We start from the raw sequence: 72,089 nt of genomic DNA on the forward strand, positions 1-72,089 counted from the left end.
CAAACTACGCGCGAAAATTTGAAAGGAGACCTCTCAAAACCCAGACTCAGGGGATTCCTCATTTTTAAAGGGAATCCGAGGTAAGTTACATAAGGTAATCAATAATATATAATTTAGGTAGGCCAAATGAACATTACTGTATGTTGGCCCACATGATTGATTGGAGTGAGGATGAAAAATTAATGAATGGGAATGAATGAATGACAGCTCTTAAGGGGAGACACCCCAGGTGAATAGGAAAAAAAAAAGCCTTAATAGGTATCACCATCAAACTCCCCCAGTTTGTTAGGTACATTAAGGAGCATCTTTTTTGTATTACAAGTTTTCTGAAATCTTATGGATAAATATGCAAATTAGGCATTATATGCGCTAAATATGCGCCAATTTGCATAATTTTGGGAAATCAATTTTTTTAACTGGTTCAAGCCAGATTCAAAATTCTTGTTTCATTTTGTTCACATATCCCTATTCAAACTTTGTCCAAGGGGGATTTTTGATATCTCTTTTCTTCACTTCAGAAATCAGAAAATACTGTCAACAGTCATAAAAAGACCAATTTTCGCCATGTTTTAGGGATAAACTGTTATATAAATCAGGCTATGAATGAAATTTAAAAAATCCCCCTTGGACAAACTCTCAGAATATGGATTGGAACAAAACTGGAAAGTTAGGTGTATGTAGGTGCTACTCAAGTGGTGGTTTTGATGTCCCTAAGATGATAAATAACTCATTTTGAGAAAACGGGCTTTGAAAATTTGTATTGTAAAAAACCATACATTTGCATTGTAAACCAATATTTACAAACACAATATCCAATCACATCATTAGTAACAACATTACACAACATCTGAAAACACATAGAAACTGAAAACTGAATAACACAGCATGTTGTGGATTCAAAATAGTCCAGGAGTAGACATTTTGTATAGAGAAGTAAGACCTGTTTAGTTGGAAGCCCACTCACCACGTCAAGGTTCAGCCCACGAGTGGGATGTTAGTAAGACGAGACTAGAGACGAGACAATGTTAGTAGGGAAGAGAACATTCCCTTTTAGAAAGCTTGTATTATTTTGTTAAACAGATCATGGACAAAGATAGACACATTTGACGAGGACATGCATGAGAAAACAGATTATCTAGCTTTTTGTGTTTTTTAAGCGTTTTACATGGAGAAAACATGAATGAATGAATGAATGAATGAACATGAAGAGTAAGCTGATTCATAAATACACAGGACAAGATGTGGTAAACAATGCAGGGTAAACACCAATAGAAGCTAAATATAGATTGCCAAACAAACAAGTGATATAACCATCGTCAAAAGCAACACCATAGGAGACATCAAGCTACGCCGTCATAGGTCTACAGAGTCACTCCTCAGATGGCACCACACTAGCTATAAACAAAACTGTTCTAGGCAGCTGGTTTGTAGAACCCACTCAGCTGCAGTTCACAAAACTGTTCTAAGCAGCTGGTCTGTAGAACCCACTCAGCTGCAGTCCCCAAAACTGTTCTAAAACCACAATATGTTCCTGGTGCGCATGGGGTTGTCATCAGTGAAGCGGACTACCCCATATTGCCGCCTTCATGTTGTCCACTGAACGCTGGTTATTGAGAATTATTGTAATAATTCTCAATAACTGTAATAATTTTGTAACATTTTGCATTTATTGGCAGTCAGCTTACCTACCTCTGGGTCCACATCTGCATATGCCTGCCTAATCTGCTCTCTGCTTCTGTGAAAGGACTCCAGACCTCTCTCTATTTCAGCAACTGAAATTAAAACAGTTTATTTGGTCAGTTTATGGATGCATGTAGATATGCCACAGGCAGAGAGACTACTGTGCATATGTATAGGCTTCTGATATTGGCTAGAGAGAGAGAGAGAGAGAGAGAGAGAGAGAGAGAGAGAGAGAGAGAGAGAGAGAGAGAGAGGGAACACGTTTCAATAGCCTACCTGTCACCCTCTCTGTCATGTTTCTGATACGTTTTCAGATGAAGCCCTGGGATCCAACACTTTACTAATCTTTTGGAGAGCTGCATACCCCAACCCTAACTCGTGCGCTAAGAGGACCATCCTCACATTGACATCAAATGCAACATCATTCCTAGTTGTATCATGAAGCCGAGTCGATGTGTAGACACTTTTGAGATAGCCATTTCTCACAAAGACTGCACTCTAAGAGCAAAGTACTACAGAACCCACTATTCTGAGGATCTATGTTAATTTTAATACCACTCCCTGCACAATTAGGACAAATCAACCCAGTTATCAGCTTATTCAAACGCGCCGCATCTCTGCTGCTCACTGGACATGCTAACGCCAGCCCCATCTCCCTGCTGCTCACTGGACATGCTCGCACCGGCTAATGACAACTTGCGCGAATAGGCACTTTATATCTCATAAATGTAAACATTTCCATTTAGTTTCTCATGTTTTCTGTTCAACCTTGCGGGCAAACACTGTTGTCATTGTTGCTTATTACGTTTAGAACGCTTTACAGACGGCATTGTTTGGATTAGATATAAGGAAGTGGAAACGTGTCACATGACGCGCTGAACCAATCACGTTCTCAGAAATCATCAACAGCCAATGAGATTTCACGATTAGCATCAAACCCGCCTTTGTATTTCCACGATTGGTTGCTGATACGAATGAAACTATCAGGTTTGGTTGCGATAACATCATGCTCGAGAGAGAGATCTCTCTATCGATATATAACATTCGCGGATCCAAAAGACGGCCGCGCTCTGGTTCGTTGCGAAAAAATGCTAACTTTTCGTGATTTTAGGAAGAATCTACAGACGCACACAGACTAAATGAAGTAAAATAAACATCTAAATGCGTATTTTTGATGTTTTATTTCCACTAGTATGAAAGAAGACATGTTATGGAAGCAAACTAGCACAAAATCTCAAATTTGACCAGGGCGTTGAAAAACGATGTTTTCACCTACCGTGTCTCCCCTTAAGAATGATAGCTAGCTAGCTACTCAGATTTTTGATATAAGGACAGATAGATATGGGGGGATCAGAAGAAGACGACGACATTGGGTAGCCAGAGCTAATTCAGTAAAACATAGCCAACCTATGTATGAAAAGAAAACAGTAATCATTAAAAAAATAAAATAATGAGATCAGCTCATAATAACAAAGTTTGAATTTTATTTCAGCAATGGCTAAAACAGCCGCTGAACGCCAAAAGGTGTTCAGAGAGAAGAAAAAGAATGATGATGTTTTCAAAGCAAAAGAAAGGGAAAGGAAGAGAGCAGAGAGAAAACATAAGAAGCAAACTCAAATAATGGAAGAGGCAGAGAGAGTCCGGGCGTTGGCAAGGGACAGACAAAGAAAGAGGCGTATGCTTCAAAAAAAGAGTCCAACAAATCCTTCAGTCACAGCATTCAAAACAAGGCAGTCTTTTGGCAAAGCAGTGAAACGTACATTGAACGCTCTGCCGAAGAGCCCTTCCAAAAAGAAGGCTGTCATAGAAAAGATTGCTGTATCCATGTGCTTATTGACAACAACAAAAAGCAACAACAAACACACTGAGCTCCCAGGTTCAACTAAACAGAGAGTGAATGAGTTTTATGTCAGGGATGATGTGTCACGACAGGCCCCAGGGATGAAGGATGCTGTGACAATTAGAGATGCAGGAGTGAAGAAAAGGGTCCAGAAACGGCATCTGACAATGTCCCTTTTGGAGGCCTACCGCTGTTTCAGGGAGGACAATCCCACAATGGTGATTGGAAAATCCAAGTTTGCAGAGCTACGTCCACCTCATGTCTTTCTGTGTTCAGAGACACCACGAAATGTGTGCCTGTGCCGTTATCATGAAAATGTAAACCTGCTCCTGGAAAGTGTACGCCATTATATTCCAAGGAGAGTGTTCAAGAGTTCAACAGAATTTGTTAATTATTTAGTCTGCAGCACAGAAGACCCACAGTGCATGCTAAATGCCTGTGTAGAGTGCAGGGATGCACTTCTGTTTCACACACACATTCTTGACCACATCCCAGAGGAGGAAAAGCAGCTGAAGACTACCTGGTACACCTGGGAGACAATCGGGGGAGTACAAGTCAAGGTCCAGAAGAGTGGAGTACTGGGGGATGTCTTCAGCCTTCTGTCAACAAAGGCACCACACTTCCTGAGGCACTGCTTCATCAAGAGAAACCAAAGTGCGTCATTTGAAGAGAAAAAGGCAGAGGCTCACGTTGATGGAGAATCTGTGGTCCTGCAGGTGGACTTTGCAGAGAATTACACCGCAACATACCAGGACGAGATCCAGTCAGCCCACTGGCATCACAAGCAGATCACCATCTTCACATCGGTTGCATGGTCAGACACTGACCCACTGTCCTACGTTGTGGTAAGTGACAGCCTGGAACACGACAAAAGGGCCGTGGCAACATTTTTGGGGAAGGTTGTACTTGACATAAAAGAAAAACATAACATGAAGCAACTGCATATTTTCAGTGATGGGGCTGCATCGCAGTTCAAGAGCAAGTTCATGTGGGCATTTTTGTCCAGTACATTCCAGGATATGTTTCCTGACATCCACATCGAGTGGCACTTTTTTGCTACCAGCCACGGAAAGGGAGCAGTTGATGGTGTGGGGGGCACAGTTAAAAGAGCTGTCAGCACAGCTGTGCTCAGCCGACAGGATGGTGCAATGGTGAACAATGCTGCAGATTTTGCCAAGATCGCCGCACAGAGATGCCCAAACATCACTATAGTTGAAGTGACACCAGAGAATATCCAAAGCTTCATTAAAGAGCAACAGCTAGAAGCCAAGTGGGAAGATGTCCCACCCCTTCATGGAACACAAGGAGTCCATCATATCAAGATCGTTTCATGGGGCAAAGTTGAACACAAAATGTACTCTACTGCACAAAACTCACTGGTGCACACATTTGTCTCTTCCTCTGAGCAGGCCCGCACACCTGGCTCCTCTCAACAGATCAGCTGCACACCTGCCATCAAGACAGGGGACTGTCTACTGATTAAGTTCATAACAAACAAATCCCATAGAAGATTTGTGGGATTGGTCACACAGAAAGAAAAAGAGTCAATTGAGATGCAATTCCTGCGAAGGAATGATGCCTCTGGCCTGGTATACATCCTACCTGCAAAAGAGGACAAAGCATGGGTCAATTTAGAGCAGGTTCTGAACCCTCTTCAGCCTTGTGTGGACAACCGAGGGAGATACCATTTCTCCGAGCCTGTTTTGGCTGAGTGAATGCCACAAGTGACTGGATGTCATAAGTGATTTAACACATCACAACATGTGATGTTGTTGTTGTTGCACTTCTATCTTCTAATGAATGGATATATTTAAATGTTTTAATACCAATAATATTTTAAGAATGATTGACTCACATTGTAAGTGTTGTTGCAGTTTTATCTTGTCATGAAATCATATATTTACATTTTTTATACCAAAAACATTTTAAGAAGTTTGATTGCATAGTTGTAGTGGTGGAAGGTAGCAGAGTGGTGGGGTGGGTGGGGGCGTGGCAGAGTGATGGGACATAGGCTGACTCATACTGTGAATTGTGTTAACATTGTTACTGTTTCTCAATCTATAAAATATTTTACCTAGCCTACAGTATATCACATTTGCACATTTGTAGATGTTGCTGCTGTTTGTACTTTTACTTGAAATAAATACAGACAATCAATATATTCTTTGGACCTTACTGTATATTGTGATTGGCCTAATTAAAAGGCCAGTCAGTAGTCTATGAACTTTAATTATTATGTTACTTATTCTAACAAAAAATGCATTTAGACACAATCCCCTCAATAGCATACTATTTTGGCGGCCATCTTGAAAATCTTCAGAGCCATTTAAAATGGTTTTCTTCATGTCAAAACTGACACTTAGGCCCAATCTCAAACCACCCCCTAAGCCCTCGCCCTATCCACTCCCCCTCCGTTTGCGCGTTCACGCCGAGCTTCGCCATGTTAAGGGCCGTCCCAAACCAATTATCGCGGAGTGCGCTTGGAGTGCGAGTGGGCTGTCAACCCCTTAAATAGCAAGCCTGCATCGGTGCAAGCTCCCGATAGCCGAAGCAGGAAGTGCACGTGCCAAATAGATGCCGCAGGAAACACCATATAAATAAAGTTCCGTCTTCCTACACTGTCAATTATTTTAGATTATTTTACAGCATTCAAACATTTGTTTTTCTCACAACGATTTCACTGCATCAAACAAAATCGCAGAATATGGTGTCAAAAGATACAACCAAGTGATACAATCACTTTATCCCTAGATCACTTGACTTGTAGCAAACTCTTAAAAGCCTGTATTCATAGCCGACATAAAATAAATCTAAATAGGCCTAGGTCTACGTCAAATGTAGCCTACATCATATATTCCTTTCCATTAGGCTGCGATATGCAAATGGATCTTCACAAAATAAGGAATGCTGCCAAAGAGGCATAGGAGTAAGTTATTAATTGATTTATGTATTTGTCTCGGGACAGTGTTATAGTATTAATTTAGTTAGTTCATTTGAAAAAACATTTCCGTTTGGACTTTTGACCATTTCTCATCATACATGGATTTAATTATAGTGATTTATATTGTATTATAAATCCTAAACATTTTTCCCATCAATCACCTAAACATGCCATGGTGACGGCCCTGTCCCGGTCGGTTCCGGTGGAGTGGGGAGTCCATCCCACATTTGGCTTTCCATTTATATACCCTCCCCCTCGATTGAGAGTGCCCTCCACAGCTGCGAGTGACACTTCATTTGGAGGGACACTCGGTGGTGAAGTGGGAGTGGGTAGGGGGTGGTTTGGGATTGGGCCTTAGAGTCACTTTAGGTGTCAATAAAAGTGCTGTGATAGTTTTTGTTGATTTCCCAAAGTGTTTCTATGTGCATTTCAGATGCGTCACATCCATAACGGCATAACGTCACATCCATAACGCTGTTTATTCGTCATACAATTCTAAATAAATTATTAAATATTTTAAATCCTGCTATTTTCATGTTCAGCCAAGACTCCTTCATCATGTGGATATCAACATTTCTGCATTAGACTTAAAAGTTCAGAGTTTTTAAAAAAAAGTACAGTGTCCAGAAAACGACCGTCTTTTTTTGTCACATCCATAACGCATGCCTTTTTGTCATTTTTTTTAGACTTAAAAATATTTTTGAATTTTTTTTTTTTTACCATCTGTTCTCCCCATTGTGTGGTCTGAGAATATGCATTACAAATGTAAATGTTCTAAAAACTTTAGTTTTACTGAGACATTTTGGTTGTCATTTTGAGTGCGGATGTCACATCCATAACGCTGGAATTGCCCTTATGTGAAACACATTTACTGTGTACTTCTTTAAATTCACCCATTTCTTTGAGGCCTGTTTTGGACTTGCCTGACCCTCCAGGTTCATTTCTTTTATGATGAAGCTGTTAAGAAATATGTCCGGGAAGATGGTTAAAATGTTTTGGTCAGAATGAGTGCTGTGTGACTCCTCCAATCACTCCACATCTTACCAAGTAGGCCTACACATCATTTATCAAGTCCTAGTAATGGGATACAATCACACAATTAATCTTCTTTCAAAGAATCTTAAACATTAAAGTCCAGGTTAACCCAGTTAAAATTTTTGTTATGAGCTTCACACACCACAGGAAAACATGTCATTAACCGCCCAGCCAAATCTGAGTGATTAAAAATGTCGCTAAGTATATAAAATAAGGCTTCAAAATCGGTTAAAAATCAGCAGCATTCTCTGGTCTGAGACTGTGGGGGCGTGTCTGCTGAAGGCACCGAAGCCACACCCAATTGCGTGGGGAGGGGGTGTGGAGGGAAGAACCTGTCAAATAGTACCGTTCTCTGGTCTGCATATTGTCACACTGGCACGCCGTCTCTTTTGTGGTAGGAAGGCACAGCTTTGTGAAAACAGAGAGGAGTTGAAATTACACTTGTCTAATGAGTCAAACGCACAGATGCTTCCTCCTAACCTACCTCCTGACAAACAACACAGGTAAAACTGTAGCTACACTCTTAGAAAGGATGTGTTGTTTTCTGACACAATTAATGTGTAGATAGCAAAATAGCACATTTTGTGTCAATTACTGCAAATGATGTGTTATTTTCTGTATCCTCTTCAACACACTCGCATGTGTAGATTATTGTCAATCATGTGGTGTGTTGTTTCCTTATACAATTAATATGAAGATAGTGAAATAACACATTTTGTGTCAATTTCTGCAAAACAATGTGTAGGTTAGGTATTAATACATCCATGAGGTTAGGCCTATTTTTTCTGTTTCCTCTTTAACACACCCGCATGTGTAAATTACTGGCCAATCACGTAGCAGGTAGCCTCCCGCTCCCGTCTCACACAATCTAGACGACAACGACGAGACAGCAGGACGAACCGATGGTGATGAGAGGAGAATCGGAGCTGAGGTAAAACATAATTATTGTATATTTTATATGGTTCATTCACAGTCGTGAGATGTTAGGAAATGCAGCATCAACCAAAAATTTCGACTTGTCCGGAGTAATTCGCTAGTTACCCTCAAGATTTGATGGTTAAGAGTGACTTGTGAAACGTGTTAGGCTAGTTAGTGCTAGCTAGCTAACGTAACCCTGTTTCAGTCTGTCGTTTTCATGCAGACTATATCATCGGGTAGCTGGCCTGCTTGCTAACGTTAGATAGCTAGCTACTAACTTTGCCGTGTCAGTTAATCTTTTGGCTAACATGGTGTGTTAGTAGTGTTAGCTGTCTGGCCAAGTTGTGCCGATAGAGAACCATAGCTAATGCAACGTCATTTCATGGGTATGTGTAGCTAGTCTCGTCCACGAACATTATCCAGCTAGCAAGGTCCTAACGTAAGTTAGCTAGCACTAGCTACCAGCTCCCAAGTAGTTAACGTCCGTGGGAGAGATTTTGTTATAGCTAATGTTAGCTAAGACAATCAGACTTCTTAGCCCGGACATATTTTGGCAGCCGGACTATTTGGCGTGACAGAAGCATTTGCATTCGGTCACTTTTTTGTGTGAAAATGTACAACGGTTTGTCATTGTTGTTGCAGCGCGAGGGCGGGAAGGCTGTTGAGTTGAGAGAAAGGTACTAGACTAACTATTTTCAGAATGTAACATAACAAGAATGATTTTCCAATGGTGGATAAGATTATTACTAAGTGAGCCAGGTAGGCAAATGTAGGCGCTTGGTGGCCCGTGGGGCCAGTGGTAATGTTAGTTAATCATCTTTCTGCATGTCACCGTTCAATGCAAAATGGATCCTAGTTTGGGGACATGCTAAAATGCGCCCTAGCTCCGCATAACATGGTGTATATTAACTGAAACCTTTTTTTTTCTTTCTCAGCAAATGGATGAAAAGAAAATCCTTGCGACAGTTTGGTGGGATGGCCGAGAGATTTTCAAAACCACAATACTGCACAATTAATTGATGCATGTACATCAGAAATACCTTCAGCTGTAGAGATAGATATATTTCGCAAGTATCATGCAGACTTTAACGAATTTATAGATACAGATCGAAACACAGACGTCAATGACTTTGATAAATTCAATATATTTTTCAAGTCTGGTTCTGAGATAGTGGATGCACAGACTGAAGTGATATATCAGGTTATGCTCTCAATTAATACAGTTTTGGGACAGACAATTAGGTTGAGAATCATTGTAAACAGTTTCCCTAATTTTTCAAATAATTGTGCAGTCTTGCATCTAACAAAGTTTTATCAGTTTGGGGATTTTAAACTGCACTGATGTTTTATATATGTGACAGCGGCTGGTGATTTGGTCCGCAACTCGGCAAACCCCGAAATGCGCTAGAGGGCAAAATATATAAAAAAAACATTTTTTTTCGTTTTTTGTTTTTTGGTGTATTACCAAAGTTGAAGTTGTGAAGAACCTACTTACTATAACAGACAACAGTTTTAGGGTCACGAAATACGTTTAATTAGTCTGCAAACTAAGCTCGTTTTTAGATGATTTCGAGCCGGGCTTGGGGGCGGGCAGATCGATTAGCATGATTTGTTTTCATTGGCTATTGCTTCCGGGTTCTCCGCCCCCCACCCTTCACCAACACGCCGGCTGTTTACATTCAATTATTTTACTGTCCCAAGTTTAACCATGGATGCTCCAGCGTTTGCTAAAGAGAAGACGGGGATGGCATCCAGGACATGGAAAGAGTTTGAAGAGCAGCTAAAACTCCAGCAGAGCAGGACTCGTTCGTACACGGAGTTTATTCTTGATGACCTGTGATACAGAGATGACTGTAACAAAGCAAGCTGCTACCAAGCGAACGCGAACGACGTAGCAGATTCACACCACCGCCAAGCATTCTGCTTTGCTTTGGGGTAAGCTGATCTTTATACCATCTGTGCTGTTTATATTACATTAACGTTAGTCGTTTAGCAGAAGCTCCTTTCTAAACAAGTGACTCAGTCTAGCTAGCATAACAGGCACTAGCACTAACTAACAAAGGCTAGCTAGCTAACGTTAGCTAACATGCTAGTTAGCTGAGCTAGCCCTTTGTTCCTAAACTAGCCAGCTACCTAGCACAGGGACATGGCTATAGCTAGTGAGCTAGCCCTTTGTTCCTAAACTAGCCAGCTACCTAGCACAGGGACATGGCTAGCTAGTGAGCTAGCCCTTTGTTCCTAAACTAGCCAGCTACCTAGCACAGGGACATGGCTAGCTAATGAGCTAGCCCTTTGTTCCTAAACTAGCCAGCGTGGTAGCTAATATCTAGCTAGGTAGCTATATTATAGAGAGAAACAGAATGAGAGAGCATGAGAGGTATGGTAGTCTGACACCTTTTTCTTTGTTTTGTTTACAGGATGAGCAAAAACCAGCTCCAGCTTGTAAGGAATTGCAGCTCTCCCTTCATACCAGCCAGCAAGAAGATCACTGCACTACAGCTTTGATTTTGCACAACAGGTGAGAATACGTTCATCCTATCATGCATTAGCTAGTCTATTTAATCAACACATTCTTGTACTATTTTATCTATATGGAGTGCCAGTACTGTGGGCAATAGTTTAATGTATTTTCCTCCTTCTATTCTATTGCAGTTTTGATGCTGAGAGACCTGGCATGGTTGTGGCCAGAGAACACTGTGATGCACCGGCACCGGCGCAAGCCTGATGTCCTGCCCCCCAGAGAAGGTCTTCTTGTGCAAGCCCCACCCGGACTGGACATGGCCAGACAGACGTATCTCTTTGACAAGATCAGAGAGTTCTGTTCTGATGAGGGACGAGACGTCACATGTCCCCCGCCAAACTCCACAGCAGCTCAGAACAAGACTGTCCGCTTGTAGATTCACTGCAGATCATCAGGACGGACAGCACTGCAGGAGAAAGGCCACAGCCTTTCCTGTTTTCCTGTTTGTATACTGAAGCGTTGCTTGTTCTCTTGCACAGACTTGCTCACACTTGCACAGACTGCATTGTTAGAATATTGAATACTGAGCTGAGTACTGTTGTTATTACCTTGAGTATTGAGCTGGGGACTGTTATTAATTTGTTGTACACTTGATCACAATGAACACTATGCACCTTGTCTCTAAAACAGACAACTGACTGTACACTTTAACACTTAGACTGTTGCCTTTTTTTGTACACTAACTACTTATGCTTGTACTTTATATCATGTATGTGACAATAAAGAACGTTAAATTTGAACTTCATCTCATATTGTTCTTAACTGCATTCACAACACAAGATTAATACTGACTCAAAGAGTGTGGGGTCATCAGTGAGAGAGCACCTCACTTGGCAGCCTCTCAGGTAATACCCCAAGTTGACAGCCACTCTGACAGATAATGACAGATCGTCCAGTGGGGGAGTGGCTGGGGGAGGGGTTACCAGGCTATTGTTCACGCCCATTACCTGGCAGTCAGAGGTGTGAAATGTTGGAGAACTTTGGAGGGAGATTTCTCAGCTAAGTTGATTTGGCAGTACTAGCATTCAAATAAGCATATCTTCTTCAAATATGTTCAGATTTCAATGTATGAGACCTCATTTGAAAGCTTACAATCTGCACTTTCATAATCTGTAAAAAACTGAAAAATGAAAATGCCTAGTTGAGGACCAAATTACCAACGGCGGTCACATATGTTTTATTTTGTTTGTGTTAAATCCAGCCTGCTCTCCTGCCAAACCTCCAGACAGGACGGACAAATTCTGTGCCTGCCCACCATGCGCCAACTCCCCACCATCCTCTCCTACCTGCCCTTGACCAGAGCCTGGGTGGCAGTGGATTAGAGGCACTCAAATCACTGGTCGAAACAAAGGCTCCAGACATCCTCAAAGAATATCAAGAATCTGCCACCATATGCACAAAAACCAGGATGCTTCTTGTTAAGGTTGCGGTCAGCGATCTTGTGGAGAGAAGAGGATTGTAAGTTGTTGTATCAAGTGTTTGTAGAGTTAAAGGTTCAGTGTGTATTTTGCGTCATCTACTGGTGAAAATAATATTTACGGATTGGGCAGAAATTGAATTTATGCATGTATAATCCCATGAAACTAAATTGCATTTTCCTGACCTTAGAATAAGCACTTTATATATAGGAGTGGGTCCCTCCATGGAGGCTGCCATGTTGAATTCAATGTAATATTCAGTGTCACCACTAGAAAACACTGCCTACGGCCCTTTACGATGGAATGAAATTGGTTCTCTGCACCATGCGCAATGAGTATTTTATAGTCAATGTCGAGGTTGGAGTTAGCGATAGGATTTATTCATGTTAATTGTCATCAGAAAAGCTTTGGTAACAGTTGTCTGTTATTTTCAGTTACCCATCCAGTGATGACAAGATGCATCTTGCCAAGAATATTGTCACCCTCTTCCCGACATTGAGTGTCTTAATCGAGGAACACAATGAAGGATATGTAAGTACATATCAATTGCCCTCAATCCCACACACACACACACTTTGCAGAGGGGCGATGTACCACATGTTTCTACAATGGTTTCAGAAATTAGTGTCATTGTACTGTTGTCGATCAAGTTGACTGATGTATCATTCCCACTCTACCTTGCCAAGGAACACTACTATGATCCAGTGTCACACAGTGGCTTCATTGAAATGAAACTACGAAACCTCAGAAGGGATTTGGAGGAAAGCCAGAGAAGATATCGGCGGAAGAGAAAGTCAGGGTCAGGAGCAGGGTCCGCACAAGGTACGATAGCCTAATTGTTTTAAAGTCTTTGAAATTCAGAAGAGCCACATAACACAGTCTAATATTTTAGCTTTGAAATTAAGCAGTAAATTAGCTGCCATGTTACGTGTGTGTGTGTGTGTGTGGATGGTAGAGCTGATGAATGGCATTTGTTGGTTGTTGAGGTGGCTGTTGGCAGTTAGCTCCGCTTGTTGGCCTATTTGAAGATGCCTATTTGTTGATTTGCTCTGATCTGCACTTCTTGCTAGCTGGACTTGTCAGTTTTGCTACATTTAGCACGACTGCTTTATCTGAAGTCCTTGAAAATGAAAGAAATGAAATGTCCTTGAATTTCATTTTGTAATGCCTGTATGAACCCTGCAGGAGGCCCTCTAACTCTGACCATCATAGAGGAGGACGTGAGTGAGTGGGTGACACTGGCCAAGAGGATGAAGCCCTCACCTGAAAACCTCTCAACAATCAAGCATGCTATGGATCAGACCTACACTCACCCAAGAACATGGATTACAACACAATCTCCAACATTGGCTGAGATATTTGATCAGTATCCACGGTTCATTGACATGCCACACCTGGTAAGCAAATTATTGATGCTATAATCTTAATTCATCTTACTTTTTAACAGTTATCAATTTTCACTCCTTTTGAAGCAATCTCAAAGCATTGATTAATCACGTCCATACCTCACTGAATATAGCCTGTTAAATTCAAACAAACAAATTGGATTGAAATAGACTCAACAGAAATATTGATTTCTTTGTACATCTTAGTTTGATTCCGACTTCGGCAAAGCGTTCAAGGGGAAGGGAGAACTTTTCATTCGCAAATGGGAGACAAACATCATCCCCAGGCTAATGAAGCTTGCTTCGTTGGAAACGTCTGAGGATCTGGCAGATCCTTCATCCACTGGGAACGACACTGATGGTATGTTGGTTTGCATTTAGGAAGATGCACTTATAACTTTTATACAATGAAACCTAAACAAGTAATATTACATTTATCTGAAATACTTGATTCTGATTGTACAATCTAATATTCTGCAATTAAATTTTTCCATGTAGATATGCTTTGCTTCAAAGCACTTCAGGTGCTCACGCGCCTTCTTCCGCCAACTGCATCTGGACGAGGGGCAGGATGGAGTCGCTGCAGTGTGAAGTCAGCCATTTCCTACCTCCTGGACATTGTACCAGTATGTTTTTTGTTTCTTAATGGCTTTTTGGTTGCATCACTGTTGAATTCACATCCTTGGTTCCTTCAGTGAAGCTGGTTCTGTGTTAAATGGTCTTCTGTCATTGCTGTTTTCCTAATGTTGTATTTCAAACCTTTTGTGTTACAGGCTGGAACAAGCATCCCATCTTTGCTTGAGAATCCTGATTCAACAGTGAGTGCCAACCAACCGTGCATCGTCTGCCTTGGACACCCAAATGGAGCTTCCCATCAGTATCTGATCATCGCAAGAAATGACAAGATTGCTGTTCCGCTTGGAGATGAAGGGCTGACCTGTGCAGTCGACAAACTTTTCAAGATGTATTGGGTCTGCAACCTTGTGTACCCTGTCCAACTGAAGTCCGTCTTCTCTTTCCTGGACCATGTATATGAGATGCCCGTTGTAGGTAAGAAAAGATCCAAAGTTGTGGAGCTCATCTCCAAGCTCAAGGCTATATCATAAGTAAACCATGTATGTGTGCCAAAAGTGCAAGCGTGGTGCACCTTTAGAAGTCAAGCTTATGCTACGACATATGGTATATGAGGACAAACTGTTTACATTGGAGAAGCTTAACAATAGAATATCCAGCTTTGACTATGGCTACATGAATGAGAAGAACAAGCCATCTGTAATTCTCAATCTTAGGACGAATGAAAATGCAGTCAGACAGACAGCCAGCCAAATGTGGTGTGTCCTCCTCTTTTTGCCACTCCTGATAGGGGACCTAGTTGGTAGGCAAAATCCACATTGGAAACTGTTTCTTCTTTTGCGAGAAATATGCAGTATTATCTTTGCACCTGTAGTCACACCTGGACTAAGTGTGTTTTTAAAACACTTGATAATAGACCACCATGACTTGTTTAAGATGCTCTACCCATACAGGCCACTCATCCCCAAGCACCATTTCATGACTCATTATGGTAGAATGATTGTAATGGTTGGACCGCTTGTCAAGTTATGGTGCATACGCTTTGAAGGTAAACACTGTCCTTTGAAACGGCAAGCTCATGTAGTCTGTAACTTAAAACATATCTAAAACACTGGCTTACAAGAACCAAATACAGAGCATGTACAACTGGACATTTGGGAAGCCACTTCAGAGAGAAATATCGCTTCCCTGTTATTGTGGGATCTTTAGAACTCAGTGAGCTGCTCCTTGAAAAGTTGCATACAAAGAATGAATATGTTGGCATTTTAAGCACTGTCCATGTTGCACACAAAGTTGATGTGTTTGGTCAGTCCTATCGAACAGGTAGTGTAGTCGCACTTAACTATGACACGAGGGGAACGTGTTTTTGGTGAAATAGTTCACATCCTTCCAGAATGTGAGAGGGAAGAGGTATTGTTCTTTGTCAGAATGTTATCAGTTGAATGTTTGGATGTTCATTACCAGGCTTATGTGGTTGAAAAAAAAGATGAATTTGAAATGGTAAGCATAAATCAACTGACAGATGTCAGACCATTAAACCTGTTCTGTGTCCCAAGACAAGAGTTGTCTTAAATCCCAGGTACAAAATTATCTAAGTCTGAGATGATTATGTAATCTTGTTTTTAATAGGCTATTTTTAAAAATATTACTGTAAAGAAATACAACTGTATAATTGAAAACGAAAATGTATTTGAACATATTCATTAAATTATACTTTTTTCTACAGTTGGGTGTTTGTATATTTAATTTCAAATCCTTAGGAACAGAATTAACACTTTTTTCAGAATTAACACATTTTTTTACACACTAATGTGTCTATATAAGGACTAAACATTTTGTGTTATATCTGACACAATCACTGTGTTAGAAAATCCAACACAACTAATGTGTTAACTCTCAACACAGTAGTTGTGTTAGCTGTGTTAAAAGTAACACAACTACTGTGTTGAGAGTTTTAACACATTAGTTGTGTTGGATTTTCTAACACAGTGATTGTGTCGGATATAACACAAAATGTGTAGTCCTTATATAGACACATTAGTGTGTTGGGAATTGACACAACTTGTGTTGATATTAACACATCTGTTTTAAGAGTGTACTCTATACCAACGCGCCAGTGTTACTGCCCTTAGATGCAAAATACAAAAACAGGCAACGAGGAATGTATGAGTCTGTCCCTATTTTCTCCCTGCCACCTCCGGACCCATTCCTATCCCTCCCAGGCAATCCTGTCGTCCCTTGGGATCAATGGAAAAAGTTGTTTAAAATGTACCTTTTAGTCACTGGCTTGAACAGCGCTGATAGCGCGAAGAAGCGTACACTACCGGAGTTGATAATCGGGACAGACTCATCACTCTCGTTGGCAATGTTATGTGTGAGAATAACGAGCACTCGGCTTCAACTTTCCCGCAACATATCCAACAGAACTGGGATGTTCAGCCAGTAGCCGCCGAGCACCGCTTCACTGGGAGAGGGTGCGTCTTTCTCCAGCTGCAGCTGGTCTACCTAACCATCCCCCTCGCTCCCGCCTCCCGGTCTCCCGCTGGAGAAATATACTGTAACCATTACCGGTGAACCCATACGCACATCAGGTGCCACAAATATGGCAGGCAGTTTCTGTATAGTTAACGCTTATAGTCATAATATATCATCCGTAACGTTATTTGGTGGGTGGTCGCCTGGTCGGTGCTGCTATATGTTAGCTAGACTATATATACACACTCCCATCTGCTACAAGCTACATAGCTAATGTTAGCTTTAATTCCTCCTAAGATTACATATAATTCATCATAGCTGACATTACCACATAAATGTCAAGACACATTTTGTAGATTAACGTAGCAGTGTATTTTCCTATTGCTTACGTTACCTAGCTAACGTTATAACATTAATTAGCTATAAGCACACAAGGCAGCGGTGTCGGCACCAAAGGTTGATGCGACAGGAGGAGAATGGAGGCCGGGGAGGGAGATGGTTGACAGGAGGAGAATGGAGGCCGGGGAGGGAGATGGTTGGCTCCCCCGAATTCACCAGGACCAGTCGTGAGTCCGTGAAACCCAAAAGCCTCATATTATAATTGCAGAAGCTTTCGGGAGTGAAATGTTTGCTGCAGAGGCGGGCGCTAGCGGTGACAGACTCTGTAACACCATGGCTCTTCAAAAATGCTAACCATTTGCTTCTCATTTCAGCTTTACTCGGGAGTGAAAGAAGGAGACCTTATCATCCCATTCCTGCTGGCATCCAGGAAGGATGCATTTTCGTTTAGTTTTATGCATAGGCATTGCTAACTAAGAAAAACTAGGTAATTCTAGACTGTTGGTTAAAACTAGCTAATTCTAGACTCAAGATTGAGCAGGAGAACCGAAGATTCAAATCCGTTCTAGCTTTATATAGTGTTAGGGCGGGGATATGCTAAGAACACCGCTCTACGTCATCCGGTACCGTTTTAAGCCCGCCCAGAAAATCCAGAAATCAAAACTGGTCAAAAACACAAAACTGGTCTAACTTCACAATTCAGTACTACACATGGTTCATCCCATTTTTACATGTTATCAGCAATGCATCACTAACACATAGAATGTGTTTTCAAGCAAATCTCTGATTTTGGTTAACTGGGACTTTAAGGTGTTTTTGGTTGTAGGCCTAATCATTGAAATCTGCCAATGGAACAAGTGAAACTTTGCTTAATGTTTGGAAGAAGATGCATTTATCTAAAGACAAATCACTTGTCCTTTATCTCACTGAAATGTTGCTTGTTGGTTGAGTGTCTACATTACGTGTAAAAAGATGTGTTTTGTGGTGAGTGGCAGACCGTTCATGGACTACCCTACTAACACAGTACGTAAAACTGACGGGACACATTGGTGTAATTGTGGTAACTTTGCGACGTCACCAGCAGCGGACCTAGCTGACACCTAGCTGACACTTGCCTTTTCAGTCGCAAAATAACCAAAATAGCCGTCCTCAAGTACACTGTAAGGGAACGTAGCCGCCACTGCTGCTTAAATCCGTAACTACGATGTAATTAAATAACGTGACAATGTGGTTAGATCACAGTCCCAATCTGACTTTATTGGAAATGTGTCACAGTGGGTCAGAACATTTGTAAATTACTTAGGTTTTAAAATACATTTTGAAGTCATACAGTTACAGAATTGTAATAATGAGGAGAAATCCTGCATGTCTGTTTTGTGTGTAATTTCTCATTTACAGTTAATATTAACACTAAAGATTTGCAGTCTAGGCCTAATAAAAAGAATGATAAAAAATATGCCTATGAATAAAGTCCTAATTTTGCAACCTAAATGTGAGCAATGAACGCTGAGCATTGAACGTAGAATGCAAGGCATTGGGCTACTTTCTTAGGTGACATAATTGAAGAACTAGACAAACAAGTTACACACTCTGTGCCAGTAGGTGGCGGTATGCACATTAAAGTTGTTTGCGATCCGCCACTAAACCTAGCGAAGGAGAAGAAGAACGAGAACGGTAAACTTCCGCCCCGTTTGAAACAAGGAGAAAGACCAACACGCCCGCGACAACACAGATCCTGTAAGTATCTCAATTTCAATGTATACATTAGTATGTATACATACATACTATGTATTTTGGTATCGTCCCAGATAAAACACCAACGTTATGTGCAAGCTACCCTATTGTAATGATTATCTATATGCAGATGCTCTCTTTCCAATGTTAGCTAACTAGCTAGCCAGCTAACGTGATTAGCCTCTTCTCAAGTCTAGCTATCGCGCGAGCTCCTGCACGTTCGTACTGTTTCATCGCTTGGAATAAAATGCGATAATTAGCTTACTCATTGATTTCGCATTAACCCACAACACCGTTAGTAGGTGTTTGTTTTTAGGCATTCATTTTTCCGATTTTAACGTTAACAGAATACAAGAAGCCCCAACAACGGAGCTAGGCTAGCTAGCAGGATTTGTTATAGCAGCCATCTTGGCTTTTGGCACGTGGTCCTGTGGAGTGTGCATGTCAGCCAACGAGAGGGTCACCCACCCACTTTCTCTCTCTCTCTCTCCCTCTCTCCCCTCCCATGCTCTCAGTTGCCAACCTCCCAGTTCTTGTTTGAACTGAGCAAGAAGCAGGTGAGCGGGGCAGGAAGAGGCGCTAAGACGGGGACAGGCGTGGCCAGGGGCAGTCCTGGGACAGCACCACAGGCTCTGTGAGTCTTGTTCAGTTGAATGCCCTCATGAGTATTAACAGAAGAGCACCATATACATATGCACACATACACTCTAACATGTCGCTCTCTCCTCAGCTCAGCCCAATGGTCTCTGATGGTTCTGTCTGGCCAGCCCTTAGGTGGAGAAACACCTGATCATCAATATAGGCAGGCACACGTAAGTACAAATGCACATACGTTTCCATAGACGGGATAAACAAATGGGAATATTGATATTGAGTTAGCGGTAGACATGTGAGATTCATAAGACGCATCACTGACGCCAGTGACGCCACAATATCAGGGAAATTGAGCAATTGCTTCCCTGTAGTGCAAACTTGCAAGATTCGCTCAGTTATTAACCCTTCTTGCCTTTTTTGTTGTTGGTTTTCTCTCTCCTCCTTCCTCTCTGTGCAGTTCTCCTGTGTGCTGAGCCGCTACCATGTATTGCCACTGCTGACAGGGTAGAGCTCAGCCCCATGCAGAAGTGAGTGATGAGGAGAGGTAAGATCATTTTCCCGTTTTTTTTCCCTCCAGTTTTAGGAACCGTCTCAAGAATGTGTTCCCCACTTTTATGCCTTTAAATCAGGGTTGGAGTATTCCAGGTGTGTGGCCATGGCCATGAACACCAGTAGAGGAGGGAACCAAGTGTCTCATTCTCTCTCCACAGTTGTGTGGTTGTAACCCCCCACTAGCTACATATTCATTCAATCTTTATTTAACCTCGTGAATCAATTGAGAGTAAGCTCTTATTTACAATGACGTATAATCACTCTATATTTGAACTTGTACTACAGGTGAGATAATCCTTTTTAATGGTCTCTCTCATTCGCTCTCCTAGCTGTGATGTTAGAGTTGTGCAAGACTTGGGTGTTCTCCTGCTCTGAGTGCCCATTCTCCTATACCTCCCAGATCTACCTCCACAAGCACATCAAGAGGAGCCATGACAACCTCTGTCTCTGCTGAGGAACACACAGAGCATTATGAAGTAGCCAGTGCCTTGGCGAAGGTGTTTGAGCAGCAGTCATCAATGGATTAACTCCCAAGACACAAGGAAGAGACAGCGCAACACACGCTATGACTCCAGTGACGAAGGTAATATAATAAAGTGCATTCAACAGTCCCAAAAGAGTACTACTTGAGTTGACTAATCTGAGCTAATTTACCTCTACTATATGTTCCAGTGCCCAGGCAGCCGGTCGGCAGAACTCAGACCAGACCAGCTATGCCAGGTGCCAGAGCCGGAAGGCCTGCTCTGCCAGTTATCAATGCAGGTATCCATGCATGTTTGTGTTGGTGAAATGTCTATGCATATTTGCACACTTACAGTTAACTCAGGACTGTCTGAAGACTCATGTACTCAGTTCACTAATTCGCTCATCTCACATCTCACTACTCGGCAGTAGATGTTCATCGCCCGGGTCCTTTGAGCCAAGGCGCTGTGAGCCCAGGCCCTTCAGCCCTTCAGACGTCCAGGCACGAGCAGCATGCATCAGCGATTAGCACCCTGGCCAGACCAGGTCAGGGTCTGACATGTCTCATGTCGAGTTGATTCTTCCCCTTATGCCAGAATCACTACGCCGCCAGCACCATAGTTTCCTGCTCATCCCTTTATCCTCTGGTTTTCAGGTAGTTCTCTGATGCCATCGCCTGTGAGACCAACAGCTCCAGCAGTGTTGCCATCAAGCTCTGCAGATGCTGGTATGCTGAATTTTGTGAACTACTTCATGCTGCATGTAGGGATATACTTTGAGCTGAATATCCATTATGGGACCGTACAATTACTTATAGCCACATCTGTGTTTAATATCCAGACTTCCAGAGGATGATGTGTCAGCAGTTCTCCAGCGTCATGCAGAGTCTGAGGGAGATGGCACAGACAATGATGAGGCTGGAGCAGAGACTGTCCGGCGAGTCTGCAGACAGCTATCGGGGAGCAGTACTGGATGACCTGCATCCTGCTAAAACGGAGGAGGAGCTGCTGGTCTTGGAGGAGCAGCTGAAGGACAAGGATCATCAAAGGAAGATGGTGAGTAACTTCAAGGCAGAACTTTGTTCCTTATTTTTGCAGAGAAGTGTTAAGGAAATGTAAAAGTAAATGATTGTCTTTATGTTTTGCAGACACGATATCTGAGTTCCATTGGCGGCAAAGATCTGCCAGATGTGGTCCGGCGGGTGCTGTCAGCCATTGCCATACACAGAGTGTGGTGTGTCTACAGCGTCCATGGGAAGAGGGGGAAGAAGCCTCTGAAGAATATGACCCTCTACAATGTCATATTACGTAAGGGATTGTTCATATTTTCGCAAAATAATACATTGTCTTTGCTTCATGCCATGTGCATTGAAACCATTCCCTTTTTGGTTAAAAGGTGCAGTTATGGCCTGTAAGCCAAGCACCACTGTGACGGAGGTGTCTGCCCAGCTGCAGGAGATGCTGAAACATGCCCCTGCTCGATGCAAAAAGGTATGTGATGTCAGGCAGTTAATTTTCTCGTATCCAGTGACATGGCACGCTTCCAATGAACGTATGCGACTTGCTTTTACAGCCATTTCATTATGTCCTTAGGCATCTGCTCCAGCCCAGCTGACCTCCCCAGCCCAGCCCCTGACCACAGTGGAGTATTCAGATGAGGATGACCTCTTCTGCCCAGACCCTCGATTCAGATGTGGGTGACCCCCAGCCCGTCTCCCTAAACCTGCCTTTCCAGCCTGCCAGGATGGATGCCTTTTTTGTAAATAGTTTTTGTAAATTTTAACCTTTTTTTTGTGGGATACAACGGTCTGTTCCCGGTCTGCCTGCCACAGAATGCGCACTGTTTCATTTTTGTTTTTAGAACTTTTGCAATTGTCAGATAATGGGTTGCTAGCCAGAGCTTGTACATGCTTTTTTTTGCTTTTCTGGCTATGCGTAATGTGACAGACCGTAAACCTCATCCTTGTAAATATGTATACTTTTAATTTGTAATGTACTTTGTGTAATAAAATGTTCTAAACTGTTCAGTCTTATATTGGTTTGTATCATAATGCTTGCTGCTATATCCCCATATAGCATTAATTCGTTTTTGTACTGCAAATGCTAAATATAGCCAGTGGTCAGGGTTTAGTAAGTAAGTGACCATATTTGCACCGTGCGAAAAAGACGTGCAGACCAAGTCATATAAATACCTGTTAATCTAGTGTCAGCCAAGTGAGTTTATAACGGAGGTTCCTGCCCACGTGATCACGTGCGTTCTTTGCACGCGGCCGCAACTTCGGAATGACGTGTCGTTCTTACGTAGCGTCTACTAAACGGCAGATCTCGCGTTTCCGTAAATGGCCGCGTAATTTCCGCACGCGGCGCAGACGAATCGTCACCTATAGCGGCCGTATGTCGAACGTTTGCGCAACCTGCGTGTGTTAGTAGGGTAAACCTATGAAAAAACTTACTCCCAAGCTTCTTTAGTGCTGTTTCGTTTTTTTGTGGACAACTTTTCATTTTCCATTCTCAGTTTGATCAGCTGTTTAGTCTGAACAACAGTCCTGGTAAATATCCACCAGCCACCACTTTACATTACAATCAAATGAACATAATCTAGCGTTTTCTGAACTGGAGAACGGAATTTGATGCGAAATACAATGCAAATGTCGTATCATTTGTGAGGAACTTACATGTGTACGGCGCATTTTCCATTTCGGACAATAAACACAGCTGCACATGTGAATCGAGTCTGCAGCTGAATCCCAATCTGAGTGCGCAAACCGCACTTGCGGCCCCTCGCACTTGTGGCCTGAGGCCTGAGCACTTAATTGACGTCAGCTGGAAGGGCCAGAGGGTGCAGGGCCGTGAATTAAATGGGACAGCACTCCCCAGTTTCGCTAAATGCCCCTCCCACTTCGTTTTCATTGGCTGCCGCGTTCCTCCGACGCAGAGGCTGCTCTGACGCTCCCTTCAGCTCTGCAAATTGACCGATTGACGTCTGTTTTAATTTAATTATAATTAAAAAATTAGGTTGGGTGGGATATGTTTGCAGCATGTGGATTTCAAGATAAATGTTGTGTTATCTGGAAATGTCATCATTTATGTGTGATGCACTCGGATCATAACTCGGATGCACTCAAGCACTGCGTCACTGTGACGCGGTGGGCTGTGGGTATTTTCTGCTCCTAAATCCGTGAAATTGCGGACTTTCGGTAAGTGCGGTTACAGTGCGCAAAATGGCGGCGTGGCGCACTTGTGGACCTAGCAATTCCGTTTTGGAACTACCCTGAGCCCTTGTGGACTTAGCGGGAACGCGCATGTAAGGCCACAAGGCCGCGAGTGCTCTGCACTTTCGCCTAAGTGCGCGATTTGGGATTCAGCTGTTATCGGTGCAGACTCGCTACCGAGGGTGTTATAAGTGTTATAAGCCACTTCCACTCGGTGCGAATTGGTTTCGGATGGCACTTAATATGGCGCGGCCTCCGCGTGAACGCGCAAACCGAGGGGGAGTGCACAGGGCGAGGGAAGAGGAGCTGGATTCGAAAAGGGCCGGTGACTGAGTGCGAGTGGGGAGGGACTGGATTCGGAAAGGGCCACTGACTGCACACACTGAGGGCAACGATGATTGACAGGACAAGGCGAGACCAGGAACCACATGCACCACCGCTGGCCAACACCTGGGGGAGACAGGAAGGAAAAACAAACACAAAAACAACACCACACATCCTTTCCCGTAACACTATGGTGCCACCCAGCAGGTTCATGATGCTAACCTACGGAGGGTGCTGCATGCCCTGAATGAGGTGGGACTCAAATTGAACATGCACAAGTGTAAGTTCAACCAGACCTCTCTGCGTTTCCTGGGCCACACCATATCCAAGGATGGACTTCACCCTGACCAAGATGGGGTCAGCGCAGTGGCCAATGCACCTGCCCCACATGACACATCCTCCCTGCGGTCCTTCCTGGGCCTTGCATCATGGTACAGTAAGTTCATTCCTGACTTCTCTACTGTTGTTGAACCGCTACGTGCAACACTCAGGGAATCTACTGACCTGAAGTTCAAATGGACTGCCAAGGCTGAGTCCAGTTTTACTGAGATTAAGAGACTGATAGCTGAGAGTCCTGCCCTAGCATTATATGATCCTAAGTTGCCTACTTATGTCACTACTGACGCCTCTGACTATGGGCTGGGGGGTGTACTTACCCAACTTCACCAAGACAACACTGAGAGGATCATAGCTTTTGCATCCAGGACACTTTCTCCTGCTGAAAGAAAGTATTCTACTGTAGAACGTGAGGCACTGGCATGCGTTTGGGCGGTAGAAAGGTGGAGAACCTATCTGTGGGGACATCACTTTGTGCTACGTACAGACCACCAAGCACTTACAACCCTGCTCACATCCAAAGGTACTGGTCGTGCAGGACTGCGAATAGCAAGATGGTCAGCACGTCTACTTTGCTTTACCTACGATGTCACTTACCGTCCTGGGAAACAAAATGTGACAGCCGACTGCCTGTCCAGGCTTCCTCTGCCTACCACAGGAGATGCTGAAGAGGAACCGGACATGGTGGCTACTGTCTTTACGGGTTCCTTGCATGCCATATCCGTGACAGAGTTCACCGCCGCCTGTGAGACCTGTCCTGAACTAACACAACTGAGACAACAGATACAGAAAGGCTGGCCAAAATGCAGAAAGAATGTGACAAATGAACTTGCTCCGTACTTTAATGTGCGAGATGAACTGGCTATACATAACTCACTTGTCATGAGAGGCCCCGACCGCTTGATCGTTCCCACTTCACTGCGATCCACAGTAGTAGACTTGGCACACGAAGGGCACCAGGGAATGGTGCGTACTAAGCAGAGACTACGGGAGCTCTATTGGTGGCCACAAATGGACAAATATGTACAGACTAGTATAGCCTCATGTGTGTCATGTCAATACAATGACAAAACAGCCAAGACTGCACCTGCACCACTTACGCCAGTGGAACTGCCAGATGGACCGTGGGGAAAGGTAGCCATCGACATAGTAGGTCCCTTTGAGTGTGGTACATGGGACTGCCGTTATGCAATCACTCTCACGGATTATTACAGTAAGTGGCCAGAAGTGGCATTTGTTTCTACTGTCACTACAGAGGTGATGATTAGCTTCTTAGCTAAAGTGTTTAGTCGTGAAGGAAACCCTTCCTACCTGGTCTCTGACAACGGATGTCAGTTTACATCCCATGCATTCGCCAACTTTCTGGGAGAGAGAGAGATAAAGCACCTGCGCTCCAGTGTCTACTATCCGAGAGCAAACGGAGCCATCGAGAGATTCAACAGGGTGCTGAAAGAGTGCATACAGACTGCCGAAAGAATGCATAGACCATGGAAACAAGCAGTAACAGAGTTCTTACTGAACTATCGTGCCACACCACATGCTACAACAGGAGCTACTCCATTTGAGTTGCTGAGGAATAGGAAGATGCGCACAAAGCTGAATGTCTTTTCTGTCTCACACAAAACAAAGTCACACAAGCAAGTGAAAGAGACTGTGAGACACAAGCAACAGAGGAGCAAGGAGTACACAGACAGAAGGAGGGGGGCAAAAGTGCCCATGTTCCAAGTGAATGACACTGTACGTGTCCGGAGACCTGAGCATGTCCATAAGGGATCATCCAGATTCACAGAACCTCTGACAGTCGTTGGGAAAGTGGGATCGAGTACTTACCTGCTCAGCGACGGTCGAAAGTGGAATGCATCAAAGCTGACACGCTTCCCAAAGGAGGCTCTAGCCTGCACCAGTAAGGATAAGGAGACTGTGCTTGATGGGCTCACTGTGCCCGAGAATGTGCTTGATAATGCACAAGAACCAGGTCCAAGACGGAACCTGAGAGTCAGAAACCCACCTCGGTGGTTGACAGATTTTGTAATGTAAAGGAAAAATAGTAAAATAATTTCATACTGTTCTGAGGTCTGAGTTAAGGAAAATAATAATAGAACCTCATGCAATGTGAATAACAAAGGTGAATGTCTAATTTCATGTTTCAATGTGAGGGTTACTTTATACTAAGCGATTAATGCTAGTTTTTGCATAAGAGCCAATTGTTGTTATTCATTTTGCTGATTCATATACATACCAAGTTATTTGAAACTTGTTAATATCAGCCTACAAAATTGTTTTATTTTTTTACTGGTTTACACAAGAAGTAATTCCTTCAGGAAAAGGGGAAATGTTGTGTCCTGTTGTTACAGCCTGAGGGCGCTAGAGGACAGAGAATGAGGTACGACCGTGTTGGAAGGTGTTGATGTGGGGAACCTTGATTAAAACCTTACTGATCAATGAATGTTGAAAAGAGAAATCTTTCTGGTGTTTATTTAACATAGAATAAGCATATATCAAAACACAATACAGCAACCAAGCTTAAGCCATGGTTCAATATAGATTTGACACGTAGCTTAGTACAACACAGTTACGTAACAGGATTAGACAATTTATCATACCGTGTACAGACGAGCAGATGTGGACAACAGGTGGAGCTAGCATGCTAACATGCTAGCTTGCTAAGCTAAGCTAAAGCCAGCGTAAGATAGCTTAAGCCAACATGAGCTACGAGGTTAAGCGCGCCCCTCCATTCCAGTGGTTCTCCTTTTATACTGTTTCGTGGGGGGCTTAATATAGGCTGGTCACCTGACCATTCTTTAGTTATGGTGAGAAGCAGTGATGGCACAAAACCAGTTCAAGATTAGACCTGAACTATATCCAATGTCCGATTAAGCAATGGTACAGCTGTTTGTTGACGGCTCTTTTGCTGACTGGTCAATTGAGACCCCTCTGACCTTTCCTCAACTTCTCTATGCGGTGTATGGCTCTAGTCCAGTGCTGGGCTGCTTGTGCTCTCCCTGTATCCTGTGTCCCTGCTACACGGCAGCTTATCTAATTATACACTGATATCAGCCACTCGCAGAGCACGAATCAAACCTTATATGGTTTACTGAAACTGGTGGCATTCTGTCTCAAAAACCCACTACAGAGACCCCCGTCTGACAGTTTACCGACTGTCACAGTGAATTCTTCACCATCGGCTGCTAGCTTAACTCAAAAATGTCGATAAAACAACAATTAACATTAAACAATTACTTCAGACAATAGATGCTAACTCAAAAACACAGTCAATTTTCAAAAGAATTGTGTTTGTTATTCAGAAAACATTAGCTTTGTCTGTAGGTAGGAGTAGGGAGCGGAGTCCTGCGTCTTTGCCCTAAATTTTCAGAGGACAGTTGGCGCCAGTCTCCACTGCCTTGTCCACATCCCACAGCCAAGCCATCTCGCGAGAGAGAGTTTCTCGAACACATGTGGAGAGGAAACCCACATTTTAGTCACACAGTTCTTAACCATTTTCTTTTTAAAACTTGAAACATAAAACAGTTAAACACTTTTAAGACTGTTAAACAAAACAAACAAAAATTCGTACATTGACAGATAAATAATCTGCTTTGTCCCGTTACAGATAACTAATGACAATATGTATATATTAGTGATTATTCATTAAGACAAGTCATTCTCACGGACATGTTTTTCTGCCTCCTGGCGATGTCCGTTGAGGTCCTTCGTTCTCCTCCTCCCCCGTCTGATCCATTGGCACACGTCCAGTCTTTTGCCACCCGTCTGATGGTCATCGTCTAATCCTCTGCCACTCGTCTGATGGCATCCATAGGAATGTCCTTTACCACCCGTCTGATCCTTAACACCCACACTCCCTGGCATAGGAGTGTCCTTTGACCGATCAGTCCAGTAGAGTGTAGAGGAGACTGGGTAGACTGGCACTCCATAGACGCCTTTCCTTGATGGTCTTTGGCTCAAGAGTCACTTAGTCCCATTTTTACTGGAACTCAGCACAATGGAGAGGTTATAGATGTCCACTTTCACTTTTGGGTAGAGGGGAGACTGGAACTCAGCATAGCGTAGGAGTTAGGGTACAATTCCAACCACATTTACTCCTTTACATTTGCAGTTTTCTTGTTCCAATTAAAAATTAAAGTTATTATACATTTCTAATAAAATTGTTGTGCAGATAAATTTCGGACCAGCGCCTTGTCTGTACATTAACTTAAACTTGCTGCTTAGTTGGTATCAAAATAAAACTTATTTAAAACTTTAACTTGAGTTTAAATAAACCTTGCCAAAATCAAACCACACCTAAAGTTGCTACGCAACGATGAGGCGTGGCCAGGCAATTTCAGGCAAGTTTTGGAGCAATGAGCAAGAGAATATGAAGACAACAAGAAAGTTGACATTCCAATGTTCATTTTGCATCAGTTGAGGATTGACCTTGTAACTTCTGACACCAAGCAACATCCTCTATCTCACTGAGCTAATTAACAACAACTGACGTTTGGTTTTACAAATAGACTAAGCCGTCTGTGTCATCATAAAACACTGGTGGTATCTGCAATAGCCCATGAAATATCGTTGTTGATTAAAGTATACACTGAAACAAAGGATACAACAATAGACGTTGCATCATATAATGATGGTCTGCTCTTTAAAGTGTGGATGAGCGGCCTAAATGATCAGAGTCTCTTAATATATTCAACAAATTAAAGAGAGAGCTGTTGACAGTACTTTGTATTGTAAAACATTTTGATGCATTGTCGCTCAATTTTAATGACAATCTGGTCACTGAGTGTTGTCCACGAGAAGTTAGACTTCAGTGGAAGATGAAGAACAATAATAACATAGGCAAATACAATAAGGTCCCGGCAGCTACACTGCCTGGCTCCTAAATAAACCAATCCCCCCTTTGGACACGGGATTATCAAAATAATGCAGTGGACAATTAATGACATGTTTTAACTAAATCTCTCCTGTAGGGGACTGTAATCAATAATTTAATTCCTTAGTTGAGCATAAAGCATTGACCACTCATAGCAGAATTAATGTCCATACTCCTGGCGTTCTAGAGCTATCTTTCTTCACTGTTAATTTTATTTTATTTTATTTATTTTTTATTGTATTTTATTGTTTTTTTTTGTTGTTTTTTTTAAAACCCCATCCCCTGGCCTTTCCTTTGTGTCCCTCCCAGAGGTCTGGCTGGGGGTAAGGTGCCATTCTCCTTTCTCCTTGCCCCGTGCGGCATCACATTCCATGTTCCACGCACCTGAACTATAGGCCTCCTTTCGGAACCCTATCGTCCAGCCGCCGGAACCCCACAGTCCAACCGCCGGGCTTACCCGTCAATCACCTCCCCCGTCTGGCGCCAGTCTCGTTGGGGTACACATTCTTTTGGGCGATGACCTCAGCATGTCTCATGGTCACACCTGGCCTTTGGGGTATGATGAGATTTCACAAACAATGAACAGTCGATAATTTCTGACGCTCTCTACTCTACCTGCTTCCTGTAGCTGTGGCCTGTCTCCATTCACTACTGCCTTGACCCCGCCCCCTCCCTGTAATGGAGAGAGAGACCCCATTGGTCAACAATCACACTTGTCTTTCACACAGTGGTAAATGCAGGCTAGAAAGAGATCTAGTTTTCTTTCTTCCAGGACAATTTCCGCATGTGTGCTCAACACTTGTCTTGGCATTGGTGTACTGCTCTGTTCTGATTCTGCCATGTTGCTCTATCTTCCTTTGGATTGAATTAAAAACACACAAATTAACACCACAGTACAGTACTTTGTTAGTACAGCTCTAAGATGAAAGTAAAAATACACCAATCTCACTGGTACTGATATTGATGGCAATTGATTGCACTTAAGTCTTAATTACCATACAGACGGTTCATGATGGTATCCTGACCTCCATTGCTGCGCGACTGGTCTGGTTCCAATTTTATTTCTGCTGCACACAGAGACTTTAACAACAGATTAACAAATTCCTTATTCAATAGTACAATTGTATAACAACAGTGTAATATAACAATTTGTTCAATTTATCATATAGTCATTGGTTTTCTCTCCACATACCTTTCTCTCATTATTTCCTGGTGATAATAGTGAGTGAAAATCGACTGATTATGTTTTGGACAATCCAAATAAAAATTTCAAAAATATAAATTATTCTAGCAACAATTCAGCTTATAAAAACTAACGCTATTAATCTAAAAAACATTCTATACCTAGTTCTAATATTTTACATCTATTTCCTAATAAAAATATAAATTATACTAAACAATGTCTTGCCCTGCTTTTTAACACTACCCTGGCTAAGAGCAAACACTAATTGGGACAATGTTTTTATTAAAAGAATGATTTTATAATTCTCTTTGCTAAATGACTTTGCTGAAAATAAAATATTACTAATTTCTTCCCCTGCAGGGCACTAGATTTCCAATGAGTCTTTCGCTTCGGATGGTTAGTCTAGAATATAACTTAGCAAATAATATTTACTCTCTCTTCCTTGCCCTCATGTACACACTAGTCCTTTCATTGTCCCTCCTACACTACTGAGTTTAAATAGTTCACTTAATTACTGCTTCTTGCTTTCCCTATAACTCAAATAAGTCAGTGCCTACCTTCCCAACAGGGATATGCTAATATAGTCACTATAGTCGTCACTATAGTCACTACGCTTCCCCTATTTCTTTTTAATAGTAAATTCCAGTCAGGTTAAGCATGTTACTTGGTTAATTGGCTACTCACTCACAGCTCACCTGATCCTCTCTTCAGTGTAGTCTTGATGGTTAGTCTCCAGCTCTCGGACATCAGGCCACGATGGACAATACAATCCCATCGTAGAACGGACCTTAGCTCCAGAGCACCTCACAAGTTAGTTCAGTCATTTATTAGATTGTATGTCAATAGAAATATTTTTCTCCAGTGGAGATAACATTTCTTGTGTACTCATGTTGTATTTGCTTGACCCAATGGCTGGTTCACCACGGCCGCTCTGTCCATCCTGCAGGTAAAAATACACTTCACAGATGTTAACCAGCTATGTCGTATTATTAAAGTTTTGATCAGAAACCTTAATCACGTGCCTTCCTACGAGCCTGCAAGATGGAAGACGTGGAGCGGTGGCACCCAGGCGATTAACCAATTAATCACTGGGTCAGTTATTTGTCTTAAACCTGCGCGCCATTCACCACTGGTGACGGCGTTGGCCCAATCAAACAACGTTGGTAGACGCACAGGAATCGATTCTCCTTCACGACTTCGTCTCTCCTTACTCTTCACGACTTCATCTCTCCTTACTCTGGAACAATACTCTTAGGAAGTCATATTATCGTTATGTTGTGCACACATTACAGCAATATTTCCCTAAGTAGTCTATTGTTCTGTAGATTCTGATAACGTTGGTATTATTACGTTATTTTATACACGTTACAGTGCCAATTCTTAAAACAGTACTGTATATACCTGTTGTGGCCACTGAGTGTCTTCCAGCTGTGCTGGGGGGGCTATACTTTTTCCTTCTTGGTTCATGACAACCGAGCCATTTACAAAATGTACTGCAGAACACCAGGTAAGCTGATGATCTGTCCTCCCCTTTGTTTCTCAGGACAATAGGTGTCCCGAGCGTCTGGGGAGACAAGCACCATTATTGCAGACAGTACTCAGTCATCATTAGCAAGTTCCCTATTATTTTAAATAATATATATATATATATATATATTCAGGGTATTTTAAATTGCAGTTTCAATAGTTTAATATCATAATTTGCTAACAACTAATCATAGTTTTAGCTTAATCCAATATTACTCTCCAGCCTGTGGGTTCGCTTGAGTCTTTCGGACCTCCCGCAGTCCTGGGCTAGACCCCTTTCCCTTTTGAGGCCTCAGCCCGGGCTCCCCCAGATTGAGCACTCAACCTTCTGCTTCCCCGTGTCTTGTTTTCAAAGCCCACCGATCACAGAAGCACTACTCGCCTACTAACACATTCGCTTTTGGCTTGTAGTGGCCTGACTGTACATTGAGCCGAGCGTGGCGGCCATCTCGTGATCTTACTGCCATCTGCGACCCGAAAGCACAAGCACCAACCCCCCTCTCCCCCCGCCGGGACGGCTCCCTCTCCCTCTCTCCTCCCCGATAGGTAGATTTGGGTAGCGTTCTTTGAGCGCGAAGGACGACCGAGAGGCGAGATTAGCGTTCGTTCAAGTAATAATTAAAAAAAAAGAGTCCCATAGCCATTGAATTGGTAGTAGCCTAGGCTATTTTGAGGTTGGTCATTTCTCCGAGTGAGAATTGTGAAGCGTGGCGAGTGAGCGTGAGAATAGGCTGCAATGCGTGTGTCTGAGACTTGGCAGCCCCGGGTTTCACTGATCTACCGGTCAGTAAATCCGACCAAATTTCAAGAGGTGGACATCAATGGATTCATCTCGGCATACAGATAATTCAAGATTGACTCATGTTTACGAAGCGCACCAGCATAGTGCTCTGATCAGCTGCACTCTCCAGTGAAGTTCTCAAAACGCGACAGATGCCCGGATCAGTAGCCTAGATCTCATTGTATTACAGTATTTTAGCAGACGCTTTTATCCAAAGCAACTAACAATAATTGCATTTAACTAGGAAAGGCCAATGTAGGCTACTAGCCTACTTGGCTACTTGCCAGAACTTACAAGTGCATCTCCTTTCTAAAACAAGTGACTAAGATCATAATCTAGTGCTGAAGGCAAAGTGCAAGAATTGCAATCTAAAATACAATAGAGGGAGGATCGTTGTAGTTCTCTCTGTAAAATAACTAAAACGAGGGACGGTAGGCCTAGCTGGATAACACTTTACCAAACAGAAACCAAAAGAATCAAGTATTATTATTATTATTATTATATTTATCTGCCCCAGTCTGACTGAAGTCCTATAAAGCAACTGGTTATTCACCAGATCACTGATGAAGAGGAGGTTCACCCAGGAACTCATATTACCCAGAGCCATCACTGCTAGTCCTCTAATCAACCAGTATCAACACATCATTTATATGACAACTTGGTTAAACAAAGCTCAGAGAGCAATATGTACTCTATTCTGTCTTCAATTGGGGGTGTTTTTGTCAAAGAATTAATACAGAATAATTGTAGAAAATTCTTACTCTAAAGTTTATCCCCATTATGGACTTACTTGTTTTCTCTAAGTCAGTGTGTCAGATCCAGAAGTCACTAGCTACTCTGATGAGGTGGAATGGATCACTGACTGTTTAAGTGTCTGCGTCAGCAACGTCTACTATGACATCATAAAAGCAATGGGAGATGTAACGTGGCGAGGCGCCCTCTAGTGGTTTTGATAGGGGTGTGGAAGTGTTGGAGTCGGACTGATGAGTGCATTTTTGAAATAGGATATCTACATTAGGTAAACACGGGTGTAATTAATAAAAAGGCGAGGTTGCTGCGAGTGGTTGCTAAGCAAAGCGTTCACTAAGTGTAGTCACAAGCACCAACCCCCCTCTCCCCCCGCCGGGACGGCTCCCTCTCCCTCTCTCCTCCCCGATAGGTAGATTTGGGTAGCGTTCTTTGAGCGCGAAGGACGACCGAGAGGCGAGATTAGCGTTCGTTCAAGTAATAATTAAAAAAAAGAGTCCCATTGCCATTGAATTGGTAGTAGCCTAGGCTATTTTGAGGTTGGTCATTTCTCCGAGTGAGAATTGTGAAGCGTGGCGAGTGAGCGTGAGAATAGGCTGCAATGCGTGTGTCTGAGACTTGGCAGCCCCGGGTTTCACTGATCTACCGGTCAGTAAATCCGACCAAATTTCAAGAGGTGGACATCACTGGATTCATCTCGGCATACAGATAATTCAAGATTGACTCATGTTTACGAAGCGCACCAACATAGTGCTCTGATCAGCTGCACTCTCCAGTGAAGTTCTCAAAACACGACAGATGCCCGGATCAGTAGCCTAGATCTCATTGTATTACAGTATTTTAGCAGACGCTTTTATCCAAAGCAACTAACAATAATTGCATTTAACTAGGAAAGGCCAATGTAGGCTACTAGCCTACTAGGCTACTTGCCAGAACTTACAAGTGCATCTCCTTTCTAAAACAAGTGACTAAGATCATAATCTAGTGCTGAAGGCAAAGTGCAAGAATTGCAATCTAAAATACAATAGAGGGAGGATCGTTGTAGTTCTCTCTGTAAAATAACTAAAACGAGGGACGGTAGGCCTAGCTGGATAACACTTTACCAAACAGAAACCAAAAGAATCAAGTATTATTATTATTATTATATTTATCTGCCCCAGTCTGACTGAAGTTGTTGTGGTCCCAGCCCAGGCCCCGCCTCACCCAGGGCCGGGGCGAACGAGCGCTGGGTCACTCCCGGGAACAAGCCCGAGACCGCGGCAGGTGCAGCCTGTTACCAATCAGGCTCACCTACCGCAATCATCTCGGGCGGCTACAAGAAGCCAGCAGCCCCGCCGCTCAGTGCTTGGTTATACTGAGATCTTGGTAATTCTTTGCTAAGCTCCCAGCTGATTGTACGCCCCTTTGTTGTTTTCCTTGTTCTCGTTAACTCCTCGTGTCCCTCTCTCCGTTTTCCCCTCCAAGACCCCGTCTTCGTCCCGCGCCGCCCTCTGTGACTCGGCTCTCCCGGCTCCACTCCGCGCCTCCCTCCCGCTCCGCGATTCGCCCTGCATACCGCCTCCGCGCCGGCGCCCGCGCCACCAACGCAGCTCCCGGACTTCCCCTCTCCACCGGCTTTTTTTCTCGCTCGCCTCGTGCCCCTCGGACCAGACCTCTCCCCCTGACGCTCCTCCACGGGGATCTCTCCGGCTCGCCAGTCCCCGCGGTAGCCTGACGCACGCACACAGACAACATCCCTCCACATAGCCATTTGCCCTCACGCATCCATACACTTAATTTCACATCCCATTCACACGCACACGCACGCACACATACATACCCCCCACCTTAAAGTGGCAGTCCGTCTGTGTTTTTGTGTTTACTTTTTCTCCCGGTGTGGTCACCGCAGTACCTTAGTTATCCCCCTTTTTTTGTTCCTTTTGTTTATCATTTATTAAAACTGCCTTCGGGCTATTATAGTTACTCTGGTGTCCGTCTGCTTCTCTGGGTCTGCTGCCCTGGTCCGGTTCTCTGTTCAGGGGTGCCCCCCCCTTCCCGGGGGCATAACAGAATAACCAAGCCATTATGGACCAAAGCAGACCCAGTGGGCAGGCGGATGCAGCTAAGCCCGCAGGATCCCCACCCCCAGGTCCCTCGGTCCTGGAGACCGTAGTCCGTAGCAACACCGTTCAGCTTAACAAGCTAACCTCGGAGCTCGACACCGCTTTTGCCCGAGTCACATCGGAGATGGGGGAACTGCGGACGGCCTCCCATGCCACGGCGGGCGTGCTCACCTCCCTGACTCATCAGGTCTCCAGCCTGGTGGAGATGGTGGCCAGGCTCACTCATCTGCCACCCCCGGAGTCCGGTCCTCCCCCAGAGCCACGCTCTTCCCTGCCCGGCCTAAACGACCCGGCTCCCCAGAGCTGGTCCCAGCCCCCCGAGCAAACACCCTCTGAGCCCCGGTTTGAGCCCAACCTCCCCTGCCCCAGGCCATTCTCCGGGGAGTTTGATCTGTGTCGAGGCTTCCTGGGGCAGTGCGAACTACTTTTTTGCCACCAGCCCTCAAGATACCGGTCAGACGCCACCAAGGTGGCGTTAGTAATGTCACTGCTCTCGGGGCGGGCCTTAGCTTGGGCCATGGCGATGAGGAACCACAACAACGGGCTCTCTGCTGACTACCAGTGTTTTGTCACGGAATTCAAGCTGGCGTTCGACCACCCCGCAGAGGGGGCAGACGCGGCCGGGCGGCTACACACCATCCAACAGGGGTCGCGGTCAGTGGCGGACTACACACTGGAGGTCCGCATGCTTGCCGCCGACAGCGGGTGGGATGACGTGGCGCTCCGGAGTGCTTACAGGCGGGGCCTCAGCGAGACCATTAAAGACATGATCATCCGAGACCGTCCCGCCACCTTCGCTGAGCTGGCCACCCTTGCCCTTCAGGTAGACGAGAGGCTGCGGGAGCGGCGTCTGGAGCGCGCCAACCGGCTGGGGCCACCCCACAAACCGCTCGCAAACCGGGTGCCCCCCAGGGATCCTGCCCATCCCTTCCGGGACCCCTCGCCCCCTTCTATGGCCTCTGGGGCCCACCACCTGTCTCCTCCTGGGGCCGAAGAGGAGGCCATGCAGCTGGGCCGATCACGCCTGTCCCCGGAGGAAAGAGAACAGCGGATGCGTGACCGGCTCTGCCTCTACTGCGGTAAGGCGGGCCACGTCATCCGCGCCTGCCCCTCTCGGCCAAAAGCCCCGGCCCACTAGATGGGGGCATTCTAGTGAGCCTTACCACCCTGCCCCAATCCCGGAGGGAGCCTAACCAACTGTTCCCAGCCACTCTTTCATGGGGAAAAGAGTCGCTCTCTGCAGGGATTCTCCTGGACTCGGGCGCCGACGAGTGCCTAATCGACCGAACCCTGGCCCAGCAGGCAGGCATCCCGCTCGTCCCCCTTGATACCACCCTCTCAGCGCAGGCACTAGATGGTCGCTCTCTGGGTAAGATCACCCATTGCACCGCACCACTCACGTTAACCCTGTCTGGCAATCACGTAGAGACGGCACGGTTTATGGTACTTAACGCACCCACGGCTCCGTTGGTCCTGGGCAGACCTTGGTTAGACAGACACGACCCGCACATTTCATGGTCCTCTGGACGGATTTTGGGCTGGATCGTGGCCTGTCATGCCAACTGCTTACGCTCCGCCCACTCTCTGTCCAGTGAGATCAAACGCGAACCCTCACCCCCTGACCTCACTGGTGTTCCACCCGCGTACCACGATTTGGCACCCGTTTTCAGTAAGGACAGTGCACTCTCACTCCCTCCTCACCGCCCTTATGATTGCGCCATATACCTCCTTCCCGGGGCAACCTATCCCGTCGGCCGGTTGTACAACCTCTCCGTCCCGGAGAAGGAGGCTATGCGCAATTATATCACTGAGTCTTTGGCCTCAGGAGTCATAAGGCCGTCGTCCTCCCCGGTTGCCGGGGGCTTCTTTTTCGTCTCGAAGAAGGACGGCAGCCTGAGGCCTTGTATTGATTACCGCCAGCTTAATGACATCACCATAAAAAATAAGTATCCACTGCCACTCCTTAGTTCCATGTTTGAGCCACTCTCCCACGCCACGGTGTTCACCAAACTTGATCTACGCAATGCTTATCACTTGGTGCGTGTCCGTGAGGGGGATGAATGGAAGACTGCATTCAATACCCACCTGGGGCATTTTGAGTACCGGGTGATGCCCTTTGGCTTAACCAATGCCCCAGCTGTCTTCCAGGCTCTGGTAAACGATGTACTCCGGGACATGCTTAACATCATGGTCGTCGTTTACCTGGACGATATCCTGGTCTTCTCCAGGACGGAGCAGGAACACATTCAACACGTCCGCCTGGTCCTCAACCGACTACTGGAGAATAGGCTCTTCGTCAAGGCGGAGAAGTGCGTCTTCCACTCCGCCTCCGTGGAGTTCCTGGGCCACATCGTGGAGAGCGGGCAGGTGCGGGCCGATCCCAAGAAGGTGAGCGCGGTGGTGGAGTGGGCACGCCCAGTCGACCGGACTCAACTCAGGCGTTTCCTCGGGTTTGCCAACTTCTACCGCAGGTTTATCCGAGGATTCAGCCGAGTTGCTGCGCCCCTCTCCGCGCTCACCTCAACCCTCAGCCCCTTCCTCTGGACCCCGGAGGCGGAGAGGGCATTCTCAGCCCTTAAGGGCCTGTTCGCGACAGCTCCGGTACTCATCCTCCCCGACCCCTCTCGACACTTCATTGTTGAGGTGGACGCCTCGGATTTGGGTATCGGGGCCGTCCTGTCCCAGCGGTCGGAAGAGGACCAGTGTCTCCACCCAGTGGCATTCTTCTCCCGACGCTTTTCGCCTGCGGAAAGGAACTATGACGTGGGGAACAGGGAGCTCCTTGCCGTTCATGCCGCCTTGGAAGCATGGAGGCACTGGCTGGAGGGGGCCAAGCTACGCTTTGTGGTCTGGACCGACCACAAAAACCTCCTGTACATACGAACGGCTAAGAGGCTCAGCCCTAGGCAAGCGCGCTGGGCCCTTTTCTTCAGCCGGTTTGACTTTACCCTCACCTACCGCCCGGGCTCCAAGAACATCAAGGCCGATGCCCTTTCCCGACTCTTCCCCGAGAGTGCCCCCAGCACCACAGAACGCCCTGATGCCATCCTCCCCCCGGCCCGGGTGGTGGGTGTGGTCACTTGGGGAGTCGAATCGGTGGTCCGGGCTGCCCAGCGCGCCCAGCCCGACCCAGGCGGTGGGCCCCGGCATCGCCTCTTCGTCCCGTCCGCCGTCCGGAGCAAGGTCCTGGAGTGGGGCCATGCCAGTCGGTTGGCCTGTCACCCTGGGGCCCATCGGACGGCGGAGTTCATCCGACGGCGGTTCTGGTGGCCCACCTTGGGAGCCGACACCCGGGAATACGTGGCCGCTTGTGACATCTGCTCCCGTAGCAAGGCCTCCCACCGCCCTCCAGCCGGCCTCCTCCGCCCCTTGCCCATCCCCGGTCGACCATGGTCACATATCGCCCTGGACTTTGTGACTGGCCTTCCGACATCCCAAGGCAACAACACCATCCTGACCGTGGTCGACCGGTTCTCCAAGGCGGTCCACTTCATCGCTCTCCCGGGACTCCCGTCCGCAGCTGAAACGGCAGACCTCCTCACCACCCATGTGGTCCGGTTGCATGGCATCCCCCAGGATGTCGTCTCGGACCGGGGACCCCAGTTCACCTCTAAGGTATGGTGGGCTTTCTGTCGGGGAATAGGGGCCACAGTTAGCCTCTCGTCGGGATACCACCCCCAGACCAACGGGCAGGCGGAACGGGCCAACCAGGCCTTGGAAACGACCCTCCGCTGCATAACGACAAGCAACCCCGCCTCCTGGAGTCGTTACCTGCCCTGGGCTGAATATTCCCTCAACGCCATGGTGAGTTCGGCTACTGGTTTGTCCCCGTTTGAGTGTTCCCTGGGCTACCAGCCACCCCTCTTCCCCTCTCAAGAACAGGAAGTTGCGGTGCCGTCCACCAGGGCTCACCTCCATCGGTGCCGGCGTATCTGGAAGAATGCCCGCGCCGCCATGCTGCGAGCCAGAGACCGTGCCCAGCGTAGCGCCAATCGGCGGAGGGTGCCGGCCCCTGCCTACCACCTGGGGCAGAGAGTGTGGTTGCTGGCCAGGAACCTCCCCGTCCCTGGCGTCTCCCGGAAACTGGCTCCTCGGTATGTCGGGCCCTACACTGTGGAGAGGATCATCAACCCCTCGGCTCTCCGGCTGCGTCTCCCAGCCTCCCTCAGGGTCCACCCAGTTTTCCACGTTTCCCAGGTCAAACCAGTAGCTGACTCAGCCCTGTCTCCGCCTGCCCCTGCGCCGCCACCGCCCCGGGTCCTCGAGGGTGGCGACCTGGTCTGGGAGGTCAACCAGATCCTCTCGGTCCGCCGCCGGGGACGGGGGTTCCAGTACCTGGTGGACTGGGTGGGGTATGGGCCGGAGGACCGCAGCTGGGTCCCCCGCTCCTATCTGGCCGACCCTGGCCTGCTGCGGGAGTTCTACCGGGTCCATCCTGACGCCATCGGTCGGTCGCCCGGTGTCTCCCGTAGGGAGGGGGGTCCTGTTGTGGTCCCAGCCCAGGCCCCGCCTCACCCAGGGCCGGGGCGAACGAGCGCTGGGTCACTCCCGGGAACAAGCCCGAGACCGCGGCAGGTGCAGCCTGTTACCAATCAGGCTCACCTACCGCAATCATCTCGGGCGGCTACAAGAAGCCAGCAGCCCCGCCGCTCAGTGCTTGGTTATACTGAGATCTTGGTAATTCTTTGCTAAGCTCCCAGCTGATTGTACGCCCCTTTGTTGTTTTCCTTGTTCTCGTTAACTCCTCGTGTCCCTCTCTCCGTTTTCCCCTCCAAGACCCCGTCTTCGTCCCGCGCCGCCCTCTGTGACTCGGCTCTCCCGGCTCCACTCCGCGCCTCCCTCCCGCTCCGCGATTCGCCCTGCCTACCGCCTCCGCGCCGGCGCCCGCGCCACCAACGCAGCTCCCGGACTTCCCCTCTCCACCGGCTTTTTTTCTCGCTCGCCTCGTGCCCCTCGGACCAGACCTCTCCCCCTGACGCTCCTCCACGGGGATCTCTCCGGCTCGCCAGTCCCCGCGGTAGCCTGACGCACGCACACAGACAACATCCCTCCACATAGCCATTTGCCCTCACGCATCCATACACTTAATTTCACATCCCATTCACACGCACACGCACGCACACATACATACCCCCCACCTTAAAGTGGCAGTCCGTCTGTGTTTTTGTGTTTACTTTTTCTCCCGGTGTGGTCACCGCAGTACCTTAGTTATCCCCCTTTTTTTGTTCCTTTTGTTTATCATTTATTAAAACCGCCTTCGGGCTATTATAGTTACTCTGGTGTCCGTCTGCTTCTCTGGGTCTGCTGCCCTGGTCCGGTTCTCTGTTCAGGGGTGCCCCCCCCTTCCCGGGGGCATAACAGAAGTCCTATAAAGCAACTGGTTATTCACCAGATCACTGATGAAGAGGAGGTTCACCCAGGAACTCATATTACCCAGAGCCATCACTGCTAGTCCTCTAATCAACCAGTATCAACACATCATTTATATGACAACTTGGTTAAACAAAGCTCAGAGAGCAATATGTACTCTATTCTGTCTTCAATTGGGGGTGTTTTTGTCAAAGAATTAATACAGAATAATTGTAGAAAATTCTTACTCTAAAGTTTATCCCCATTATGGACTTACTTGTTTTCTCTAAGTCAGTGTGTCAGATCCAGAAGTCACTAGCTACTCTGATGAGGTGGAATGGATCACTGACTGTTTAAGTGTCTGCGTCAGCAACGTCTACTATGACATCATAAAAGCAATGGGAGATGTAACGTGGCGAGGCGCCCTCTAGTGGTTTTGATAGGGGTGTGGAAGTGTTGGAGTCGGACTGATGAGTGCATTTTTGAAATAGGATATCTACATTAGGTAAACACGGGTGTAATTAATAAAAAGGCGAGGTTGCTGCGAGTGGTTGCTAAGCAAAGCGTTGACTAAGTGTAGTCACAAGCACCAACCTCCCTCTCCCCCCGCCGGGACGGCTCCCTCTCCCTCTCTCCTCCCCGATAGGTAGATTTGGGTAGCGTTCTTTGAGCGCGAAGGACGACCGAGAGGCGAGATTAGCGTTCGTTCAAGTAATAATTTAAAAAAAGAGTCCCATAGCCATTGAATTGGTAGTAGCCTAGGCTATTTTGAGGTTGGTCATTTCTCCGAGTGAGAATTGTGAAGCGTGGCGAGTGAGCGTGAGAATAGGCTGCAATGCGTGTGTCTGAGACTTGGCAGCCCCGGGTTTCACTGATCTACCGGTCAGTAAATCCGACCAAATTTCAAGAGGTGGACATCAATGGATTCATCTCGGCATACAGATAATTCAAGATTGACTCATGTTTACGAAGCGCACCAGCATAGTGCTCTGATCAGCTGCACTCTCCAGTGAAGTTCTCAAAACGCGACAGATGCCCGGATCAGTAGCCTAGATCTCATTGTATTACAGTATTTTAGCAGACGCTTTTATCCAAAGCAACTAACAATAATTGCATTTAACTAGGAAAGGCCAATGTAGGCTACTAGCCTACTCGGCTACTTGCCAGAATTTACAAGTGCATCTCCTTTCTAAAACAAGTGACTAAGATCATAATCTAGTGCTGAAGGCAAAGTGCAAGAATTGCAATCTAAAATACAATAGAGGGAGGATCGTTGTAGTTCTCTCTGTAAAATAACTAAAACGAGGGACGGTAGGCCTAGCTGGATAACACTTTACCAAACAGAAACCAAAAGAATCAAGTATTATTATTATTATTATATTTATCTGCCCCAGTCTGACTGAAGTCCTATAAAGCAACTGGTTATTCACCAGATCACTGATGAAGAGGAGGTTCACCCAGGAACTCATATTACCCAGAGCCATCACTGCTAGTCCTCTAATCAACCAGTATCAACACATCATTTATATGACAACTTGGTTAAACAAAGCTCAGAGAGCAATATGTACTCTATTCTGTCTTCAATTGGGGGTGTTTTTGTCAAATAATTAATACAGAATAATTGTAGAAAATTCTTACTCTAAAGTTTATCCCCATTATGGACTTACTTGTTTTCTCTAAGTCAGTGTGTCAGATCCAGAAGTCACTAGCTACTCTGATGAGGTGGAATGGATCACTGACTGTTTAAGTGTCTGCGTCAGCAACGTCTACTATGACATCATAAAAGCAATGGGAGATGTAACGTGGCGAGGCGCCCTCTAGTGGTTTTGATAGGGGTGTGGAAGTGTTGGAGTCGGACTGATGAGTGCATTTTTGAAATAGGATATCTACATTAGGTAAACACGGGTGTAATTAATAAAAAGGCGAGGTTGCTGCGAGTGGTTGCTAAGCAAAGCGTTCACTAAGTGTAGTCACAAGCACCAACCCCCCTCTCCCCCCGCCGGGACGGCTCCCTCTCCCTCTCTCCTCCCCGATAGGTAGATTTGGGTAGCGTTCTTTGAGCGCGAAGGACGACCGAGAGGCGAGATTAGCGTTCGTTCAAGTAATAATTAAAAAAAAGAGTCCCATAGCCATTGAATTGGTAGTAGCCTAGGCTATTTTGAGGTTGGTCATTTCTCCGAGTGAGAATTGTGAAGCGTGGCGAGTGAGCGTGAGAATAGGCTGCAATGCGTGTCTGAGACTAGGCAGCCCCGGGTTTCACTGATCTACCGGTCAGTAAATCCGACCAAATTTCAAGAGGTGGACATCAATGGATTCATCTCGGCATACAGATAATTCAAGATTGAATCATGTTTACGAAGCGCACCAGCATAGTGCTCTGATCAGCTGCACTCTCCAGTGAAGTTCTCAAATCGCGACAGATCCCTACTAACACAATCAGGTTGCAGCAATGTTGCAGAAACGTGCAATTTAGACTTTTGTATGGTCCACTCAACGTCAAGTTAAACGTGCATGCAACGCAAACGCGGTATCTGCACACAAGTTGCTGCAACGTGCAGGTCCAACGTGTCTGCAACGTGCCTGCAATGTGTACACAACGTTGTGATTTCCGCGATGATTTCGATGTATATTGCTGCAACGTTGTATACACGTTTATATATTACTTTGTTACGTTGCTGCAACGTGGTCTACACTTCCGTTGGCTACATTTATAATTTGCATTACAAAACAAATCAGCTCTTTGCACAAGCTCCACTACTTCCTGAAACTACAGGCATATTTCTTTACCGTCCTATACTATTGGATAGCAATAGCGATGAATCCGGTGTGCAGCACACCTGATCAATCACTTCCATCCACTAGTATAGGACAGGAAAGAAATACGCCTGTAGAGTGTCAGGAAGTAGTGGAGCTTGTGCAAAGAGCCTATTAATGTCATAGTCAATGCAGCAAGCAAAATTATGGTACAAAAGTTATGACACAACACCATTCAGTCAAGAACAATTTATTTTATTAAAAAAGTACACAATGTCTGGCCTGCAACATGATAAACAAGTTTAAAAACAAAAAGGATAAAAAAAAATAATACAAAAACAGTTATTTACAAAAAAAATTGCAGGCTGTGCTCAGATAGGCTGGGGGTGGGCGTCAGATGGGCTGGGGGGGGGGGCTGTGCTCAGATGGGCTGGGGGGGGGGCTGTGCTCAGATGGGCTGGGGGGGGGGGCTGTGCTCAGATGGGCTGGGGGGGGGGGCTGTGCTCAGATGGGCTGGGGGGGGGCTGTGCTCAGATGGGCTGGGGGGGGGGGCTGTGCTCAGATGGGCTGGGGGGGGGGGCTGTGCTCAGATGGGCTGGGGGGGGGGCTGTGCTCAGATGGGCTGGGGGGGGGGCTGTGCTCAGATGGGCTGCGGGTGGGCGTCAGATGGGCTGGGGGGGGGGCTGTGCTCAGATGGGCTGGGGGGCAGCTAGGAAGGGAAGTCTTCCTCATCAGAATGCTGGGGAGTGCTCAGATGGACTGTGCTTGGATGGGCTGTGCTCAGGCGGACTTCTGCAGATACCTAAAGACACAATGAAATGGCCGTAAATACACAACGCACATACATGCACAAAAAAGTGGTACACAATCTTTGGAACCATGCAGTCACACTGGGTAGGAGAAACCAAAAAAAAAAGACATCACTTACCCTTCTGCATTTAGCAGGGGCATGTTTCAATGTCTCCTGCAGCTGGGCGGCCACCTCCGCCATCGTAGCCTTTGGCATGGAGACCATCACTGCACCTTTAAGTTATCAAGAAAGGTAATGGTTTCAATTCACATCGGTCATGGAACAAAGACGATGTATTAAAAAATATTCAAAATATGAACCATTTCTTACATGTTAGAACATTGAAGAGTGTCAAACTCTTCAGTGGCTTCTTCCCCTTCTTCCCGTGCACACTGTAGGCGCTCCACACCGCATGTGTGGCTACAGCTGACAGCACCCGCCGGACTGTGTCCGCCAAGTCTCTGCCACCAATGGCACCTAGGTATTGTGTCTGCAAAACAAAGAGTCATTTACTGTACCCTTCCCTGCACTGCAAAAATAAGACAAAGTTCCGCCCTGCAGACACTCACCATCTTCCTCTGATGTTCCCGGTCCTTCAACCTGGCCTCACAGACCTGCAGCTCCTCGTCCGTTTGGGCAGGGTTCAGTACATCCAGCACTTCTCCCTGGGCTCCAGACTCCACAGGCCGCGTGCTCTGGGCCAGTTCCCTCACAGTCCGTGCAAGCTCACGGAGTTGCTCCCGCATCTCTGAGAACTGCTGATGTACAGACCTCTGGAAATCTAGATAAACACAGATGTGGCTATAAGTACATTGACATAAAACTAAATGAAACTCAAAATATATCCCTGCATGCAACATGAAGTAGTCCCATACCAGCATCTGCAGAGCAGCATCGATTAGGTAGAGGGGTACATGGAGTCAATGGTGCTGGAGCCGTTTTCTTGGGCGACGGCATCACAGACCTAACTGAAAAACAAAAGGGATAAAGGAAAGGGATGAGCAGGAAACTGTATGGTGTTGGCAGCATGCTTTGGCTTCTGGCATTTGAAGGAGAATAAATTAAGACATTAACAGGTAGACATCACAACACCACAGCAGTACATGCCACTCTTACCTGGTCTGGCTGGGGTGCTATACATGAAGCCTGGGCTCGCATGGTTTTCGCTCACAGGGGATGAGCTCGGAAAATCTGCAAGATGAGTAAATGGTATTCAATCTAAAAAAGCCAATCACAGAGCTAACTGAATGGGATTAGCAGGAAACTTTATGGTGTTGGCTTTGGCTTCTGGCATTTGGAGGGAAACTAAATAAAGACAAGACAGGTAGACACCACAGCAGTACATGCCACTCTTACCTGGTCTGGCTGGGTGCTGTATGATCTGGCTGGGGTGCTATAAATGGGGCCTGGGCCCCGCTCGCCCAGATGGGACAAGCTTGGAAAATCTGCAAGATGAGTAAAATGGTATTCAAAATAAATAAAAAATAGTCCAACTATCAGTGTGCAGTAGGCATAGACATTTCATTTCAACACAAACATGCATACCTGCATTGTACAGCACACGTGGATTGTACTGGACCGCTGGCAGAGGCCTTTCAACTCCGGCACCTGGTCTTTGGCCTGCATAGTGGGGACCAATGGCTGCCCGGGGCTTGGAATGTGTAGTGGAATATCAGTAAATTAGCTCAGATTACTCGATTTCAAAAGTACTACTCTTTTGGGACTGTTGAATGCACTTTAGTATATTACCTTCGTCACTGGAGTGATAGCGTGTGTTGCGCCGTCTCTTTCGAACGTCTTGGCACTCGTCCATTGACGACTGCTGCTCAAAGACTTTTGCCATGAGCCTGGCACCTTCGTAATGATCTGTGTGCATAAAGTACCATAATCAATACATTTCAGCCATCCTTTTTTCCTCAGAATAATGAGTCATGATCTTCCCCCCACCCCCATCAGTATTTTTTAATAGCTTAAAATGCAAACAGTACCAGTTGTGGACTCTGTGGAGCGCCCAGCCAGGGTTAGGTTCCACACAGCTCTTTATCCGTTGGCTGACTCATTCATTGGCCAGGAACACATCTGCAACTGTGAGTGAAACCATTAGTAGCCGCTTCCCTGTACAATTGAAAAGTAGCACACCAAACACACAAACATGTTCTTACCCCATCATTTTTGGAGAGCCAGGATACTGGGACAACCGACAGTGTCCTCCCCCAGAAACTCCACACTGCAATAGTCTGCCCAATAAACAAAAAAATATTAAGTTTATAAACACACAAGGACCCTATGGGAAAGTAGGCAGAGGGGAAGAAGCGACTAAAACAATTCAACAAGTCATTACAGCCGATAAGTAATTAGTGACACGCCACTATTCTATTCTTTTTTTTTGATTCTCTGCCGGCCCAGGACAGATGCGGTCAATGGCGGTCAATCATCAATCATCAGTGTGGGAAACATGAAGCTAGTTTAGGCATTAGCCACTGCAGTGCACAGAATAAATGTATAAGGCCCGTGAATCACGCGTTACTACTCGCAGTTTTAACAGCAACGCCTGTTTTTGACTCGAACTCCAACAATACACACCGATACTACTAATGTGGCAAACAAAGCTGCCTCCATCTTTGTTTCGAGCTAACGTTATGGTAACCCGCTTACCTCGTGGGTGGCATTGTTCTGTCTCCCACTTTCCAGACAAATGAAAATATATAAAGCATTATCTTGGCTTCGCCTTCACTGTTGCCTATGTAAAATTAGCCTAAGATTCGTGATGTCCTTAGAAAGCCTGACACGAGCGAGCTCCCAACGTGAGTCAAATTCAGCAGAGTCAAACAAACAAACAATTCACATTTCCCTCAGTCCAGCGGCCATTTTAGATTGCGTGGTAGCGTGGTAGCGTGCTAGCTAGCATTAGCTAACGTTAGCTAGCTATCATTAGGCTTCCAATTCCTGAACTTAGTTTAGCGTGCAGGTTATGAGTTACTTCTGTTTACTTAAATTATTACCGGTAAGTAAACAAATAAATAGCTAAACCAACAGTCAAATCAATGTAATTTGATGAGGAAAAAAACCCCGAGGTGACGTTAGCTATAACTTACCAGAGAAGAAGTGCGCACCACACTGTTTGTTGGTCCCCAATCTGCTCTCTTTATGGCTTTAAACCACAGCTTTCGGTGGTTCCTCTGAAAAGGGGGACATCTCGAGGGGATGCTGAAGAATCTGAGGCCGTCATCTTGTCCTTTTCTGTTTGTACAGTTCACAGCACAGCAGCTTTGAGGCATAATTAGCTACATGAAACGAGTAGCTAGCGAGTTCGTTCCTCGTTCGCTCGTTCCTTTTTACCGAGAGGCTCCGTGCTCGCTCTGCTGTGACGTAGGCGGCGAACCCATCTATAGGGAGGGAAAGGGATCTCATCGCCCCCTAGTGGAAGCGTTCCACAATGCCGAGAGAATGAATGGGATTTCTCATAGACACGTCTTTTGAAAAATGATATCTTGGTCGACACCGAAAAGTTAGACTTTTTTTTAATTAATGAAAAAGCATTCAATTTATAACAAACAGGGAAATATACAATCAATAACATTTCTAAGATGCGTTATTAAACTCAACATACAGTACAATATGAAGGATATAAGCGAAAATTTAAAAAAATTAAAAAAGACAGGAGCAGTTTGGCAAAGAATCCTGCCTACTTTAACTAAACCAGCAAGCAGTGACGTCACGGGATAGCCCGAATCCTAATGCTAGCCTAATAGGACTTTAATCCAACGTCACTGCAACGTTTATTTAATGACGTTGCAGGGACCCATATTGCAAATGTTTCTGCAACGTTGCAGAAAAGTCTAATTAGACTTAGGAGGGTAAAGTTATTTTCGACCTTAGATGGACGTTGTCACAACATCGCCTGATGGTAACGTTGCAACTTACCTAAGTACAACTTATGTGCAACGTTGCTGCAACCCACTGTGTTAGTAGGGATGCCCGGATCAGTAGCCTAGATCTCATTGTATTACAGTATTTTAGCAGACGCTTTTATCCAAAGCAACTAACAATAATTGCATTTAACTAGGAAAGGCCAATGTAGGCTACTAGCCTACTCGGCTACTTGCCAGAACTTACAAGTGCATCTCCTTTCTAAAACAAGTGACTAAGATCATAATCTAGTGCTGAAGGCAAAGTGCAAGAATTGCAATCTAAAATACAATAGAGGATCGTTGTAGTTCTCTCTGTAAAATAACTAAAACGAGGGACGGTAGGCCTAGCTGGATAACACTTTACCAAACAGAAACCAAAAGAATCAAGTATTATTATTATATTTATCTGCCCCAGTCTGACTGAAGTCCTATAAAGCAACTGGTTATTCACCAGATCACTGATGAAGAGGAGGTTCACCCAGGATCTCATATTACCCAGAGCCATCACTGCTAGTCCTCTAATCAACCAGTATCAACACATCATTTATATGACAACTTGGTTAAACAAAGCTCAGAGAGCAATATGTACTCTATTCTGTCTTCAATTGGGGGTGTTTTTGTCAAAGAATTAATACAGAATAATAGTAGAAAATTCTTACTCTAAAGTTTATCCCCATTATGGACTTACTTGTTTTCTCTTAGTCAGTGTGTCAGATCCAGAAGTCACTAGCTACTCTGATGAGGTGGAATGGATCACTGACTGTTTAAGTGTCTGCGTCAGCAACGTCTACTATGACATCATAAAAGCAATGGGAGATGTAACGTGGCGAGGCGCCCTCTAGTGGTTTTGATAGGGGTGTGGAAGTGTTGGAGTCGGACTGATGAGTGCATTTTTGAAATAGGATATCTACATTAGGTAAACACGGGTGTAATTAATAAAAAGGCGAGGTTGCTGCGAGTGGTTGCTAAGCAAAGCGTTCACTAAGTGTAGTCACAAGCACCAACCCCCCTCTCCCCCCGCCGGGACGGCTCCCTCTCCCTCTCTCCTCCCCGATAGGTAGATTTGGGTAGCGCTCTTTGAGCGCGAAGGACGACCGAGAGGCGAGATTAGCGTTCGTTCAAGTAATAATTTAAAAAAAGAGTCCCATAGCCATTGAATTGGTAGTAGCCTAGGCTATTTTGAGGTTGGTCATTTCTCCGAGTGAGAATTGTGAAGCGTGGCGAGTGAGCGTGAGAATAGGCTGCAATGCGTGTGTCTGAGACTTGGCAGCCCCGGGTTTCACTGATCTACCGGTCAGTAAATCCGACCAAATTTCAAGAGGTGGACATCACTGGATTCATCTCAGCATACAGATAATTCAAGATTGACTCATGTTTACGAAGCGCACCAACATAGTGCTCTGATCAGCTGCACTCTCCAGTGAAGTTCTCAAAACGCGACAGATGCCCGGATCAGTAGCCTAGATCTCATTGTATTACAGTATTTTAGCAGACGCTTTTATCCAAAGCAACTAACAATAATTGCATTTAACTAGGAAAGGCCAATGTAGGCTACTAGCCTACTAGGCTACTTGCCAGAACTTACAAGTGCATCTCCTTTCTAAAACAAGTGACTAAGATCATAATCTAGTGCTGAAGGCAAAGTGCAAGAATTGCAATCTAAAATACAATAGAGGGAGGATCGTTGTAGTTCTCTCTGTAAAATAACTAAAACGAGGGACGGTAGGCCTAGCTGGATAACACTTTACCAAACAGAAACCAAAAGAATCAAGTATTATTATTATTATTATATTTATCTGCCCCAGTCTGACTGAAGTCCTATAAAGCAACTGGTTATTCACCAGATCACTGATGAAGAGGAGGTTCACCCAGGAACTCATATTACCCAGAGCCATCACTGCTAGTCCTCTAATCAACCAGTATCAACACATCATTTATATGACAACTTGGTTAAACAAAGCTCAGAGAGCAATATGTACTCTATTCTGTCTTCAATTGGGGGTGTTTTTGTCAAAGAATTAATACAGAATAATTGTAGAAAATTCTTACTCTAAAGTTTATCCCCATTATGGACTTACTTGTTTTCTCTAAGTCAGTGTGTCAGATCCAGAAGTCACTAGCTACTCTGATGAGATGGAATGGATCACTGACTGTTTAAGTGTCTGCGTCAGCAACGTCTACTATGACATCATAAAAGCAATGGGAGATGTAACGTGGCGAGGCGCCCTCTAGTGGTTTTGATAGGGGTGTGGAAGTGTTGGAGTCGGACTGATGAGTGCATTTTTGAAATAGGATATCTACATTAGGTAAACACGGGTGTAATTAATAAAAAGGCGAGGTTGCTGCGAGTGGTTGCTAAGCAAAGCGTTCACTAAGTGTAGTCACAAGCACCAACCCCCCTCTCCCCCCGCCGGGACGGCTCCCTCTCCCTCTCTCCTCCCCGATAGGTAGATTTGGGTAGCGTTCTTTGAGCGCGAAAGACGACCGAGAGGCGAGATTAGCGTTCGTTCAAGTAATAATTAAAAAAAAGAGTCCCATAGCCATTGAATTGGTAGTAGCCTAGGCTATTTTGAGGTTGGTCATTTCTCCGAGTGAGAATTGTGAAGCGTGGCGAGTGAGCGTGAGAATAGGCTGCAATGCGTGTGTCTGAGACTTGGCAGCCCCGGGTTTCACTGATCTACCGGTCAGTAAATCCGACCAAATTTCAAGAGGTGGACATCAATGGATTCATCTCAGCATACAGATAATTCAAGATTGACTCATGTTTACGAAGCGCACCAACATAGTGCTCTGATCAGCTGCACTCTCCAGTGAAGTTCTCAAAACGCGACAGATGCCCGGATCAGTAGCCTAGATCTCATTGTATTACAGTATTTTAGCAGACGCTTTTATCCAAAGCAACTAACAATAATTGCATTTAACTAGGAAAGGCCAATGTAGGCTACTAGCCTACTAGGCTACTTGCCAGAACTTACAAGTGCATCTCCTTTCTAAAACAAGTGACTAAGATCATAATCTAGTGCTGAAGGCAAAGTGCAAGAATTGCAATCTAAAATACAATAGAGGGAGGATCGTTGTAGTTCTCTCTGTAAAATAACTAAAACGAGGGACGGTAGGCCTAGCTGGATAACACTTTACCAAACAGAAACCAAAAGAATCAAGTATTATTATTATATTTATCTGCCCCAGTCTGACTGAAGTCCTATAAAGCAACTGGTTATTCACCAGATCACTGATGAAGAGGAGGTTCACCCAGGAACTCATATTACCCAGAGCCATCACTGCTAGTCCTCTAATCAACCAGTATCAACACATCATTTATATGACAACTTGGTTAAACAAAGCTCAGAGAGCAATATGTACTCTATTCTGTCTTCAATTGGGGGTGTTTTTGTCAAAGAATTAATACAGAATAATAGTAGAAAATTCTTACTCTAAAGTTTATCCCCATTATGGACTTACTTGTTTTCTCTTAGTCAGTGTGTCAGATCCAGAAGTCACTAGCTACTCTGATGAGGTGGAATGGATCACTGACTGTTTAAGTGTCTGCGTCAGCAACGTCTACTATGACATCATAAAAGCAATGGGAGATGTAACGTGGCGAGGCGCCCTCTAGTGGTTTTGATAGGGGTGTGGAAGTGTTGGAGTCGGACTGATGAGTGCATTTTTGAAATAGGATATCTACATTAGGTAAACACGGGTGTAATTAATAAAAAGGTGAGGTTGCTGCGAGTGGTTGCTAAGCAAAGCGTTCACTAAGTGTAGTCACAAGCACCAACCCCCCTCTCCCCCCGCCGGGACGGCTCCCTCTCCCTCTCTCCTCCCCGATAGGTAGATTTGGGTAGCGTTCTTTGAGCGCGAAGGACGACCGAGAGGTGAGATTAGCGTTCGTTCAAGTAATAATTAAAAAAAAGAGTCCCATAGCCATTGAATTGGTAGTAGCCTAGGCTATTTTGAGGTTGGTCATTTCTCCGAGTGAGAATTGTGAAGCGTGGCGAGTGAGCGTGAGAATAGGCTGCAATGCGTGTGTCTGAGACTTGGCAGCCCCGGGTTTCACTGATCTACCGGTCAGTAAATCCGACCAACTTTCAAGAGGTGGACATCAATGGATTCATCTCAGCATACAGATAATTCAAGATTGACTCATGTTTACGAAGCGCACCAACATAGTGCTCTGATCAGCTGCACTCTCCAGTGAAGTTCTCAAAACGCGACAGATGCCCGGATCAGTAGCCTAGATCTCATTGTATTACAGTATTTTAGCAGACGCTTTTATCCAAAGCAACTAACAATAATTGCATTTAACTAGGAAAGGCCAATGTAGGCTACTAGCCTACTAGGCTACTTGCCAGAACTTACAAGTGCATCTCCTTTCTAAAACAAGTGACTAAGATCATAATCTAGTGCTGAAGGCAAAGTGCAAGAATTGCAATCTAAAATACAATAGAGGGAGGATCGTTGTAGTTCTCTCTGTAAAATAACTAAAACGGTAGGCCTAGCTGGATAACACTTTACCAAACAGAAACCAAAAGAATCAAGTATTATTATTATTATTATATTTATCTGCCCCAGTCTGACTGAAGTCCTATAAAGCAACTGGTTATTCACCAGATCACTGATGAAGAGGAGGTTCACCCAGGAACTCATATTACCCAGAGCCATCACTGCTAGTCCTCTAATCAACCAGTATCAACACATCATTTATATGACAACTTGGTTAAACAAAGCTCAGAGAGCAATATGTAGGCTACTCTATTCTGTCTTCAATTGGGGGTGTTTTTGTCAAAGAATTAATACAGAATAATTGTAGAAAATTCTTACTCTAAAGTTTATCCCCATTATGGACTTACTTGTTTTCTCTAAGTCAGTGTGTCAGATCCAGAAGTCACTAGCTACTCTGATGAGGTGGAATGGATCACTGACTGTTTAAGTGTCTGCGTCAGCAACGTCTACTATGACATCATAAAAGCAATGGGAGATGTAACGTGGCGAGGCGCCCTCTAGTGGTTTTGATAGGGGTGTGGAAGTGTTGGAGTCGGACTGATGAGTGCATTTTTGAAATAGGATATCTACATTAGGTAAACACGGGTGTAATTAATAAAAAGGCGAGGTTGCTGCGAGTGGTTGCTAAGCAAAGCGTTGACTAAGTGTAGTCACAAGCACCAACCCCCCTCTCCCCCCGCCGGGACGGCTCCCTCTCCCTCTCTCCTCCCCGATAGGTAGATTTGGGTAGCGTTCTTTGAGCGCGAAGGACGACCGAGAGGCGAGATTAGCGTTCGTTCAAGTAATAATTAAAAAAAAAGAGTCCCATAGCCATTGAATTGGTAGTAGCCTAGGCTATTTTGAGGTTGGTCATTTCTCCGAGTGAGAATTGTGAAGCGTGGCGAGTGAGCGTGAGAATAGGCTGCAATGCGTGTGTCTGAGACTTGGCAGCCCCGGGTTTCACTGATCTACCGGTCAGTAAATCCGACCAAATTTCAAGAGGTGGACATCACTGGATTCATCTCAGCATACAGATAATTCAAGATTGACTCATGTTTACGAAGCGCACCAACATAGTGCTCTGATCAGCTGCACTCTGATCAGCTGCACTCTCCAGTAAAGTTCTCAAAACGCGACAGATGCCCGGATCAGTAGCCTAGATCTCATTGTATTACAGTATTTTAGCAGACGCTTTTATCCAAAGCAACTAACAATAATTGCATTTAACTAGGAAAGGCCAATGTAGGCTACTAGCCTACTAGGCTACTTGCCAGAACTTACAAGTGCATCTCCTTTCTAAAACAAGTGACTAAGATCATAATCTAGTGCTGAAGGCAAAGTGCAAGAATTGCAATCTAAAATACAATAGAGGGAGGATCGTTGTAGTTCTCTCTGTAAAATAACTAAAACGAGGGACGGTAGGCCTAGCTGGATAACACTTTACCAAACAGAAACCAAAAGAATCAAGTATTATTATTATTATTATATTTTTCTGCCCCAGTCTGACTGAAGTCCTATAAAGCAACTGGTTATTCACCAGATCACTGATGAAGAGGAGGTTCACCCAGGAACTCATATTACCCAGAGCCATCACTGCTAGTCCTCTAATCAACCAGTATCAACACATCATTTATATGACAACTTGGTTAAACAAAGCTCAGAGAGCAATATGTACTCTATTCTGTCTTCAATTGGGGGTGTTTTTGTCAAAGAATTAATACAGAATAGTTGTAGAAAATTCTTACTCTAAAGTTTATCCCCATTATGGACTTACTTGTTTTCTCTAAGTCAGTGTGTCAGATCCAGAAGTCACTAGCTACTCTGATGAGATGGAATGGATCACTGACTGTTTAAGTGTCTGCGTCAGCAACGTCTACTATGACATCATAAAAGCAATGGGAGATGTAACGTAGCGAGGCGCCCTCTAGTGGTTTTGATAGGGGTGTGGAAGTGTTGGAGTCGGACTGATGAGTGCATTTTTGAAATAGGATATCTACATTAGGTAAACACGGGTGTAATTAATAAAAAGGCGAGGTTGCTGCGAGTGGTTGCTAAGCAAAGCGTTCACTAAGTGTAGTCACAAGCACCAACCCCCCTCTCCCCCCCGCCGGGACGGCTCCCTCTCCCTCTCTCCTCCCCGATAGGTAGATTTGGGTAGCGTTCTTTGAGCGCGAAGGACGACCGAGAGGCGAGATTAGCGTTCGTTCAAGTAATAATTAAAAAAAAGAGTCCCATAGCCATTGAATTGGTAGTAGCCTAGGCTATTTTGAGGTTGGTCATTTCTCCGAGTGAGAATTGTGAAGCGTGGCGAGTGAGCGTGAGAATAGGCTGCAATGCGTGTTGTGATGGCATTTTAAACTGATCTAGTCAAAAGATTTACCAAGATACGTTCAAAAGGTTAAGTCTGGTTTATTGTGAAAAACAATACGAGCGCAAGGACTTCCTGAAAATGCAACAAGGGTGGTTTCGTCAGCGAAGTCCCGTTTATGGGTTTTGCTGTGGCTTATATGCAATCAAAACAAAGGTACGGTGCTTCCAGGATGTGATTGGCTACTCCATTGTACGTCATGTGAAATGGCAGGCGTGGCCAAGAGTACAGGCATGTGACATGAGAAAAAGGGCGGCAAATGAACAAAGGATGGCTATTCTATTGTAGACAGATGGCCTTCTGGAAGCCATTTTGAATGTTAGCACAGCTGTGTGAATATTTGGGGGGAGGGGATGAATTACAAGAGAAGTGAGAGGACAAAGGTTTAAGGTGTTTGGATGTAAATTCCTCAACAATCCCCCATTTGTGCCTGAACAGGTAAACAAAAATAAAATATAAAATCCAAACACAAAGTGTAAACAGTCAGCTATGCTATACATGTGGAAAGGAAATAATCTCTCCACCAGGTGGAGCAAAAAAAAAAAAATCTTTTATTTTTATTATTTTCTTTCCACGTGCAAAATCACTCACCAAAACCCCTTGTTTCAGAAATTTGACAGGAAACAAGGTAAAAAAGATGACATGATTATATACTATTTATAGTCTAAGAGTGGACAACCATTCACCAAAAAACTTGATTTAACAAGGCAAAAAAGATAAATGGTTACCAGTGTAAGAAGGGCAAAAAACTTCTTGGTCAATTTAGAGGAAAAACCCAAACTTATTTATCAACTCATGTTTCAACCATTGTAACTCTTGTAAACAAATATGATATTTTTTCAAGAATGTCCTATGGATCATAGCTTCCATGTTTGCGTCTCTGAATGTTTAATGTAGGTTCCAGTGTGTGCGATTAGAGGTGCAGTCATTGCTGTTGAGATTGTCCACGTTGTCATACCACAACCACAAGAAGGAGGTGACCGGCAAGGTCAGTCTCCGATTGCTCATCAGAGGAGAGGAGAGTGTGGCGGTGACTGTCAAGGTCACTCTCCGATTGCTCATCGTCTTGGATTTTGACATCTGTAGAGTGTAACAGAGTCCAGTCATTCTTGTTCACAGTGTATATCCAACAGTCATTTAGGTGACACTTCTCTTTTGGGCAATAGAATGTCATTGGGGAATGCAAGGCGTCTTCTCTTCTAGATCGCAACTTCAATGTCGCGTTGTTTGAATCAGTTATGTTCAATGTTAGTTGCAGTGTGTGCAGGTGTGTGTGCGTGTGTGGTGCATCTTGTGAGGTCATGGCTGTGGAGTTTCTCCATGTTGCCATCATAACGACCATGAGAAGGAGGTGACCAGCAAGGTCATTTGTCCTCCGATTCCTCGTCAGAGGAGAGGACAGTTGTGGCAGCCCATGGCTTTGGCCTCTGAGCCCTCTGGTTCAGCTGCATCCTTGATCTCCTGGTGTTGGCGATCCCCTGGTGGACCGTCCTCTGCTGCTTGGACCCGTCGGCAATGGCTTGCATGGATCCACGAAGTCCTCTCAGCTACTTTGATCGCTGTCTGCGTGGTGAGTAGAACCTGGTACGGCCCGAGCCACCTCGGCGAGTTCCAGCTCCTTCGTCTGTGGTCGCGGACCAGGACCCAATCCCCAGGAGAGATGTGATGCAGGAACCCCTCCTTAGCCTCAGGAATGGCGGTCCTCACTCTGTTGAAGACATCCCTGGCATGGAGAGAGTTCAATAAAATCCATTATTACATGTTCCCATGGCCCACTTGGCCGAGGATGTGCTGACAGTTCCATTTTTGACGGGTAGGTTCCTCCCGCAACATCTACTTCTCTTCCATGTTTTCTGGCCTGTTCTCAGGCTGCTCATCTGCTCCTGGTAGTCTCTTGTCTCCTCATTGGGCAGGTCTACATAGAGCGGTCAGCCAGCGAGCTCTCGGAAGGTGAGGAGGGAGTCCCTGTCCTGGTTCAGCAGGGTGAAGGTGCGGTGGGACACGGTGTCCGTGTGGACGCCACACAGCCAGGGCGCCAGCAGCACGTACAGGCTCTTGAACTGAACCCGGTCCATCCCTGTACTGCTCCACGTAGGGCCGGCCCGGGTCGTGCTGCTGGAGGTCCACCTCGGCGCTCCCGCTCCCCCAGTACAGGCTGATGAAGTGCTCCGTCTGTGGATCCACAGATGAGAGAGACAACAGAGACAAAATAGAAGAGAAAAAAGGAGAGTCTTCTGGTCTGGTCTCCCGGTTCCCCTCTTTGGTCAGGAACGGTTATCCGCAGTCTGTTGGAGATACTCAGAAACATGGTTAAGCGCAAGCTCCTGCTTTGGGGAAAAATGTTGTTATTCAGTCAGGAAAACTTAAACAGGGTGTCTGTTCAAGTGTCATTAGAGCCAGTCTGCAGTAGCCTACAGTGACATCAGGGGCAGTGTTAGAATGACTTTAACACGCCCAGTTCCCAGTCATGATCAAGGCAATTGGATGTGGCTCTAGAAATTCTCTCGCGATTTTATGAAAATAAAATAAAATAACCACATTCTCGTCTCAACAAAACAACACCCCCTAAGGGTGAAAACAAAATTTCCTGAAGTCAGGATAAAAAATAGAGATGGGGCAAAGAAAAATGACACTAAAATGAATTGGCTTCATTTACAATTAACTAATCAAAAAAAAAATCCATCAAAGCTTCATTTGTATAGCTAAAATTTGTATATCTAAAACTTCCCTCTTCTGCATTTGAGGACAGAGTATTGGGCACCGCTTCGGACAAAATGGTCTCTTCCCTGTTTCATACTTATCTGTCGCTCACAGTGAGTCGGTGACATGGCGTTGGCCTTGCATCTCACGAACCCCAGATCGCCCATCTGTAGGGAAACAGGCCGGTAACCTCCATCTGCACCTCCGGTCCTGTGCCCGCCTCCTGGTTCGGCATTCACCCATCACTCCCGGAACGACAGTTGTCTGTACAAACACTCAGAAAAACACTCAGGCCCGATGAATGTGCCTCAAACTATAAACATGAGATATTTAACAAAAACATTAAACACATACAAATAACCAAATCATCACACAGCAGCAAAGCAAATCGGGGGCCAGAGAGATAGCCCTATCGGAAGAGAACAGCCCTCAGCGCTGTCTCATATCCTCTTTCCATGCTGGAGCAATCTTCAGACATCAAACCCCCCCGGTGTCGCAGTCCTCGCTGACACCCAGAGAGCAATGTCCGTAGCAAGATGGTAAGCTCACCCCGTCTGAAACAGGGAGAACACTCCAGAAATGTCCAAGAATGACCCTCAAGTCATTCGTGACTCCACACAGTTCATAGCTTCATGCTGGCGAGGGGCAACCACTCCTTGGTAGCCCACACAATGCACTCCAGGAAAATCTGAAAACATCAACACAGAACTTCACAGAAACAGAACATTCTATAGAAATAGACTAAACCTAAATTACTACAAAACAGAACAATCTAACCAAGGAGACGTGTACACACACCTGAATCAAAAACACAGGTGAAATGTAGGCGACATCCTCAAGCTTTATCGAAACAGACCCCTTAACCAGAAATGACATATAATGCTAAACATCCAGTAACCTCATGTTCCTACATATATCAGAAAGAGATAGACAAGACAAACAGTTAACAGACAAACAACAGGTTCCAGGCAGTCCCCAGGAAGGCACGATCCAGGCTCCTCAAAGACCTGCCGCCCAGGGTCCATAGCATCTGAAAAATAACACTCAACAGACTGGGGTCAATATAGCAGAGGGGAAGGCCTAAAGCCAACTCCTCACAAACACATCATCATTATGTGAATGAAATTCATACAGTAGAATGCATAAACGAACAGCTTATGGCCATTCATTGACTATTGAAACATAAACTCCTGAATCAAAGCGAAAACCATAACCTAAAATCAAAACCTATTCAAAACCCTGTCAGACTTTTGAGTTCGCACCAATACCTAAAAGATCCGCTCAGAAAACATTCTTAATAACTTAAGACTCAAAGGCTCTACATCTATTTCATCCTCCCACCATCATGCACAAACCTTACGTCCTCAGCTACATCTGTCTTCTCCTGTTTATTTACCTTAAAAAAAATCTCTTTATCTTGGCTAGTTTAAATCTCCCTTATGGGTTGTTCAAGGGAACTCCAGCAGGTGGCGCTCGACCCCAAATCGGAGGCTCTTCCTTCCTGACCTGTTCAGACGAATACCTCGTAGAAAGGGGCGCGCTTAACTCGTAGAGAGAAGGGGCGTGGCTAATGGCGGGGGCATTGTTAGGGGGTGTGATCACGGCGCAACGAGTCGAGGGGGGAAAATATAATTTTAAATCAGAGTTATTCTGCTGGGGAAATGGCGGAGAGACAGTCTGCTGAACCTCCTTATCTTTCCTTCCTGATCTAAAAACCTCTCTCGTGCTACTCTCCCAAATCTTAAAAGTAGACCAGTCTATAGAATTTACAGGCTTTTCCCTTAACCTGTTTATTTACCTGTTACATCTAGGCATCATGTTAGTAGCCGGTGTTACAGGGACACCTAGTGGTGCTCCCAAAATGTTGCATGTAAGACCCGGATGTTGTCTTTGAGCGTGCGCGGGCAAATTCAGTTTAATAAAGCTATACTGAAACAAATCCCTAATAAACACGACGCAGCCTAAAACCCCAAAACAGCAATGAAAGGAAACCTTATAGTTAACTCACGGCGGGAAAGAATACAATTTCGAAAGAAACAGACACATTAAACCGCTTAGTACTCACCCAGTCAAGAAGTCCTTTGTTCTCTGGCTCAATGGCGGATCACCGGGACAGTTGTTTTCCTGCGTCTCCCAGACAACCAGCTAGCCTACTGGAAAAGTATACTAAATACTTACAATACAAAGCAAGAGCCGAAGCTCAAAAATGCACTCAAAAATCCCACTGAGCCGGCGAAAATAGCGCTAGACAAACAAAGACAACACAACCCCGTTCGGGGACAAAAACAGACACTCCGGAGATTAGCTGGTAATCGCACTCACTGCGAACTTCAACCCATTTGGAAATCGCACTCACTGCGAACTTCAACCCTGTGGGAATCGCACTATCTGCGAACTTCAACCCTGTGGGAATCGCACTATCTGCGAACTTCAACAATGCGCGCCCTACCCTCGGTAGGAAACATCTCTGCGGTTTTAATTTCACCCGCGACCGGCCAAAGGGAAACACGTTCTGTGCCAACTCTTTGGCGTATTAGACCAAAACTCACACTTCTTCTGAACTGTTTTACCCTCGTAACGAAACAAGGACGAAGTCAAAGGACAATACGATATAAATATCTATTGCTGTTCACAAAATCCTTAGATAGTTACTTACTAAATACGTACTAAATACCCACGCTGGGGTTTCTGTTTTCAACAATCCAGACCAACACAAACTGAACCAAATCAAGGCAAATACAACTCAGAACCATAAGAGGGTTCGTTTAAACGTACCTGTGAGCTTCAAGAATCCAGTGAAAGAACTGAGGAAATAATCTCGGCGTGCGCTCTGGCGCAAGAGAGAAGATTGATTTTCCAACGCCCACTATAATGGACCGACACGTCTGTCACCAGTTCATCCACTGGAATCCCGAAGCAACACGCAGGCAGTCCTCCCTTTCATCCCCGTTCGCCAACTGTGATGGTATTTTAAACTGATCTAGTCAAAAGATTTACCAAGATACGTTCAAAAGGTTAAGTCTGGTTTATTGTGAAAAACAATACGAGCGCAAGGACTTCCTGAAAACGCAACAAGGGTGGTTTCGTCAGCGAAGTCCCGTTTATGGGTTTTGCTGTGGCTTATATGCAATCAAAACAAAGGTACGGTGCTTCCAGGATGTGATTGGCTACTCCATTGTACGTCATGTGAAATGGCAGGCGTGGCCAAGAGTACAGGCATGTGACATGAGAAAAAGGGCGGCAAATGAACAAAGGATGGCTATTCTATTGTAGACAGATGGCCTTCTGGAAGCCATTTTGAATGTTAGCACAGCTGTGTGAATATTTGGGGGGAGGGGATGAATTACAAGAGAAGTGAGAGGACAAAGGTTTAAGGTGTTTGGATGTAAATTCCTCAACAGTGTGTCTGAGACTTGGCAGCCCCGGGTTTCACTGATCTACCGGTCAGTAAATCCGACCAAATTTCAAGAGGTGGACATCAATGGATTCATCTCGGCATACAGATAATTCAAGATTGACTCATGTTTACGAAGCGCACCAGCATAGTGCTCTGATCAGCTGCACTCTCCAGTGAAGTTCTCAAAACGCGACAGATGCCCGGATCAGTAGCCTAGATCTCATTGTATTACAGTATTTTAGCAGACGCTTTTATCCAAAGCAACTAACAATAATTGCATTTAACTAGGAAAGGCCAATGTAGGCTACTAGCCTACTAGGCTACTTGCCAGAACTTACAAGTGCATCTCCTTTCTAAAACAAGTGACTAAGATCATAATCTAGTGCTGAAGGCAAAGTGCAAGAATTGCAATCTAAAATACAATAGAGGGAGGATCGTTGTAGTTCTCTCTGTAAAATAACTAAAACGGTAGGCCTAGCTGGATAACACTTTACCAAACAGAAACCAAAAGAATCAAGTATTATTATTATTATTATATTTATCTGCCCCAGTCTGACTGAAGTCCTATAAAGCAATTGGTTATTCACCAGATCACTGATGAAGAGGAGGTTCACCCAGGAACTCATATTACCCAGAGCCATCACTGCTAGTCCTCTAATCAACCAGTATCAACACATCATTTATATGACAACTTGGTTAAACAAAGCTCAGAGAGCAATATGTACTCTATTCTGTCTTCAATTGGGGGTGTTTTTGTCAAAGAATTAATACAGAATAATTGTAGAAAATTCTTACTCTAAAGTTTATCCCCATTATGGACTTACTTGTTTTCTCTAAGTCAGTGTGTCAGATCCAGAAGTCACTAGCTACTCTGATGAGGTGGAATGGATCACTGACTGTTTAAGTGTCTGCGTCAGCAACGTCTACTATGACATCATAAAAGCAATGGGAGATGTAACGTGGCGAGGCGCCCTCTAGTGGTTTTGATAGGGGTGTGGAAGTGTTGGAGTCGGACTGATGAGTGCATTTTTTAAATAGGATATCTACATTAGGTAAACACGGGTGTAATTAATAAAAAGGCGAGGTTGCTGCGAGTGGTTGCTAAGCAAAGCGTTGACTAAGTGTAGTCACAAGCACCAACCCCCCTCTCCTCCCGCCGGGACGGCTCCCTCTCCCTCTCTCCTCCCCGATAGGTAGATTTGGGTAGCGTTCTTTGAGCGCGAAGGACGACCGAGAGGCGAGATTAGCGTTCGTTCAAGTAATAATTAAAAACTAGAAAGTACATTTCCTGGAGAAAATGTGAGGTGGGCTAGCTGCTGCAGCTGTATGTAACAGCTACTGCTAGAACTACTATGGACCAGGCAATCTCCATGCACCCACCGGCGAAGACCGTGCGTCTCTAGCCCAATCAAGGACTGAGTTGTGGGGTCTGTGGCGTGGATAGTGGCATGGTGGTGAGACTCCACCCCCTCAGGTCAGAGCCAGTCGGGGACAGTGTACCCCTCTCCGGGCCACCTACCTGACTCCACCATGAAGACCTCTGGGCAGTCTCCTTGCACCCACTGGTGAAGACTGTGTCTCTAGCTCAATCAGGGGCTGAGTTGTGGGGTCTGTGGCGTGGTGGCGAGACTCCGCCCGCTTGGTTAAGAGCCAGGCGTGAACAGTGTAGGCCGCACCGGGCTATCCACCTGCCTTCACCAGTGAAGACCGTTTGTCTCCAGCCCACTCAAGGGCTGAGTTGTGGTGTCCGTAGCATGTTCAGTGGCGTGGTGGCGAGACTCCGCCCCCTTGGGTCAGAGCCGGTCGTGGATAGTGAAGGCCATGCCGGGCTACCCACCTGCCTTCACCAGTGAAGACTGTGTGTCTCTAGCCACCTCAGAGGCTGTGTTGTGAGGTCCGTGGCGTGGATAGTGGCGTGATGGCGAGACTCCGCCCCCTCCGGTCAGAGCAGGTCGGGGGCAGTGTACTGACATCCGGGCAATCTCCATGCACCAACCAGTGAAGACCGTGCGTCTCTAGCCCACTCAGGGGCTGAGTTGTGGGGTCTGTGGCGTGGACAGTGGCATGGTGGTGAGACTCCGCCCCCTCAGGTCAGAGCTGGTCGAGAACAGTGTACCCCTCTCCACGCCACCTACCCGCCTTAACCAGTGAAGACTGTGTGTCTCTAGCCACCTCAGAGGCTGTGTTGTGAGGTCCGTGGCATGGATAGTGGCGTGATGGCAAGACTCCGCCCCCTCCGGTCAGAGCAGGTCGGGGGCAGTGCACTGACATCCGGGCAATCTCCATCCACCCACCAGTGAAGACCGTGTGTCTGTAGCTCACTCAGGGGCTGAGATGTGGGGACAGTGGCGTGGATAGTGGCGTTGTGACGAGACTCCGCCTCCTCGGGTCAGAGCCAGTCTAGGACAGCGTACTGCTCCCCGGACCACCCACATGCACCCAACCGTGAAAACTGCATCTTTAGCCAACTCAGGGTCTGAGATGTGGGGACGGTGGTGTGGATAGTGGCGTGGTGGCGAGACTCCGCCCCCTCAGGTCAGAGGTTGTGGGGGGCAGGTCAGTGATTGCCAGGCCATCCCAATGCACCCCTCATTGGAGACCATGTGTCTATAGCCCACCCCGGGCGGACCAGTAGCTGTGGAGGTGTTGCAGTAGGTGTTTGTTATAAGTACTGCTAGTACTACACTCAAAAATAGATTAGACCACTCATCATAACTCATAGTTTTATTGAGTTCAATAGCTGAAAGAGGAGAAAATATATTAATATGAGTTTGCAGCCTGAAAAAGAGTCATTCTGAATATTTCTTTGAGGAAGAAAGAAAGAAAGAAAGAAAGAAAGAAAGAAAGAAAGAAAGAAAGAAAGAAAGAAAGAAAGAAAGAAAGAAAGAAAGAAAGGATGGAAGGATGGAAGGAAGGAAGGAAAGAAGGAAAGAAAGAAAGAAGGAAGGAAGGGAAGGAAGGAAGGAAGGAAGGAAGGATGGAAGGAAGGAAGGAAGGAAGGATGGAAGGAAAGGAAGGAAGGAAGGAAGGAAGGAAGGAAGGAAGGAAGGATGGAAGGAAGGAAGGAAGGAAGGGAGGAAGGAAGGAAGGAAGGAAGGATGGAAGGAAAGAAGGAAAGGAATGAAGGATGGAAGGAAAGAAAGAAAGAAAGAAGGAAGGAAGGAAGGAAGGAAGGAAGGAAGGAAGGATGGATGGATGGAAGGAAGGAAGAAAGGAAGGATGGAAGGAAAGGAAGGAAGGAAGGAAGGAAGGATGGAAGGAAGGAAGGAAGGAAGGAAGGAAGGAAGGAAGGAAAGGAAGGAAGGATGGATGGAAGGAAGGAAGGAAGGAAAGAAAGAAAGAAAGAAAGAAGGAAGGAAGGATGGAAGTAAGGGAAGGAAGGATGGAAGGAAGGATGGAAGGATGGAAGGAAAGGAAGGAAGGATGGAAGGAAGGAAAGGAAAGGAAGGAAGGATGGAAGGAAGAAAGGAAGGAAGGAAGGAAAGAAGGAAGGACAGAAGGAAGGAAGGGAAGGAAGGAAGGAAGGAAGGAAGGAAGAAATTAATATGAATTAGTCATAAAAGGGTGCCTCTACAGAGAGCATGCACGTGTCCCCAAATTCAAATCCCAACTGACACTGTGAGCATCCTCTCATTCACTTCAATGGAAAGGCATGCCGGCTTCAGACAGCTCTCTCTCAAAAAGTATAAAGGTCACAGCCTAGATATTGACACCGTAGGAATCCTGAGAAAATGCTGAACATTTTAGGCTATGATATGTCTGTGTAGCTTAAAAACTGTAGGCATGGCGACGAGTTAGAAAAAGGGTAAAAATGCTAAATTAGCAGCTCAAAAGGTAGAGTGTGGGCCCATACGTTTCAATGGAGAGCGCAGTTGCCAAACAAATCGTCATACAGCGAAAATTATAAGTCACACGGCTAAGATACTTACATTGTACGAATCAGCACAGTTGTGTGAAAGTTTTGATGTATAATATGTGTGTGAGCTTTCAAAACTGCCAGCAGTTTACAAAATGTGTAAATATTTTAAAAGCAACAGCTGCCACCACTCTAAAAACATAATGATACTGAACATTCCACCAGCAGTTTCAATGGCACAAAAATGACTATTAAAAGTTAAATTACTAAAAAACTATAAAAAATATCAAAAATCTGAATACATCCGTTAAAGAGCTAAACATCGTGAACATTTTAAAGTTTGAATGAAGTTTCTAGCACAAAGTATGAAGAAGTTATAAAGGTGACAAAAAACAGGGAGAATAATAATAACTAGAAAGTACATTTCCTGGAGAAAATGTGAGGTGGGCTAGTTGCTGAAGCTGGTTGTAACAACTACTGCCAGTACTATAAACTACTAACTATTGTAATTATAACTACAATAACTGTTAGCACTACCAATACTACTAAATATAACTATAAATATATATATTTTTAACTACTATAAACTACTACAAATGGCCTACTAGTCTACTCATGACGTGTACAGTTTTAATAAGCTCAATAGCTCAAATAGGTATAAAAGGTATCGATATTAGTTTACAGCCTGAATCCCATTATGAATAAGTATTTGAATATAAGGAAGGACAGTAGTTGTGGTGTTGGTATGGAAGTTGAGGTGAGTGCTACAATACTACTGTTATATAAAGGATGCCTGTTGAGAGGATTAGCCTACATTAACAGATCATCACTGCAGTGGTGTAAGGGTTAACAGTAGTATTAGGGTTAACAGTAACCTTATTGTTAGAGTTAGGGTTTGTAACATCTACTGCCAGTTCTATTATAACTACTAACTATTGTAAATATAACTACTATAAACTCTATTGCTATTACTATTATAACTACAACTAGAGCGGGCCCTCGCACCCCACGCGGGTCGGGGTGCGGCGCCGTTAAAGGGTGTGCTATTTCGGTGTCCAGTACTGACAGAAACTTCCTGTCACCAGTAGGTGGCGCTCTAAGCGTGACTCAATACCGACGCATAGATGTGTTCAGGACAGTACCTTGATGAAGCGTGAGAAATGTTGTGTAAATCGGACAAAGTATGTAGGAGTTATGAGGACTTCCTGTAAGCAGTAGGTGGCGCTGTAGGTATGACGCAATACTGACCTACAGATGTGTTCAAGATGCGACCTTCATCAAGCACGAGCAATTTGGAGTAAATCGGATAATGTATGTAGGAGTTTTGAGTACTTCCTGTTTCACCAGTAGGTGGCGCTGTAAGTGTAACTCAATACCGACGCATAGATGTGTTCAGAAGGTGACCTTCATGAAGCGTCAGCAATTTGGTGCAAATCGTATGATGTATGCAGGGGTTATGAGGACTTCCTGTTTCACCAATAGGTGGAGCTATAAGTATGACGCAATACTGACACATAGATGTGTTCAGGACAGAACCATCATGAAGCGTGAGATAAATCGGACAAATCGGATAATGTATGGAGGAGTTATGAGGACTTCCTGTTTCACCAATAGGTGGCGCTATAAGTATGACGCAATACTGACACATAGATGTGTTCAGGACAGAACCTTCATGAAGCGTGAGATATATCGGACGAATTGGATAATGTATGGAGGAGTTATGAGGACTTCCTGTTTCACCAATAGGTGGCGCTATAAGTATGATGCAATACTGACACATAGATGTGTTCAGGACAGAACCGTCATGAAGCGTGAGATATATCGGACAAATCGGATAATATATGGAGGAGTTATGAGGACATCGTGTTTTATGGCGAAATGTCAAACTTTGGCGGGGCGCCACGGCAAGGGTGTTTGGTGAAAACTCAATTTTTTTGATAACTTTTGATCACAAAGGCCTTAAGATGAAGCTGACCCGATATGAAGTTGATCGGATGAAATCTGTAGGAGGAGTTCGTTGAAGTACGAGGCATGGAAATGGTAAAAACAAGGGAAAATGGCACATTAAAAGCAAAATGGCGGACTTCCTGTTGCATGTTGGGTATAGCTCCAAGAGCCATTTTAGTGTGGCTCGATGAAATACATATGCCCAGCGAATTTCGTTCGCCTACATCAAACTGAAAGGTGGGGCTCGCCATTTTAAACTTTCCAGGGGGCGCTCTTGAGCCGTTTTGCCACGCCCATTTCCGTCACCCATGAATTATCAAATTTTTCACCGGGACTGACGTATCTGCAAAGTTTCATCCGTTTTCATCGATGTTCAGGCCGCCTAAAAGGCATTTGTTTGGAGTAAAGAAGGAGAAGGAGAAGGAGAAGAATAATAATAATCCTTCGAGTTTCAATAGGGCCTCGCACCGCCAGTGCTCGGGCCCTAAATATAACTGTTAGCACTACCAATAATAATAAATATAACTAAATATTAAAAAACTATTATAAACTACTATAAATAGCCTACCACAGTTAGTACTACTGGTAAGTAGAAGGATTATAAATTTCAACTAGTGTTACAGTACAAGTAGGGTTAGAATTCATAGGCTAATGAAGGTGCTGATAAGCCCAAGTTAATTTAAGAACTATGATGTCTAAAACAGGATATTGAATAGATTTTTGAAGCCACCAACATCTTTTTAGCAGTCACAGCTAGCTCAAGAATATGTAGCCTACATTTAAGTTCTGATTTCTTAATGTCACTCCTTTTGTTACCATCGATAAATAGCAGCAGACATCAGTTATTGCAATCCCCAGCACATACAGTACTACACAAGGTCAGGTTCACAGTTCAATGCCACAGGCTTTATAATTCAGGCTTTATTTAACACATTTTACTGATTGGTTGTTGATTGGAAGCTTGTGATATCAGGATAGTCTCACCAGTCTAGAGTAATTGTGATGCTGCTTTAGGTTATCCTGAGGCTGAGTAATCGTGACTGTGCCTGCCTTAGGTTGTCCCAGAAGTTTGAATGTGGGATCTTACCCGTCATTGGCTAACCAGCCTTCCATACTCGCCTTATACAGGAACTGATTAGGCATCAGAGACTGATTATACTGTTGGTTTTAAATGTTTTGTCAAGTTCATATAAGGAGGTGCAGCAGGGGTGTGGTAACCTTTTGCTTCCAATCTCGTTGTTTTGTCAATGTTCATATATCAAGAATCAGGTCACAAGAGTCCATGATTGAGGAGGGGCAGCATGGGGTCCTGGTGTGGTAACCTCTCTGCAGCAGGAGAGCAGTAGAAGAGACTGGCTGGTAGGCAGAAGCACAGTGGTGTTGTGGATCCTTTAACAGGGGGCTCTTGCAGGGGCCTTCTCTGCAGGGGGCTCTGGGGAAGGCTTGGGGATGCAGGCTGCCCTGATGGAGGTAGGGCGCCTCTTAGACACCAACACTCTCTCTGTGTTCCACCTGGGCATCGACCTCTGGTCCGCTCTCATCAATGAACTCCACCTGCAGCAAGACACATTATTCCAGAGTGCATCCCAAGGACAACAACTAAGAACATACAAAAATGTGATGTTATAAAACACCATTTTCTATTTTGACACCATACCTTGAAACAACTTCTTGATCGCCTGAGGGCTGCAGGTACAGACTGGGACTTGTCCTGGGCTGGGGACAGTTCCACCTTGCATGGCAGTTGGGGACAGGCTTGGCAGCCCCCCTCTGTGCTGAGGTGGGTGCCTGGACCCCCTCTTTCAAAGTCACCCTCTCTGCTGTGAGGTGGGATCCTCCGTCCGTCCCTCCCACCCTCCCAGCCTCTAACTCCTTCACTCTCTGCGAGGCTGGGGCAGCAGGCCAGGTGGTGAGGCCTGCTGCAACGGAGGACCCACCTACTTTGGTTACATTGAGAGTATTGTACATTTATGGTAAATTAAACTTTTGCTCTGTCAAACTATGCTCTTTCAATCTATACTTTCTTACACTACTTATCTAAACTTTAATCTACAGGTAAAATCTTTAATATAATACTTAAATTATTTAATCTAAACTATGCTGTAATACAAAAAGGTTCCACAAATGTTTGCTTGAATAATTTAGCTTCAAAAAGGTCTTGCTTCATAAGTTGGGTTTTGTTAAGTTAAGTGATATGTGGAGTATTCTCTTTTAGCCGCTAGGGGGAGACGTACACCTTTGAGTTAGATATCGTTTGTGGTTTCGTCTAGTTCAAGCTGGTCTCAGTATGTTTGCCGACAGCTGACGATGGACCTTCGTTGTTTCACAAGTTGTGCGTAAATGCAATATGTGAGTATATCATTCACCATGTTAATGTCTGTACACTGTGATTCTTTGTATTGGTAGCAGCACTGTATCTGTGGAATTTAGTTACTGCTAGTTACCTGAATTAGCTACTTACTTAGCTTCTGTTTTCTGAGCTACATTGCTGAGCTAGGTTACATTCTTACTTTGTACCATATCTTACAGTTTCTGATATTAATTTAGTAATATTTCTTGTGTTGTTATTATAGTAATTCTAATCATGTAAATGCATATCCAGATATATTTGTAATACAATCTTTATTTTTGATTGTAGGGATCCCCGCGACCGGTACTGCACTAATTACATCGTATCTTCACCTACTCAACCAGTTAAATTCAAGAGAGGAAACTAGCCTTTCATACAGTAATACTTACGCCATGTGGGAGGTTAATACGCAGTACACAGGGTTGTGATAGCTGTAGTAGGTCTGAAGTACACCAGATTGGAGACAGTGCTGTGGTCGAGAGATGAATATGTGATCGAGGAGGGTGTTTTTCTCAGTGGTGGCGGTTCTGATCAGTTGTGTGTATCCTCGTGACTGAAGGAGCGCAAAGATGGGCTTGCTCTTGTTGTTGGGCATCAGATCCTCGTTGAAGTCTCCACAGATGATGCTGGGATGGTGATCTAGTATCTCCAATGAGTCCAGGAGGTTGCGTAGGTTTGGTAGAAATTGTGCAAGACTGTAGAGCGGAGGTCTGTAAATGGCAGCAATCAATGCATTCACTGGGGCTTCGACCTTGACAACGAAAAACTCTAGGTCTGTCACGTTCTGAAAGTACTGCATGGGTCGTACCTGAAGGTTGTTTCTCACATATATGGCCACTCCACCACCGCTTCTTTGTGCTAGATGAGGGTTGTTTGTGTATGACACATGCCTGTTGCGTTTAAACATGCTGTAGCCTTCCAACTGGAGATTATCTGCAACCAGGGAGCCTGACAGGTGGGTCTCTGTGAAACACAAAATATCTGCAAGGCGCAACTCGTGATGAGTCTTGATATCATCAATATGTGACAACAGTCCCTCCGTGTTGTGATGAATAACTGTAAGTGTGGGAGTCATGCTTACGGTCTGAGCATTTCTGAAGAGCGGCATTGCATTGTCTAATGTGACTTTCCTCATGTCTCTCAGGGACGTGGTGATTTCAGGATTAGCATATATTTTCTTTTCATCAAAGTCGGTGATGTGCAATCCATGAAGTGAGGTAGTTCTACTCAGTGCCACATACGCCATCCCCGGCTCAAAAACTCTCTTCAATGAAACCACTGCGGACACTGTTGTCATGCCTTGGACCTTGTGAGTAGTGCATGCGAAGGCCAGTTTCATGGGGAATTGGCGCCTAACAACTCCTTTTCTGCTCAAGGACTCCTCTACTCTCTCAATGTACACAACAAGGTACAAGGTATCTTGTTTCGGTGTCTCTGTCCTGCACTCACATTGTCAAGCTGAAGTCCCAGCATGTGTACAACCGTCCTGCCATCCTGAACGTGGGTAACTATTCTGGCGACATTGCCAAAGGAGCCATTTACCAGTCCGTCCTCCACATCAATGTTTTTGGTGAGCATCACACGAGCACCCTCTGCCGCTTGCAATCTGTCTGCTAGATCTCCTTTGCGCCCTACAAACGGTACACTAACTCTCTCCATCCGTCCTGTGCAAGGATCCTTCTTGTAATCATCTGCATCAACATTGACAAAATCCGAATGGAGGACAGACATTGTGTTTGTGTTGTGCTTGTCCATCTCTTTGTTGGTAGCGAATATATGCAGCACTTCAATAGGCAAACTCACTGGGTCACTCACAGCCTGGACCAGCAAAGATCTGTCTGCTTCAGATAAGGCCTCTCCTTTCTGTTTCACTCTGATCCTGTTTAGCAGCTCAGCAAAGGCAATGTCCTCTCTCTGTCGCATGATCTCTGTGAGCGTGATCATTTGGAAATGGTCTTGCCAAAAATCAAGCATGTGCTCCTCAAACACACACAGAGGTTTAGCGTTCCCAAGCGGTGGCAGTTGATAGAAGTCTCCGACAGCTAGAACTGACATACCACCAAAAGGTTTTGTAGTGATTTAATTTGATTCAGCTCCCCTGCATTTTAATCATGTCATGATATTGTAATCTTGTTCTACGTAACCAGAACTTTAAAGGCTGATCTGCTCATGAGGGATAGTAGATGAAACCAACAATAAAACTGCCCAATAGTAGTATAAAAAGTCACCACCAGATGTAGCCACCGGGAACGGATGTGTAGAGAATGGAATGTCCCCACTGAATCAGGTTAACGCGGGAAAGCATAAATGCGCACCCAGCCTGAGCATACAAGATGCTCTTTTCTCTTCTTCCTGCTGAAATTCCTGGCCTGGTTTCAAGTAGCCTCGGCCCAATAGCAGCCAGAGAATAGTGCTGATTATGCAGAGATATGTATAGCAAGTAAAAAGTATTTGCTCCTTTTCCTGTGGGGGGGGGCAGTTGAGATTCCGGAAGGGCCCTATTTTTCCTCTTAAAAAGCAGACAGAGCCCTTACTCCCAGGAAGCTGGGAAGGGGGGGGGGGGGGGGGCAGTTATGATTCCGGTCGGGTCCTATTTTTCTCTCAAAAAGCAGACAGTCCTTACACCCAGGA

General features: G+C 45.2%; 1 protein-coding gene across 2 annotated transcripts; it reads right to left on the minus strand.

Annotated features, from left to right (window-relative positions):
* Nucleotides 1-44,337: 44,337 nt before the first annotated feature.
* LOC311327923 (uncharacterized protein) lies at nt 44,338-45,869 on the minus strand. Of its 2 annotated transcripts, XM_084461034.1 has the most exons (6): nt 45,804-45,869; nt 45,564-45,638; nt 45,017-45,228; nt 44,778-44,937; nt 44,586-44,680; nt 44,338-44,459 (listed from the first exon to the last, which is right to left on the minus strand). In XM_084461034.1, exons 2-6 carry the CDS (start codon nt 45,586-45,588, stop codon nt 44,367-44,369), a joined length of 585 nt encoding a protein of 194 aa, XP_084317160.1. In that variant the 5' UTR covers nt 45,589-45,638; nt 45,804-45,869; the 3' UTR covers nt 44,338-44,366. The 2 variants fall into 2 exon arrangements, with proteins under 2 accessions (XP_084317160.1, XP_084317159.1); XM_084461033.1 differs by having other exon boundaries at nt 45,564-45,862.
* Between the last annotated feature and the right edge of the window lie 26,220 nt (nt 45,870-72,089).

Source organism: Borostomias antarcticus (assembly GCF_949987555.1).
Source record: "Borostomias antarcticus genome assembly, chromosome: 35".
In the NCBI taxonomy this organism is placed as follows: Eukaryota; Metazoa; Chordata; class Actinopteri; order Stomiiformes; family Stomiidae; genus Borostomias; species Borostomias antarcticus.

What these genes read in the sequence shown, in the direction of transcription:
- LOC311327923 (XM_084461034.1), bottom strand. Translation starts at nt 45,588, where the DNA reads ATGTATAGCACCCCAGCCAGACCAG. An exon ending in TAGCACCCCAGCCAGACCAG is followed by an intron (nt 45,229 to 45,563) that starts GTAAGAGTGGCA and finishes GTGTTTATCTAG; the next exon opens with ATTTCCAGAGGTCTGTACAT. An exon ending in ACTCTTCAATGTTCTAACAT is followed by an intron (nt 44,681 to 44,777) that starts GTAAGAAATGGT and finishes GATAACTTAAAG; the next exon opens with GTGCAGTGATGGTCTCCATG.